The following is a 70,722-nucleotide window of genomic DNA, read 5'->3' as shown; positions in this document are numbered from 1 at the left end:
AATATTTATGTAACTTAATCTTTCTATTATTATTACTTTGCCTTTAGAATCGATTAAGGCCTGTTGCTTCTAATTGCTTGAGTAATATATTGTTTGAATGATTTAGGTCCGTAATTGCTTAGGTTGTTTAAACTCAAATATAATCAGTTACATAATCTAAACTTGACTACGCGGTTGGCAAGATTAGAATTAGGTTTCTCTAAGTCTTAAGGCAGTTAACAGTTGAAAAGTAAAAATCCCCAAGGACGTTCCTTGGCAACTTGTTAACTAGTGTTTGATTATCGAACGTTTCCTAATCATACTAAAACTAAGGAGAAATTTAAATTGTGAGAAACCTCTTCCACATCCTAAACTAATTTATTGAAGTAAATAGGGGTATCAAAAAGATCAATTATCAATTCACTGAAATAGATCCATGCTTCAACTAGAATCCTTCTCCCATTGGAATTCTCATCTTTTTAAATTATTGCTTTCTCTTGCTATTTAGTTTTAATTCATCAAATCAAAACCCCCCTCATTTTACTTTATTTGTTTACCTTAGTCATTATTAGGAAAATCCGTAGTGTCAATTCTTTGTGATTCGACCCTATTGCCACTATATACAAATTATTTTGTTGGTTGATAATATGTTTATTTTTTACGGTTTCGACAACCGCTATCAGTACGACACTATATTTTATTAACTCTTGTAGAATAGTTTAATTGAACGTATTGGATTGAGAGAGCCAAGATATGGGGGTCGGCTACCAATAGTTATTTATTTTGGATGAGTGCGTGAATAGCTCCAATTTATCCTCTTGTGTGAAGATTATGTGATTAATTGATTGATGCATTTTCATCAGTAAAATTGCATTAGTATTAGATAAATATAGGATTTATGATTATAACTAATGTCCATACTCATTAAGCAGAACGCTTACCCTTGTCCAAATATTTTTTTTTTCGGATGACAGGTGTATTTCTTTGAGAGTCCACCTGCAAATTCTTTTTCGCAGGATTATCTACATTTTTATTATATTTTAATATTTAAAATTTTAACTTTGTGACTATTGAGGGTACCCTCTAGGTTGTAGGAATCTTTATTTTAACTAATATATTCCTGTGATATTAGATTTCTTGTGATATTGGATTCATTTGGAGAGCTGAACTTTCTATAGTGTTACTTTCAATATTTTGATTATTTGAGAATGTTGTGGATTGTGAGGGTGAGCTGAGCTCCCTACAAGGGGTGGAGGCACAACACAGGGACTCAATAAGCCTACGGTGGCCAGTTGGACCCAGTCCTCACTGGTGGCCAACTAGTCACTCCTCCCTATCTGCAAGTGGTGTGATGATCGTTGTGTCGAATTGTGTAATGACTATTTTGCCCCTGGAATAAAATGAGTAGCCCTTTTATTAAAATCTCTATGTCTACTTGCAATATTTGGGTTGCTTGTGCCATTACGTTTGTTTGATATATATATATATATATATTGCTCGCATTAATAATATTGTAGCCACTTAGCTAACCGACATGCTTCGTTTGCAGATCAACGTGTAGATATATCGGTTGGCTTGTCTTGATAGTATTCAAGTCAAGTGTCATACAGTCCCGACTGAGTGCCAAAACCTAGACCCGTGACATATGTTGAATTTTATTTATATGTAGATCGGTCGAGTTTCTCTCTGTTGATATGTCCAGTTTATAGCGGAACTTTGTCTGTTTAATTTTTTAATTTTTATGTTTTTTTTCTTATCAAAATTTGAGTTTGATGTGATTTGAGAGTTACTACAGATTTTGAGAGTCGTATGGCTGCCCAAGTTTTAACGCCTGTTTGGCTTAGGAGATTGGATCATGACAATTGTAAAGTTCTATTACGGGAGTTTACAAATGTTTCTTGTATTTTTGCTAAGTGGTCAATGAACAAGGTAGCTCATATGATTATTGAGGCTTCTGTTTCTACATCTGGTCTTCAATGGAGGGATGCGATCTTCTGTTTTTTTTATGAGATTTTGACTTGTGATTTTAATAATATGACAATCAATTCTCATTATCTAAAAAATAAAAAAAATATATATTATTTAATTTTTATGATACTCCATAAAAAAATTTAATTATTTTTTTATTATTAAATAAATTTTTTTCATTAATTTTAATATTTTCTAAAAAATATTGTATTGAATTAATTTCTTTAAATTTAAAAATTAAATAATAATTTATTAATATGATTTTGAGCAAGACGAGATGGTGAAATAGGTAGACACACTGTTCTTGGAAGCAGTATTAGAGTTTAAAAATACATTAAATAATTCATGTAATTTCAAAAGTTAAATTAAAAGATAGGACCTATTAAAGTTTAGCACCATTCTCATAACCACACTAACGGACAATGCTAAATTTAATGAAATAGATTTTCTAGTTGAGTTTTCAAAACCATAAGGGTCATCTAATGAAAAATATTTTTCCTTTTGAAAAATATTTTACATATAAAATATTTTTAAAAAATAACTTATTTTTTATTATTTAATTTTAATTTTAAAAAATATATAGTAACAAATTTATATTTAGAGGTTTTTATAAAATTTTCAAAGTGTAATAAATAATTTTTTCTTTTAAAATGACTTAATTTTTTTATTTAATTAAAAAAATATTTTAGGTTAACTAATTTTTTTAAATTTTTAAATGTCAAAAAATTAAAAAATATTTTTACTTTTATAGACATTAAACGACTAAAACTGATTGCTTTTAAATTCAGATTCAACGATTGAACCTAAATTTTAATAAATATCAAAACATGATTATACCAAATCTTCATTTGTATATATAATATGATATAATAATTGCTCAAAGTGTATTATGTGTTACTATATGATGAGATCACCGTGACTCTTAATCACTCAAATCTCATCCATAAAGAAAAATTAAACCAACAGAATTATCAGTACTCAAAACAATAAAATATAGATTCTTATTATACATACAATTATAAAATCTCTTATTCATTTTACAGTATTAGTCGAATTTTTAATGAAATCACTAACTAATTTTATCTTATTACAACATAAAAGTAAAATATACTCAAAATTCAATAGACGTATTATTATATACTCTTCTCAAGTTCAAATTATTTATTTACACTCGTCCTTTTTGAAAAGATTTGAGTGTTGGAGTGTCTAACTCTATGTGTCTATCACCTCACATTTTCTTTTTGTATATTAAAATATTATATTCAACTCATTTTCGAACACATAATATGTATAGTATCTTAATTATTTATAAAATAGTGTTATTTTAAATTTATTTAAAAATATTAATAAATAAATTGGTGTAATTTGAAATATATAATTTATTAATAATCTATAGTAAAACTAAATTGAAATTCTAAAAATTTCAAATGTTAGTATCTAAACAAAATCAATTTTGTATATGAATAAACACCGAAGGACAATGGCAAAGCTAAAGACAATATACGATGGACAATTGAACACTTTAAATTTTAAAATTATTGTAGAGATTTACTTACAAGGTTATAATTTTATTCTTCTAAATAATTTTAAAATTTTAAAATTAAAGTTCCCATTGGTGTTGTTGCTATTTAGGGGTGAGCAGTATTCGGTTTAAACTGAAAAAATTTACCGAATCGAACCGAATTGAAAATTTGATTCGGTTTTTTATATATTTCGGTTTAATTCGGTTTTTAATTTTAAAAATTTCGGTTATTTCGATTCGGTTCGATTTTGATCAGAAAAAATTAAAAAAATCGAATCGAACCGATTAGTGATAATAATATGTTTTTTCAATAATATAGAGAAATTAAATTATATTAAGATTAAAATATTTTAATTAAATTTTAAAATACTAAAAATAAAGTGTAAAAAATAAAAAAATTATTAAAAATCGAAACCGATCAAACCGAATCGAATCGAACCGAATCAGACCGGTTCGGTTCGATTCGGTTTCTGATCAAAATCGATTTGATTCGGTTTTTATAAACATAAAATTTTGATTTTCAGTTTATTTAGTTCGATTTGATTTTAAATCGAACCGACCGAATGCTTACCCTGCTATTGTAAAAAAAATCTTAAATATATTAATTATAAAATATTAAAAATTAATTTAAAAGTATTTTTAATATAATTTTCTCATAAAAATACTAAAATAATAAAATAAATTTTTACATTTTTTTCATGAAAATTATTTTTCCAGCTCCTAAATTAACTCAATATCAAATGTACTTAGTCTCCAATCAGAATCCCATTAGCTCACCAGCAGACTAACATGCCTCCATTTAACTTGATTCAACCATCAATCTCAGTCTACTGCAAGCTTAATTTCTATTCAATTAAATTTTATATCTTAATATTTACAATTTATTTAGCATTAAATTTAGAGATCAGAAAAATAATTTTTAGAAAAAAAAAATCATTTTAGATGCAGTTAAAAAAAATGATTATTTTAATATTTTTATAATTAAATTATATCAAAAATTATTTTAAATTATTTTTTAATATTTTCAAAATAGTATCTTGAAGGAGATGCTTTTCTCAACTCTGACTTTATATTCATGTTCATTGTAATTAAACATTTAGAATTTGTACTTTGCTTTTTCACTACACACTGCTTTCTTTGTTAGATTTTAGCAACCTAGCTTTAATAAATGAAAAATATTTTGGAGAAAATATTTTTTTATATAATTTTTGATATTTAGAAATATTTAAAAAAATTAGTTAATAGAAAATAATTTTTTAATTAAAAAAATTAAATTATTTTTAAGAAAAATAACTTTTTTTTAGAAAAAAGACTGTCATTTTATGAATCTTAAAGTACTTTTTATTTTTAAAATTATAATTAAAGAATAAAAAATAAGCTATTTCTCAGAAAGATATTTTTTATTAATATTTCCATATACAAGACCAAGCTTAAGGTCCATTTTCCATTCAACAAGAAATTCTAGTGCCCATTAAATGGCATGTACTTTTCTGTTCAACAGTAGCTCATTTCAATTTAAGATTCAACTATGCAATTTCCTCTGGAAAAAAAAAAAAAAAAACTATACATTTTCCTTGTATCTAGATGAGATAATTTTGAAATATGAAATTTAAATTTAAGAAAATAAATGTTTTATTTTATTGATTATAGTTATAAATATATATTAAGCTTACAAATATTGAAAGTATAAAATGATTCATATTTGATGGAAATTATTAATTTTAAATTTTACGGTAAATTTAAATCGAATTTAATTTTTATAGTTGTTTAAAATTTAAAATAATTTTTTAAAAATAAAATTTCAAATGCACAATTTTTAAAAATATGATAGAATCACAAAGTTTAAAACCTAAATTTTATGGATTAGGAGTTGATTTTAAATTTTTTATATTAAAATTTTTACTATTATAAATAGATTTTTTTTAATTATTATTATACTTTTTAATTTTTAAAAATTTAATAAAAAAATTTAAATTTTAATATTTTATTTTTTAAATTTTATTTTAATTAAATATTATTAGTTAAAATTCTTAACCGAATCTAATAAGTACTATTTTAATATTTCAAAATTACTCTAAAAAACTATTAATAACTATTATAACTTAAAATCCATAATTTATTAATACTCTGTTCTAAAACTAAATGAAAATCCTCAATTTTAAATATATTTATCCAAAAATAGAATTTACTATTTTAATTGGTTCAAACCCATGCTTTAATTTCAATTTAATCCTTAATCTTAGCTTTAATTTCAATTTAATACATGTCTACCTTTTCTATTGCATCCAATCTACATTTCCACAATGCAAAGGTCAATACTATATATTATATATATAATTTATATAAAAATATCTTTATCAATAATTTTCATTTAAAAATTAATATTTTTCAAAGTATTTAAATTCTAATTTTAGATGAATACATTTAAAAATTTATAAATAATAATATTAAAAATATATAATTTCTATTTATTTATATAAATAAATTCAAGTAATTGATATTTTATATATAAAACCTGAATCCATTATAAATATTAAGTTTAAAATTTGAATCATTACAAACTCATTTACGAATAATTCAAATTTATTCTATTAGCGGGTTGAATTCTCAAAAAATGCATAATCCATGCCATTCTAGTCTTTACTAGTCACAAAATTGTTAGATCTTCGGATGTGGATTTTGCTGTGGTTTAAGAATTAAGAATAAAATTAGATTATTTTAATAAAAATATATTTGATTCTTCAAATAACCATTATTAAAATAATTATTTTTTGATATTATTTTTTTTTCTTTGATAACTAAAATAATATGATTTTTATTAATTAATTAATTTATTATAATTTTATTTATAATTACCCTTTTGTTAAATAAATCATATTTGTTGTAAGAAATATGATTTTTTTAATAGTTAATAATATAAAAATGTATTTTATTTTCCATTACTTCAATTAAAGTTAATAATCGATTAAATATTTTTAATTTTAATTAGGTTCAAATTTTTAACTTCAATTTTATTTGATTAATTTTCTTCAACATTAAATAATAATATTACTTAATTGAAATTTGATTTGACTCATTTCAATAAAGATACTAGTTTTTTGTTTGATGGAGTGTTAGACTTTTGTCTCCCAAAATTGTGGATGCAATGAAAGCATGACTTTTCTAGCCATAGCAATAGCTCCAATGACTTGAGAAATTGCTTTCAATATCGAGCTAGCAAAGATGGACTGTTGATACTCGAAATTACAAAGAAATATCTTCGAAGTGTCCTTTTTAGGGAAAAAAAATGTTTTCTAATTTGGAAAGTTCAAAGAAAAATTTTCATCTTTTTTTTCCCCAGCCTTTTCCCATTTAAACCAGTTATTAGCTTCCATGAACTCATAGGCATTCAAGAAAGAGAGATCAAACAGGAGAAAATGGGCGTGAAATTAGTGTCTCAAATCAGTTTCAGTTTAGAAATATTGCTAATAAGCATTCAGCTGGTAGTGGCAGCGCCGCGCATTTCAAAGCCCAACTGCGCAGACCATTGCGGAGATATTAGCATTCCGTATCCATTCGGAATGGGTGATGATTGTTATATGGAGGATTGGTTTGAGATTGAGTGCGACAACACAGTCAATCCTCCTAGACCATTATTATCTCGCGTCAATCTGGAAGTGTTCCTTATTGATCTTGATCTTAGCGCAATTGAAGTCGAAAGTCCAATAATATCTTCCAATTGTTCAGGCTTGGAAAATGGTTTGCTTGTGAATTTGACGGGAAGCCCTTTCTTTTTGTCCGACGAGAATGTGTTCACTGCAACAGGTTGCAACACCCGTGCTTTACTCACTCATAATTCCCCCCAATTGGTTGGCTGCGATTCAACATGCCTTGGCCAGAAGGATGACGTTGATTGGCGAGAAATGCTTCCTAAACTCAGAAAAAAGGCTTCCGATAGAGATTGGTTAACGGATTATTGTAATGGATACAATTGCTGCCAAACAGTGATCCCTTCATTGGTTATGGTTTTCAATCCAACTTTACAGGATAAAGATGCTAATCGAAACAAAAGTGGTTGCAAATTGGCATTCCTAGCAGGCGGATCAGGACTCAAATCATGGAGGAAAAAGGATCCAAATGTGCAGTTTCCAATGCTGATAGATTGGAAGATCAATTCCACCAGAAGGAAAATTGTTGACCCGGAAGCCGTGAATTGCTCCAACTACAATGATCACTCTTTCGATGAGCCAGCGTTCCGTTGTTCTTGTAACCCTGGGTTTGAGGGCAATCCTTACCTTGGATGCACAGGTAACTTTTTAACTTCAAGATATTATTAATGCTGTTATATATAAATTTATTAATATTTTTTATTTTTTAAATTACAATCAAACAATGAAAAATAATAAAAAAAATAAGTTTTTTTTTTAATATTTTCCATCTCATTTTAACTTTGTTGTATCAGATATTGATGAATGCAAAGATCCAAATTATGACCAGTGTCTACGAAAAATATTAAAATGTGTGAATACTCATGGATCTTATAGATGTGTACCGCAAACAAAATGGATTATAATTTTTGGTAAGTATACTTTTTAAGGTACCAGAGATATTTTAATGTATTTTTTAAAATTAAATTATCGATCAGTGAATTTTTATATACTATAGACCAATAAATTGCAAATAATTGTGACATAATTACTAAAATTAAGCTAATTAACTATCAAGTTTTCTAATTCCCTAATTAAATTGAGCTTTTCAGGTATTTGTGCTGTTGTTATAGTGTTGACTGTGCTTATTATCGGAGCAAGGAGGTTAAATAAAAATATACAGAAAAGGAAGAATATCAAGCGGAGGGAAAAGTTCTTCAAAAGAATGTTACAGCAACATGAGAGTTCAAGCCAAGACAATATTGAGAAAGCCAAAATATTCAGTTTAAAAGAATTAGAAAAGGCAACTGATCACTTCAATGTGAACAGAATTATAGGCCAAGGTGGCCAAGGTACTGTTTATAAAGGAATGTTGGTGGATGGAAGAATTGTTGCAGTTAAGAAATCCAATGTAGTAGATGAATCAAAATTTGAACATTTCATTAATGAAGTTGTGATTTTATCACAGATTAATCACAGGAATGTTGTCAAGCTACTTGGATGTTGCTTGGAGGCAGAATTTCCTCTGCTTATCTATGAGTTCATCTCCAATGGAACACTTTTTCAGTATCTACATGAACAAGTTGATGAGGAATTTCCATTATCATGGGCAACGCGTCTGCAAATTGCCACTGAAATTTCAGGAGCACTTTCCTATTTGCATTCTGCAGCAGCTATACCAATATTTCATCGAGACATCAAGTCAAAAAACATACTCCTGGATGAAAAGTATAAAGCAAAAGTATCAGATTTTGGAATTTCAAGATCGGTTGCAATAGGACAAACACACCTTACAACTAAAGTACAAGGAACTTTTGGGTACTTAGATCCGGAATATTTTCAGTCAAGTCAGTTTACAGAGAAAAGTGATGTATATAGTTTTGGGGTTGTGCTGGTTGAGCTCTTGACAGGACAAGAACCAATTTGTTCAACAAAGTCTGAAGATGTAGTGAGTTTAGCGACAAGTTTTATTCAAATGATGGAAAGTAACAGACTTTTTGAGATAATTGACCCTCGAATTGTGGAGCAGTATTCTATTAAGGAAGAAGTCATGGTTGTTGCTAACATTGCAAAGAGATGCTTGAACCTTAGTGGAAAGAAGCGACCTACAATGAAGCAAGTGACGATGGAATTGGAGGCGATAAGGTTCTCTCGTGAAAATGCATGTATTGAAGAAAATTGGGAAGAAAATGAGTTAGACCTTCAGGACTTTGCTGCTGCATCTACTTCAATACTGGTTTCTACCACTGCTTGGTAATTAAGATTGTATTCATTCTGTAGCTAGGATTTTGCTTTCACTGGCCTATTTTATAACTTAGATATGTACATTAATTTTTTTTTTTTTAAATTGTGATAAAAAGATGGTTTTTCTTTTTGCTATTTTAAATATTATACTTGTTATTGTTGAAAAAAAAATACAGATGTGTCAAATAAATCAACCAATAGAGACACAAACAATAATAGTTAATAAACACAACAACTAAACAAAACAACTTAACCAGAGTTTAAAATAGCATGTGGGTTTGTGGAATAAAACACGCTCAAAATACGATGACCTTGGAGAGAAAACGGTCTGTCTGCACCAAGTAAATTTACTATCACATCTCTCTCGCAAGATATTTCAATTCGTTAGAACTCTTTGTTTGCAGTTAAGAGTTCCCTGAACCAAAGATTTTCAATGCTCAATATTTATATATATAGAAATGTTTATACTTTAATAAAGTAACTATTCTCAAATACTATAAATACTTAGTTAGCTAATTTGATATAAAAGAAAAAAGGATTAGGAATGAATGCTTAATGAAAGAAGAAAAACTCTTTTGTTGTTTTTTCAAGGCTATAATGAGTGCTATGTATAGGAAAATTTAAGCACAAAAAAATATTAGTCTAGACTTAAAAATCAGCTCCACTAACAGCTAGTAAACCGAGTCTATAGAAATAATATTTTGTTCCTAAAGACCATGTAAGTTTTAACCATAAAAAAAAATTAATAAATATTATTATTATATTTTAATCATATTTTTTATCATTCCCCACATGATTAAAATAAAAATAAATTTATATAAATATAATTATTGAGCATTATCTAACTGTATATTTAGTGTAAGGTACCTTCAGGGTTTGAACGTACACTTAATGTTAGTAGATTTCAATTTGGAAAGAATATAGTAATATATAAAATGTTTTGAACTAGTTCATGTAACCCAAAAAGAAACTTACCACACATGCAGTGGATATGCAGTGGATGAATTTTTAAAGTTCTTTTCAATGCTGCACTTTTACGGTCATGCCCACGTATCTAAGTGAATGTCTTTAGAAAATTGCTCAAATTTTCACAATGACAACCCACCATCACATTCACTAAGTGAATCCTCCAAGAGTGTTTGTGATCAACACCCCACATAGAATTATGCTTCAGGATTCATTAAGAGTTAAACTCATCCAATTACATCACAGTAGAGAACATTACACCGTAGGAAAAGAGCTCGAAAAATTTTTCCCAATATAACAATTAATATGTTCTCCTTAGTTACCATACAATTTCATTTTTACGTGTTGAACTTTATCTATGGGATTTCCATATCTCTAAAGACGGGTGTCCATTGTGATAACTATTTTTATAGGCTTCAGTCCCATTCTTCGTGATGTTTGAATAACTTGTTGGCACGAAAAACCCTTTGTGAGTGGATCCGCAATATTATTTTCTGACTTAACAAAATCTAAAGAAATAACACCATGAGAAATTAAATGCCTAATGGATTTATGCCTGATAGTTAAATGCCTTCCCTTTTGATTAAAATTTCTACTGTTAGCCTTAGCTAGAGTAGCTTGACTATCACAATGAATGGAAATTGGCGGTGTGCATTTATTCATAAAAGTAAAATCACTAATAAAATTTTTGAGCCACTCGGCTTCAGTGCAAGCTATATCCAATGCTACTAATTCTGCTTCCATGGTGGAACGAGAAATTATTGTTTGCTTTGAAGACCTCCAAGCAACTGCACCACCACTGAAAATAAAAACATAACCACTAGTTAATTTAATTTCTTCAGAATCTGAAATTCAATTAGCATCACTGTAACTTTCCATAATAAAAGGAAAACCACAATAATGAAAAGCATAGTCAATAGTTCCTTTAAGATATTTAAACACTATTTTCAATGCATGCCAATGAGTGGAATCAGGATTATGAGTATACCTACCTAGTCTACCAACAACAACATATGAAATATCTGGTCTAATATAATTAACTAAATGCAATAAATCACCAATTATTTATGAATATTTATATTGTGAAACACTTTCACCTAGATTTTTTCTTAACTTAATTCTTCCCATAAGGTGTAGAAGCAGAAGAAACATCATTATACTTAAACCTTTTTAATTTTTTTTTTTCTAAACGATGAGGTTGAGTCAATGCAATGTTATCACTACTTTTAATTATTTTCATTCCCAAAATAACATCAACTTGACCTAAATCTTTCATGTCAAAGTTGTTAGAAAGAAATGACTTAGTTTTATCAATAACTTGCATGTTACTACAAAAAATTAAAATATCATCAACATACAAACATAAAATAACATAAGTATCATTAAATTGTTTGAAGTAAACACATTTATCAACAACATTAATTTGAAAACCATAAGACAATATGACTTTATCAAATTTTTCATGTCATTGTTTAGGAGCCTGCTTCAAACCATACAAAAACTTAACCAACTTACACACTTTTTTCTCTTGACCAGGTTTAATAAAACCTTCGCGTTGATCCATATAAATTTTTTCTTCTAATTTCACCATTCAAGAATGTTGTTTTAGTATCCATTTGGTGAATTATAAGATTATATATAGAAACTAAAGAAATTAACAACCTTATAGTAGTAATTTTAGAAACTGGTGCACAAGTATCAAAAAAATCTACTCCTTCTTGTTTAAAGCCCTTTGCAATAAATCTAGTCTTAAATTTTTCAATAATCCATCGGTTCTTAATTTTTTTCTTAAAAATCCAATTACATCCAATAATTTTGCAACCGGGTGAAAAATTAGATATAATCAAAGTTTTATTAGAAGTAAGTAAATCCATTTCATCTTTAATAGCATCTTTCCAAAAAGGAGAATCAACATACATCATTGCACCCCGTTATATATTAAAGGATTATTTTCAAGTAAAAATGTATAAAACTTAGGTCCAAAATCTTTTGATTTTTTACTTCTTTTAGTTCTTCTAGGTTCTAATAAATCATTATTATTAGATATAGGTGGAGTAAATTCACTTATAGGTTTAGGTAACACATTTTTTATAGAAAACACAGTTTCAAAAAAACTTGTATATTTAGATTCCATAATAGTATTATTAGCAATTTCAGGAATATCAGAATTCAAAACAAGAAATCGATAACGATTGTTATTTAAAGAATAACCAACAAAAGCACAATCAACAGTTTTAAAACCTATTTTTCTTTTCTTGGTAATAGGAATATTAACCTTAGTTAAACATCCATACACTTTTAAAATTTTAAAGATGGTTTTTTATTTTTTCATAATTCATAGGGAGTCTTACTAAAATTTTTATATGGAATTCTATTTAAAATAAAACAATCAGAATATAAAGTTTCTCCCAAAAAATGGTTAGGCAAACCAGAACTAAGTAACATAGAATTTACCATATCTACTAAAATTCTATTTTTTCTTTCTGCTATTCCGTTAGATTGAGGTGAATATGGTGCAGTAACTTGATGAATAATTCCATGCACTTTACAAAATTCATTCATATCCTTAGAAGTATACTCACCTCATCTATCAAAATGCAAAATTTTAATTTTCCTTTCTAATTGATTTTCAACTTTAACTTTATAAATTTGAATTTATCAAATAATTCACTTTTAGCATTAATCAAATAAACATAGCAAAACTTTGAAAAATCATCAATAAAAGTTATAAAGTATCTTTTTTTCACTACGAGTTAAAACTCCATTACTATCACATATATATCTATGAATCAATTCTAACAAACATGTTTCTCTTTCTACATATTTAAAAGGTTTTCTAGGTTGTTTAGCTTGTACACATATTTGACATTTATCATTTTTTTAATATGATACTTAGAAATTAGTTCTAAAATCATCATCATTTTTATACTATCAAAATTAATATGTCCTAATTTTCTATGTAAAAAATTATTACATTCAACATTAGTAACGGATAATAAAGAAGAGGAAATTGGATTTTTAAACATAGTTAAAACATTTAATTTATACAATCCATCAACTAAATATCATTTGCCAATAAAAGTGCCAAATTTATTTATCACAGCTTTACCGAAACCAAAAATAATAGTATAGCTATTAAGGTATGATAAAGATGCACTTATTAAATTTCTTCTTATAGAAAGAACATAAAATACATTATTCAAAACTAAAAAATTTCTAGAAGATAATTCAAGTTTTATTTGGCCTTCTCCTAAGATTTCAGCTTCACTCTCATTCCCCATACTCATAGATCCTACACTTGATGCCTGATACGAAAGAAAATATTTTTTATTAGCGCATACATGTGCATTACCCCCAGAGTCTATGCACCAATTATTAGAGTTAAAAATCATATTTATCTCTAGGCTAGAAACAAAATTCATGTGAGATGAGTAAAGAGTACTAGAATTCATAATCACCATATTGGCTTGAGGTTTTTGAACAACTTGAGATTTAAATTGTTGACCATGACGGTGAAAACAATTTTTAGCCAAATAGTTATCCTTCCCACAAACCCAATATTTTATTTTCTTTTTTTGGCTAAATTTATTTTTTTTATTATTGTTTAGAAAAACTATTATTTTTAAAATCAAAAGTTTTAGAATTTTTAAATTTAGATTTGTAGATTTTTTTTAACAATATGAGCTTTGGCTTGAAATTCATTTTTCTGATTTGGTTTTGAGAAAGACGATGCATTTCTTTAATTTGCAAAGAAATAAGCAACTCACCAAAGGAAAAATGTTCAGGTTTTTGTTTTAAAATTTTTGCAAAATCAGACTAAGGAGGTAACTTTTTAATAAGGGAAGTAACTAAAACTGAATCATCAAAAGTAATTCCCTTAATTTTCATGTCAAAAATAAAATTTTCAATATCATGAATTTGATCATAAACACTTTTTCCATCTACTATTTGGAAATCAAACCAATTTTCAATTGAGTATCTTTTTAAACCTTTTTTCTTCAGTATTATATTTATATTCCAAAACATTTCATAATTCAATGGCAGTTTTTGATGGCAAAAAATTTGATAAATATTAACACTTAAAATCCTGCCATGGCACAAGATATCTTTAATATTAGAATCATCTTTAGCACCATTAGGTGGAACAGAATCAGCAGTTTTGGAGAAAGAATTAATAGTTTTGTTTTGTTTGATTGCATTAAAAATCACATAAAAGAGTCCTAATTCAGTAAGCCAAAATTTCATTTGTTGTTGCCAACAAAGAAAATTTTTCTCAGAAGTTTTTCAAGTTTACTAGACAATGAATTCAACTCATCCATATTTACAAGCAAATAATGAAAGGTTTTCTGTCAAAGAATGTTAAAAAAAATACAGATGTGTCAAATAAATCAATCGATAGAGACACAAACAATAATTTCAGAATAACTTGTGGGCTTGTGGAATGAAACACGTTCAAAATGCGCGGTCCTTTGAGAGAAAACGGTCCGTCTACACCGAGTAAATTTACCAACACGTCTCTCTCGCAAGATGCTTCAATCCGTTGGAACTCTTATGTACAGCTAAGAGTTCCCCGAATAAAAGATTTCCAATACTCAATATTTATATATATATATAGAAGTGTTTATACTTTAATACAGTAAATATTCTTAAACACTCAATAGCTAATTTGATATAAAAGAAAAAAGGATTAGGAATGTTTAAAGTAAAAAAAAACGTTAGTCTAGATTTAAAAATCAGCTCCATTAATAGCTAGTAAATCAAATCTACAGGAATAACATTTTATTTCTAAAAACTAAGTTTTAACCATAAAAAAAATTTAATAAATATTATTATTATATTTTAATCATATTTTTCTATCAATTATCAAACCAAATGTTATAGTTTTTGTTTTTGAAATAAAAAAAATTACAATTATGAATTAGTCGACATATAATATAACAGAAAATTTTTAAATGAATCTGTTGTGAAGTCAAAACACATGAATATAGATTTTGTCCTATTTTTTCATGAAAAATCAACCTGCAAGAACAGAACCAGCAGTAGCCAAGGGGGCCACAGGCAATCCTGAAATTTTTGAAATTTTTAAGGCCATATAGGTAATTTTCTTTTAAAAAAATTATCATTAAATCTCTATATATTTAAAAAATTTACCAACTCATCCTTATTTTAAAATTATTTAATTAAATCATCATTATATTTTATAATATCAAACTTATTAATCTATTTATCAAAGAAATTTTTATTATTTAGTCTCTCATCTTTACTATTATTTTTCAATCCAAAAAATTTATTTCATTTTCAAGATTTCAAATCCAAGTCTCAATTAAATTTTTTTTTTAGGTTATTCACTCATTATTTAATTTAATTTTATATACTATTTTTATTATTAAGTGATAGCTTTTATTATTTATCTCACTTAGTTATTAATTTATTTATGTGATTGAAATTATACAAAAATAAATTTTAATAGGTTAGAATATTTATATTTTTTTAAAAAATTAAATTTCAATAATAAATTATATATTAAAATATTATATTATTTGAATAATAATGTTTTTTACATGTTATGACCATAGCGGAAAGAGATTTTTTTACTATAAATACCATTAAACGTCGATTCTATAATAATAAATCATATAAATAATTGATTTTGAATGATTATAAATCTTTGTGTGACGTGTTCAAGTGTATAAAAAAATCTCTGTAAATACCATTAAAGGTCGTAATACTATTCTAACTGATCATATTTTGGCTAGAGAATCTATTAGGTATAATCGTTTCACTATTTGGAATGATATCCTATTTGTTTGATGAAATTTTATTAATACAATCCGTAGTTTTACTTTTTAAAAAAAACTCATAAATTTTTCTTTTTATTAAATTCAAAATAATCAACATAAATTATTTATTAATTATATTTGGGCATTGTATATTTTTATTTTTTAATAATAAAATTTAATTTTTATAATTTTAAAAATTATTTATTATTTTTATGGTTTTTTTATTTTTATGCTAATTAAAATACTAAATTTTATATTTTAAAATTTTAAAAAAATATATTTTATTATTAAAATAAATTTTATATATGAAAATGATTAATTAATTTAATACTGTAATCCAATTACTTATGTTTACATTTTTGTTTTTATATGTGTTCAATGTGGAATTCTCAACTCGTACAATTTATTCATTTAATAGAAGATAATAAATTCTTTGATTCTCGCATTGTGGAGAAGTGCCCTGAAGAAAAAATTACTACATTTGCTAATCTCGCCAAAGATAATCACACACGATCCGATTTAAAATTAAACTCAATAAATTAAAAATTAAAATTTTAATATTTATAAAAATCAAATTGAATTAATTTTGATTAGAAATTGAATTGAATCGATTTGATTCGGTTTGATTTGATTTAATTTAAATTTTTAATAAATTTTTATTTTTTATATTTTATTAATTAATATTTTAAAATTTAATTAAAATATTCTAATTTTAATATAATCTAATCTCTCTATATTATTAAAAATAATATACTATTATCACTAATCGGTTCGATTTAATTTTTTCAATTTTTTTTAATTAAAATCAAATTAAATCGAAATAACTCAATATTAACAATTCTCTTGTTTTCAACTATTAAATAATATCTAAATACTTAAAAAGTCAATTATAAATTTGAATTTAAAACAATCTATCTCATTCAAAATTAGGTATTGAAGTTTTAATTCATTAGCGAAATATCTTTCTATGGGTAATTTAAAAAGATTTTTGTTTGACAAATAAAAGATTAATGGCTGATTTGATTTGACATGAGAAAATGTCTAATTTTGTTTATTATTTTGTATTTAAAATTTTTATTTTAAATAAAAAATTTATAAAAATAAAAAATATAAATTTTGAAGTTAAAAATAAAACCCAACTAAAAAAAATAAAAATTAAATTAAAATTTTAAATTAATTTAATTTAATTTATTTTTTCGATTTAAATCAAATACTGCTCGTTGTAAAAGAATCTGTCGTAAAATTAGAAAGTAACAATGACCAACAAAGCAAGCTAACACAGAATTTATATTTAGTGATAAATATTTATTAATGCGATATTTACATTTAAAAGAATTAATAAATTTAAATTTAATATAATTATAATACATTAATTCTAATTAATTTAGAATTAAATTTTAATAAAAATATAATTATAATTTTCTTTAAGAATTTGAGGAGCTAAGAGCAATTCAAAAAATTATACTTTTAAGGGTGGTGACCCTGCCAGCCCCTTTAGATACGTTATTTTGAAAAAACATTTCAGCATCACGAAATACGACGAATGTTCAACAAAAATACTGAAGAGATGGAAACTGAAATTACCCTAGCTGAGAATGGATGTAAGGTTTTGTCTAAATTATGGTTTAGTAGTTGCTAAAGCTGTTGTTTCTCATTTATTTTTTTATGATAATATTTATTTAATCGCGTATGAGAAATCTCTTAATTTAATATTTATTTAATCGGATCAGAGAAATATCTTAATTTATAATAGATCGAGTCTATTTATTTTATTTTTTTTAAAATTAGCATATATAATAAGTAAGAGGTGGTGGCAAGAGAAGTTAACTTGTAATTTTACTAGGAAATGGTTTTTTGATTTTTCTTTCCTTTCCCTAAAAAATCTGAAAAATATGGCAGTTGAAATTGACTGCAAAATAGGAGAATAGAAATATTTTATCTTGCCAATATGAAAAGTCCAATAAAGACACTGAATCAAGACATGAATTTTAAGATTTTATTTTCAACTTTAGACTTTATGAGCCAAGAAAAATCTGCTTCTCCTCTTGAGTTTGGAAAAATTACATATCGTATTAAAAAAAATTCGCCAAAACTTTACATTTTAAATAATAAAATTAAATCTATTTAATCTTTTACAATTATTATTAAAAAAAATTAAATTAAATATAGAAAAATTAATAGTATATTATAATGTAGTCTTTAAATTTTTTTAATTAATAAAATAAATAGTACTTTAATGTAAAATTTTTATTGAAAGTAAATATATTTTATATTTTTAGTTACCCTTAATTAATTAAGACTGATTAATTATGTGGTTATAGGTGATAGGTTTGTCATCTGACAGATTTTTCCAGGAGAATTGCATAATTACCGTGTTGATAACTACCCAGCTTCCTGCTTAAAGAAATTTTCCTGGTCTTTACCTGTTACAAACAACAAGGTGCAAAGAAAAATCTCCATTTATGACTTCAATTATCTTCCAGTTTAGCTCAAAAGCTCTCAAGAATGGCACTGTCTCAGATCATTTTCACTTTCGCACTATTGCTAACTATTCATCCGGCAATAGCATCACCAATGGCGAAGCCCAACTGCGCAGATCATTGCGGAAACATTACCATTCCATTCCCATTTGGAATAGGCATCGGTTGTTATATGGATGAATGGTTTGAGATTGAGTGTGTCACCACCAGCCATCCTCCTAAAGCATTTTTGCGCCGCATCAACATGGAGTTGCTGGGTATTGATCTCCAAGGCGGCACAGCTCAAATCACGAGTCCAATAATAACCTCCAACTGCTCCGGCAAGGATGAGGTCCTGCCCGTGAATTTGGGTGGAAGTTCTTTCTTCTTGTCTGATTCGAATATATTCATTGCAATCGGTTGCAACACCCGTGCTTTATTGACCGACAACACGCCCCAGCTCGTGGGGTGCGACTCAACATGCTTTGGCCATGACGATGTTGATTGGCAAGAATTGCTTCCTAAATTCACAACTACGAATTCAGATGTTCATTGGATACAGAAGTATTGCAATGGTTACAATTGCTGTCAGGCTGTGATACCTTCATTTCTTCAGGTTTTCAACGCAAGTTTCCAGGCTATAGATAGCAATCAACGCAAAGATGGCTGCAAATTGGCCTTTCTAGCAGACGGATCAGCATGGGTTTCTCAAGAAAAGGATGCCCCTGTTCAGTTTCGGATACAGCTAACTTGGAGGATCAATTCCAGTGTATGGAAATATGATGACTTTGAAACTGCAAATTGTTCTATGAGCTACATTTCTTTCTACAAGACAGGATTCCTATGTTCTTGCGAGGATGGCTACGAGGGCAATCCTTACCTTCAATGCAAAGGTGAAAATCAAAACAAACTTTCATTGTTTTATTTTCAGTTATCACATTCCACAAGTAAAAACTAGCTTGGACCTATCCATTGTATTATTCAAAACCAATGGTTTAATGACTAAAACTGATAAAATGATTGATTAGTAATTTTTTTTAAAATATTAAAAATAGTTTAATGTATTATTCAAAATTAATGGATCAACGTAATGAGTTTTTTCGAGTGACTAATTAGTAAATTTTTTCTTATTATATTAGACATTAATGAATGCAAGGACCCAAATTATAGATCGTGTCCGTGGATCACAAAATGTGTTAATACTCCAGGAGCATATAAATGTGTGATAGATACATTATGGATTATCATCTTTGGTAAGTCTCTTCTCTTCTTTCTCATATTAATCATATGCAATAGAAATACAAATTCTCTTCTTTCCCATTTTTGACAATCCAAAGTTTTGGGTTTTTTAAGGTATGTGTGCTTGCTTTCTAGTATTGTTTGTGGTTGTTCTTGGCTCACGGTGGTTGTGCAAATCAATAAAGAAACGAAACAACGTTAGGAGGAGGGAGAATTTCTTCAAAAGAATGTTACAGCAACAAAAGTTTTCAAGTCAAGGCAATGTTGAGAATGCAAAGATCTTCGGTTTAAAAGAGTTGGAGAAGGCTACTGATCACTTCAATGTGAATAGAATTATAGGCCAAGGTGGCCAAGGTACTGTTTATAAAGGAATGTTAGTTGATGGAAGAATTGTTGCTGTTAAGAAATCCAGGATAGAAAATGAAGAAGAATTTGAACATTTCATCAATGAAGTTGTCATTTTATCACAAATTAGTCACAGGAATGTGGTAAAGCTACTTGGGTGTTGCTTGGAGACTGAGGTTCCTCTGCTTGTCTACGAGTTCATCTCCAATGGAACACTTTCTCGGTTTCTTCATGACCCAGATGAAGAATTTCAATTATCTTGGGAAAAACGTCTGCAAATTGCCATAGAAATCTCAGAAGCTCTTGCTTATTTGCATTCTGCAGCAGCTGTGCCAATTTTTCATCGAGACATTAAGTCAAAAAACATACTCTTGGATGAAAAGTACAGAGCAAAAGTATCAGATTTTGGAATTTCAAGATCCATTGCCCTTGGCCAGACTCACCTAACCACTAACGTGCAAGGTACTTTTGGATACTTGGATCCACAATACTTTCACACAAGAAAATTTACAGAGAAAAGTGATGTGTATAGCTTTGGCGTAGTTCTTGTTGAGCTCTTGACTGGCCGAGAGCCGATTTGCTCTGCGATGTCCCAAGAATTCATTGGTTTAGCCACACATTTTATTCAAATGATGGAAAATGACAAAATGTTTGATATGCTTGACCCTCGAATTATGGAGCACTGCATCAAAGAAGAAGCCATGGCTGTTGCTAACCTTGCAAAAAGATGCTTGAACTTTCATGGAAAGAAACGACCTTCAATGAAACAAGTGACAATGGAGTTGGAGGCGATCTCCCAAAACAATTTGAATGCTGTTCAAATTCAATGGAATGAAATTAAATGCACGCTTGAAGATGCTGCTGCTGCTTCTTCTTCAGCAAGGTCAAGTTTTGCTACTAGTGATGCTTTATCAATTGACACTGACCCATTTATTTCTGTTAGTTGAAGAACCCAAGAAGAGTAAGATAGTTTTTCTTTATCATACATGAACTAAGGAGGAGAAGTGAAGAGAGAGGAAAGGGGAAAAATTGTATTTATCAGTTTATTACAAATATTTCAAAATATTTTTCTTTAAATCGGTGAGGAAGGGAGATAAATGAAAATTTAATTTCCTTTTTCTTTTCTTCTTTCCATTGCCACAATTCAAACAAAGGATTAGAGATTCAAACATAGAATTATTATTTTTCCTCTTTTTCCTTTATGGGGTTATCATATTCCATCTCCACCATATACTGTTGCCCAAATTCTAATGCACCTCTGCAGTATCACCACTTTGTGGCTGGGGCCTTGCGGGACTGGGCATGCAATGTTGGATTCTGGAAATCATCTCCCAAGTTCTGAAGCAAGAATCCATTTCCACACAAAGGTAGATTGATTGATTGATTGATTTCAACAGGCTGACTCATTACAAATTGCACTTTCGACAGGATTATTTTTATCCTAGAATATAGATGGGGTGAAAAGAAAAATAGATTTATTTTCCCCCATTTAGAAAAGCGAGATATTTTATTAAAAGCAAGAGAATGAAAGTGATCCCATGGTAACATCCCATGGTACCTAATAAAATTATTTTGAAAGTGCTGAGAGTAAATAGCAAAATCAAACTCACAAATAATAATTTGAAAACTATGATGTTTTGCTAATAGAATCACTTTCAACAAAGTCATTACCTCACCGGCAGCTGCGAATAAAATCAAAGTAAATTTACATATGATAATTTAAGATATTTTTATATAAAGGTGTGCAATATTTAGTTTAAATTAAAAAAATTAATCAAATTGAATTAATTTGAAAATTCAGTTCGGTTTTTAATTTTAAAAATTTCAGTTATTTCGGTTTGGTTCGATTTTAGTAAAAAAAAATTCAAAAAAATTAAATCAAATCGATTAGTGATAATAGTATATTATTTTCAATAATATTATATTATTTTTAATAATATAAAGTGATTAGATCATATCAAGATTAAAATATTCTAATTAAATTTTATAATATTAAAAATAAAGTGTAGAAAATAAAAAATTTATTAAAAATTTAAATCGATTAAATCGAATTGAATTAAACCGGATCGATTCGATTCAATTTCTAACCAAAATCAGGTCAGTTTGATTTTTATAAATACTAAAATTGTAATTTTTAATTTATTTAATTCGATTCGATTTTGAACCGAACTGAACCAATTATTTTTTAAATGCTATAACAATATACTCTTTTAATACCATATATTTTATATGCTATTAAATAGTTAAAATATGATAACATATAGTAATGCATATAAACTTCATAATTTATAATTTTTTTATAACACTTTCACATTAATTTAATTATAATATTATTATACATAGTATTATCTAAATTATTTATTATATCATATCTTATATTGATCTCATTTTAATGTTGTTAATTTATATTAGTATTATGTAAAAAATATTATTAAAACCTAATTTTTTTCATCGTTAAATGAATTGCTAAAAACTAATTTAATAGTAAAAAAATAGTGTATAAAATTGAGTAAGCTTAATATAAATATTAATTTAATAGTAAAAAAATAGTGTATATAATTTAAATGTTAATTTATATTAGTATTATGTAAAAAATATTATTAAAACCTAATTTTTTTCATCGTGAAATGAATTGCTAAAAACTAATTTAATAGTAAAAAAAAAATAGTGTATAAAATTGAGTAAGCTTAATATAAAATAGTTATAAAAATACCACAATAATATTCTTGTCAAATATCATATCTCTATGCTAAAAATAAGGTTGCACCAATTTATTTTTTTTCAGGTATGGATCTGCAAAATAATAAAAATATCGGATGGTTTAGTGGATAAAATTTTTGATACTTAAATCAGTTAAGAGATCAAAAGTGCATTTAATGAAAAATAAGATAATAAAATAGATTAGGTACTTTGATATTGTGTGTCGGTAGTTTTATCCTGGTAACATTCAAAATCTATTATTATTTAAGATTGTAGTTTAGAGCGGGTTATAAGATAGTTCATTTGAGCTCTTAAATCATGTGTCTTTTGCTATTGAGCTTTTGGGCTTTACTCTTCTAATGGTCCTTATATCAGTATCATTAGTTCTCCTATATTCCACAAATCTTTAGGTTTGTTAGTCTCCTTTCTTCTCTTCTTTTTCCTTTTTTTTTTGCCTTTATCATTGCGTTGGTATGTTGCTTTTAATGAATAATACATTTGAAAAATGAATAAGTGTTCCCTTATTCTCTTTGTCTATTTTCTATATAAAGTTGTGTGTGGGATTCATTTGCCCTACATCAATCTCTTTCAAGCTCTCTTCTTTCTCTCTAGTATTTCTTTCTAAGAAGTTGATTTCTCATGTTGCTAAAATTTTAGAGTTTTGGTGGTTTTTGCTCAAGGTATTTTACTTGACTTCCTTTATTGTGATTTTTTCTTCATTGTTTTCGAACTTGAGGTTGTGTTGCTCTTGAAGATTTCGGGTTCTCGGTCATCTGAGGAAGACTATGGAGCCTCGAGTTTTTGGCCATTTGAGAGAGACTATCGGGCTTTGGGTTTTCGGCTCCTCAGGTTGGTCAAGTTTTTGGTCATTTGAAGCAGATTATCGAGCTTCAGATTTTCAATCATTTAAAGGAGACTATCAGGCTTTGTGTTTTCAGTTCTGGTGGAAGACTAGTAAGGTTTTCGATCATTTGAAGGAGACTATCGGGCTTCAAATTTTCAGTCATTTGAGGGAAAATTATTGGGTTTGGCTTCGATAGAGGACTGGTTGGATTTTGGGTTTTCAGTTCCAGCAGAGGGCTGGTCAAGTTTCACGTTTTCGGTTATTTGAAAGAGACTATCGGGCTTTGGGTTTTCGGTAATTTAAGGGAGGCTTCTAGTGCTTGAGGTTTTTGGCTACTTGCTAGGTGGAGAGGATTTTTGGGTTTTTCTAAAATATAAATGTAATACCCGGCTAGATTCCAGCATCAGAATCCCTACCTTGCGGCGGAATCTTCGTTGGAATCTAAAATTTCTGAAGATGCCAGAGTCTTCTAGAGAGGTAAAATGTTTCTTCAAAATGATTTTCAGGTTTTTATGGTTTTAAATGGAAAAGAAATGGAGTTTTAAAAAGAATAGGCCAAGGAGGAAAGACCCAGGTTCGGCCGCCGAATATGGGTTAATTTAGGAGGCAAGTTAGGTTGCCGAAGGTGGTTGACTGGCCACCTATAAAAGGCCCTCAGACCGAAAATGGGCGAGTTTTCTCCCCATTCTCGAGCTAAGGTGAGTTCATGTCCTCCTTTGGTTGATTTCATATTCTTTCTTCAAATCCTTCAAATTTTTATGAGTTTCCTTTTGGATTTTGAAGTTTAAAAGCTTAAATCAAGTTTTGGGAGCTTGAAGACCCAAGGAGTTTGTTTTCTCCCATCTCCAAGTTGGGGATCGCACCAACCCTCGATCTTCAAGAGATAAATGTAGATCCTTGCTTTCATTTATGTTTAATAAAGTTTTAAGTAAGTTTTAAGGAAGTTTTAATGTAGATATGCATGTTAGGGTTTATGTGGGTTTTATGCCCAATGTATGTATATGTGATGTTTGTATTGGAGTTTAAGTTAGTTTATGCCCCTTTTTGCATGTGGGAGTATACATGCATGTTTGGGGGAGAGCATGTGAGGTTTTGGGTTGCTTGGAGGTTGGTTTTGCTTGTGACGGATTCGGACCTGCTGTTCGGAGGGAACCAGGTTCGGCCGCCGAAGGTGGGTTCGGCTGCCGAACCTGCAAGGAAGGCAGCTTTGGCCGCCTAACGTGCCCCCGAAGCCCAGGACTTTCGGATCTGTGAGAGGCTTCGGCCGCCGAACCTGCCGCCGAAGGTGCCAGACTTTCGGCTCTGGAAGGACTTTCGGCCGCCGAACCTGCATGGCTTTCGGCTCTAGAAGGGACATTCGGCAGCCGAAGGTGCCGCCGAAAGTGCCCTGTCCAGCCCTTTCATGGTTGTTTTCTATGGATGTTTTGAGGGTGTTTTTGGGGGGTTTTTGGGGGGTTGTTTATGAGTTGTTTAGAGTGTGTTTGGCACCTCATTCGAGTCCACCTGTGTAGGATCGGACCCGAGGGACCGAGGAGGCCAGCAGTGTTAGCTGTTGCAGAGTTAGTCCAGCGTCTGCCAGAGGTGAGTAGAACTAACTCAAATATTTTTAGCATGTTTCACGCATCATGAATACCATGTATATGTATTAGGCTGTTGCATTAGATTTCACGAAGATGTTGCATTGTATAATTTATTGTTGATGTGGATGGACCAAGGCGACCCCAATAGCCCTAGCTATGATATATTAATGAAGTCCTAAGGAGCCCCACCGAGGGCCGAGCATAATGAAGTCCTGAGGAGCCCGAAGGGCTGGGCAATAATGAAGTCCTGAGGAGCCCGAAGGGCCGGGCACTATGATATGTTACAGAAGTCCTGAGGAGCTCCTTTGAGGGCCGGACACCATGATATGTTACAGACAGAGGGAGTTTTGGTGGTCATGTCTATCTGTGATGTGAAATGTTTGTGCTGTGACGCATTCCATGAAAGCATGATTTATTATTATTTTTCTGTTCTGCTCACTGGGCTTTTTAGCTCACCCCTTTCCCCTAACCCCCAGGTTTGCAGGTCAGAGGTAGTCCAGGAAGATGTCAAGGGTAAATGTTATGCTTATGTAATAGATTAGTGTTTTAGTGTGGACATGTATTGTAAAATTGATGTAATGTATTGCAAGATAATGTAATGAAATGTAACGTAAAGTTGAGTTATGTTTATGGATTAGTATTGTGCTTGGCCCTAAGGTCTGGTTAATCCCTTTTTGTACATGATGTATGTTATGTTTTTATTGTTGAGATGTGAACCAGGCTTGATATATGTAATGTTGACCCAGCGAGAGCATTTGATGAGGGCTCTAGCATGGGGGTTTATATGTTTACAGTTATGTAGCATACGAATCAAGCTTGGTATATGGAAGGTTTTAAAGTTTTTATGTTTATGTTTTGATCATGTATGAGATTTGACCAGGTAATAGGAGGTATGTTAGGCTTGCTACGGGTCCCGGCGGCCTTAAGCCGATCTGGATCCTAGCGCCGGTAGCGGTCCGGTTTTCGGGTCGTTACAGAGTGGTATCAGAGCCCTAGGTTCATATGGTCGGACCTAGAGTGTGTTGGGCTCATAGATGTCATAGAAGGGCAAGCACAATAGGCAAAATCATGTCCACTAGGATAGGATGTAGAGTCCTGTCTTGAATAATGATGTGAAATGCTATGATTTTATGCATGTGCATTAATGTTATGCTATGTATGTGATGCAGGTTCATGTGTTTCCACATGAACCGTATGATGCTAATGCTTGTTTGTATGCTTGTGTGTTGTTCTTCAGAGGAGCTAGGATGCGTGGCACTCGTCGATCTGTGGAATCGACTGGAGTTCCGTCTGAGAGGGAAGGTATGGACACCTTTTCCCCTGCTCTGCCAAGAGCGCAGTCGTGTAGAGTCGGCAGATGGGGAGCATCAAGGGACCCTGGAAGGTCTTTTGATGTAAGCAGAGAAGGAATGGATCTAAGAAGAATGTTATCTGATGCGAGAGAAGTAGAGATGGATGTTCAGAGGAGAGATGTAGGTCTAGATGTAAGCATGATTGAAGAAGGCATGGGAGAGTGATCAAGCATAATTTAGTCACATTTTTATCATAATTATTATTGCTTATTTACACATTTTTTAGATTAATTTATGATTTTTATCTTGTTTTTACAGAAAAGGAAGAAATTGGAAAATGGGAGAAAAAGTGCAGAAAAATTACAAAAGGATGATTTGCCCAGTGATTTGCCCAAAAATCTGCTCCAATCACTGCCCAGATCAAGTCAAAGCAGAAACCCGGAGGCAACAGATAGCAGTGATATGGGCAGTGATTTGCCCAAGAAACTCGAAGATCACTGGTCAAATCACTCGCAAAGACACAGAAGACTGACTCACAGAGAAGCGATATGGGCAGTGATTTGCCCAATCACTTGAAGAAACTGGTCAAAGCACCGGGCAAATCACTTTGACAGCAGAAAATTACAGCAGAGCGGGAAAATTGGCAGCAAACAGAAATTCGAATTTTCAGAAGTCCAAATCCAATCCAATCACTTCCAACACAAATCCAAGAGCCACGAAAGAGCTTCTCATCCAAGGAAATCCAATTGCAATTAAATTCAACATCAAAAGAGGAGTCCAACACCAAATCAAAGAGGGATTTCAAAACCCTAGATGAGAGAATTCTTCAGCTATAAAAGGAGGACTTCCAAACCAGCAAATCATCTTCTGATCAGCATTGGAGCTTCCTCTTCCCCTCGCCAGAAATTCTGCAGCTCTTCCCTTTTCTTTTCTTTTTCATCTTTTGTGTATTTAGTCCACCATGAGTGGCTAATTTCCTTATTTTCTAGTTGAAGTTGGTGAATTTTAGATTTTGTGATGAATTGAGAGATTTAATACTCCATTGTTGAACTCTTGTTTATTTCAATATTTATGCAATCTGATCTTTTCCATAATTATTACTTTGCTTTTAGAATCAATAAGGGCCCATTGCTTTTAAATTGCTTAAGTGATAAATTGTTTGAATGATTTAGGTCCGTAATTGCTTAAATTGTTTAAACTCACATTTAATCAAGTTGCATGATCTAAACTTGACCACGCGGTTGGCAAGGTTAGAATTATGTTTCTCTAAGTCTTAATGCAGTTAACAGTTGTTCGATGCTATAATGCCCCAAGGACGTTCCTTGGCAACTTGTTAACTAGTGTTTGATTAGCGAACGTTTCCTAATCAAACTAGAACTAAGGAGGAATTTGGATTGTGAGAAGCGTCTTCCACATCCAAAACTAATTTATTGGAATAAATAGGAGTGTTAAAAAATCAATGATCAATTCTAAACAATCTGAAATAAGATCCATACTTCAACTAGAAGCTTTTCTCTTATTGATTTACTCATCTTTAAACTATTGCTTTCTTTTGCTATTTAGTTTTAATTCATCAACTCAAACCCCCCTCTTTTAATTATTCGTTATTTACTCATCTTGGTTATTATTAGGAAGATCTTTAGTGTCAATTCCCTGTAGTTCGACCCTATTGCCACTATCTACAAGTTTATTGTTGATTGTTTAATAGGTTTATTTTTGACGGCTTCGACAACCGCCTATCAAAAATTAGCGCCGTTGCCGGGGAATTGATAAAAACTAACGTATTTTCTCTTTATGACCAGGTCTGGCCGTAAAGACACTCTTCTTTACGACCCTGAGATTGAAAAAACTGCCAAGCACTTAAGAAAGCAAGCAAATTTGAGGAACCAAGCCTCAAAAGCGTCTTCATCAGCAACACCATCTCACAGAGCTGTTGCTACACCTGCTGATTTTTCTGCACCAGCTGAAGCACTTGCTGTCACATCTGCCCCTGCTGCAGAAATTTTTGCACCAGCAGACTCGCCTACAGCCACTACTGCATTTGAACCTGATACCCGATTCCAGGTTATGGCAGAAAATCCAGCTATGGCAGCACCACCTGCTGCACCTGTAGAAGCTGAAAATCAAGCTAGAAACTTGCTTGTCCAAGTACCTCAGCCACGGGAAAGAACTCTCGGAGAGCTAGATGAACCAGAAGGAGACCAAGCACCCTTATGCATTGAGTATCCCCCATTGACAGCACCTTTTGAGCTTAAGACAGGTCTGATCCATCTCCTTCCCAAATTCAGAGGCTTAGAAAATGAAGATCCTCACAAGCATTTGAAGGCATTCCATGTGGTGTGCTCCACCTTGAGACCCCAAGGTATTCCAGAAGAGGATATCAAACTTAGAGCCTTCCCTTTTTCCCTTGACGACTATGCCAAGGAATGGCTATTTTACTTACCACCCGGATCCATCACATCATGGACTGATATGGTGAGAGCATTCTTGAGAAAATTCTTCCCAACCTCAAAAGCCATAGGCATCCGTCGAGAAATAAGTGGCATAAGGCAAAAGCACTCTGAAGACTTGTATGAATACTGGGAAAGGTTCAAAAGGTTGTGCACAAGCTGCCCTCAACATGATATTTCTGACAAATCTCTCATTCACTACTTCTATGGAGGTTTGCTACCCTCAGAAAGAAAATTTATTGACGCAGCCTGTGGAGGATCAATTGAGAAAAAATCAGCTCGAGAGATGAGAGACTTAATTTCCACCATGGCTGCAGCTTCTCAGCAATTTGGAGATCAAGAGCAGCCATCAAGAAGAGTGAATGAGGTGAGTACATCTGATTTGGCATCCCAAATTTCTGATCTCACCAATGCTGTCCGTAGCCTTGTTGTGGGTCAAACCCAACAAGTTCAGCAAATTCAGCAACCCAAGCCATGTGGAATATGTGCCAACAACCACCCAACTGATCTATGTCCTTCCCTTCAAGAGGAGGACCAGCAAGTCAATGCTATTGGAGGCTTTAATGGGCAAAGAAGGTATGATCCCTATGCAAATACTTATAATCCAGGTTGGAGGGACCATCCAAATTTCAGTTATGCAAGGGGACAGCAATATCCAAGCCACCAGCAAAGAAACCAAGCTCAAGCTGCACCTCAGAATTCTAATGCATCTCTTGAAGAGATTGTGAAAAATTTGGCAAATTCTGTGCAGAATCTTGAGAAACAAATGGGGCAAATGGCTTCATCCTTGAACAAAATTGAATCACAAGGAAAGCTACCTTCCCAAACTGAGATAAATCCAAGACAAAATGCTAGTGCCATCACATTGAGGAGTGGAAAGGAGTTGCAAGACAATAGGGCTGAAAAATTGCAAAAACAGACCATGGAAGAAATTCTGCCAGAAAGTGATCAGGGCAGTGATTTGCCCAGTTCCCTGATAGGAACTGACCCGATCGCTGGGCAAACTGAGCTGCCCAGCAGTGATTTGCCCAATTCTCCAGGGAAGGCAGAAAGTGATCTGCCCAAATCAACAGACCAAGCAGAATCAAGTCAAAGGCAGAAACAGCAACCTATGGAGAAATTCAAGGTACCACCTCCCTTCCCAAAGAGGTTTGCAAGGTCCCAAAAGGAGAAAGAGGAAAAAGAGATATTGGAGACACTTCGCAAAGTGGAAATTAACATTCCCCTACTTGATGCTGTGAAGCAAATTCCAAGGTATGCCAAATTCCTCAAAGAGCTATGCACCAACCGAAGGAAACTTGCTGAACGTGAAAAGGTAAGTGTGGGGGAGTGTGTTTCAGCTGTCATCCAAAGAAAACTACCAGTCAAATGCAAGGATAGAGGAATGTTTGCAGTCTCATGCAAAATAGGCAATGTGGGAATAAAGAAGGCCATGTGTGACCTTGGAGCTTCAATCAATGTCATGCCTTTGTCTATTTTTAACTTGTTGAATGCAGGTACACTCAAGGGCACCAGCATTGTGATCCAATTAGCTGACCGATCCATTGTCTATCCCAAAGGAGTGCTAGAAGATGTGTTGGTGCAAGTGGACCAATTAGTCTTTCCAGCAGATTTTTATGTTATTGACATGGAGGAAGACAAGAGCAATACCACCTCTGATATCTTACTTGGAAGACCATTCTTGAGCACAGCAAGAACAAAAATTGATGTGCATGATGGCACATTGACTATGGAGTTTGAAGGGGAAGTTATCAAATTTAATGTTTATGATGCTATGAAATTCCCCAATGATGTTTCTCCTGTTTATGGCCTTGATATTATTGATAATTTCAGTCAAGAAGTTTTTGATTTTGATCAGGAAAACTTACTTTATGAAGGTCTTTGCAGGAGAGAAGAAGTGGACAGCAACATCTTTGAAGCAGACAAAACAGTAGACTGCTGTAACTTGCTGGGTATGGGTGATTTGCCCAGTGATTTGCCCAGTACATCAGAAAATCTGCTCAAATCACAGCTCAAATCAGACAGTATGCAGACAGTAAACCAGCAGACAGAAAATGCACCAGATCTGAAACCCTTGCCTAGCCACCTCAAATATGCCTACTTGGGAGCTGGAAATACACTTCCAGTAATTATTTCCAACCAGCTCAGCCAAGAAGAAGAGGAAAAGCTCCTGGATGTCTTGAGGAAACACAAAAAAGCAATTGGGTGGACATTGGAAGACATAAAGGGTATCTCACCCTCAATGTGCATGCATCGGATACTTATGGAGGATGAGTGCAAACCTGTTCGTGAGGCACAAAGAAGGCTGAATCCACCTATGATGGAGGTTGTAAAGAAGGAGATTGTGAAGCTCCTAGACATTGGGGTAATCTACCCCATTTCTGACAGTAAATGGGTGAGTCCCATCCATGTGGTACCAAAGAAGACCGGGATTACCATTGTCCCTAATTCTGAAGGAGAGCTAGTACCCACTTGTGTACAAAATGGGTGGAGAGTTTGCATGGACTACAGGAAGCTCAACACAGCCACAAGGAAGGACCACTTTCCCTTGCCATTTATGGATCAAATGCTTGAAAGACTTGCTGGAAAAAGTCATTACTGCCTCCTAGATGGATATTCGGGGTTTTATCAAATCCCCGTTGCACCTGAAGACCAAGAGAAGACCACTTTCACATGCCCATTTGGCACATTCGCATTTAGGAGGATGCCCTTCGGTCTTTGCAATGCACCAGCCACCTTCCAAAGGTGCATGATGAGCATTTTTTCTAACTATGTGGAGAAGATCATTGAAGTCTTCATGGATGACTTTACGGTATATGGCAACTCATTCCATGAATGCCTAACCAACTTGGAGAAGATACTTCAAAGGTGTTTGGAGACAAACTTGGTTCTCAACTATGAGAAGTGCCACTTCATGGTCAGCCATGGCTTAATCTTAGGCCATATTGTTTCAGCAAAAGGGATTGAGGTAGACAAAGCCAAAGTTGACACCATCAAAAATCTACCCTACCCAACCAGCATTAGGGAGATTCGATCATTCCTTGGACATGCTGGTTTTTACAGGAGGTTTATCAAGGATTTTTCTAAAATAACTCAGCCTCTTTGCAGATTGTTACAGCAGGATGTACCCTTCAACTTTGATGACAGCTGCAAATCAGCCTTTGATTTGATCAAATCACTTCTAATTTCTGCCCCAGTCATCCAGCCACCTGATTGGACCCTTCCATTTGAGATCATGTGTGATGCCAGCAACTTTGCTGTAGGTGCGGTATTGGGACAGCGTGTAGGTAACTCTCCTCATGTCATTCACTATGCCTCACGCACCCTAGATGCTGCACAATGCAATTATTCCACCACAGAGAAAGAGTTGTTGGCTGTTGTGTTTGCATTGGAGAAGTTTAGACCCTATCTACTTGGTACAAAGGTGATTATATACTCAGATCATGCTGCACTAAGGTATTTAATCAAGAAAAAGGAATCCAAACCTAGGCTGGTGAGATGGATATTGCTGTTACAAGAGTTTGACTTGGAGATCCGTGACAAGAAAGGCAAGGAGAACCTTGTGGCGGATCACCTCAGTAGAATTCTGACCGAGATGGAGACATGCCCCATCAATGAGACCTTCCCTGATGAGCACCTCTTTGCTGTCCAAGAAGAGGAACCATGGTATGCTGATATTGTTAATTTCCTTGCCATAGGTGATTTGCCTACTGATTTGCCCAAACACATAAGAGACAAGATCAAGAAAGAGGCAAAGTATTATGTGTGGGATGAGCCTTACCTATGGAAGCATTGTGCAGACCAAGTCATAAGGAGATGCATCCCAAATCATGAAATCACTTCTGTTCTAACTTTCTGCCACTCTTACAGCTGTGGAGGTCACTTTGGGCCACGCAAGACAGCCTTGAAAGTCCTTGAAAGTGGGTTATTTTGGCCTAACTTATTTAGAGATGCTTATTTATTTTGTAGGTCATGTGCAAGGTGCCAACAAACAGGAAACCTTGGCAAAAGAAGTGAAATGCCACAAGCACCCATTATGGTGTGTGAAATCTTTGACATATGGGGCATTGACTTCATGGGACCATTCCCACCTTCCTTTGGCAACACCTACATACTACTTGCTGTGGATTATGTGTCCAAGTGGATTGAGGCAAAAGCAACAAGAGCTGATGATGCAAAAACAGTGGGTGATTTTGTAAAATCCCACATTTTCTCAAGATTTGGACTGCCCAAAGCCATAATCAGTGACCGAGGCACCCATTTTTGCAACAAGGTAGTAGAAACTCTCCTCAAGAAGCACCATGTCATCCATAGAACATCTACTGCCTATCATCCTCAAACAAATGGGCTGACTGAAGTATCAAATAGGGAGATCAAGTCCATCTTGGAGAAAACGGTCTGCCCAAATCGCAAGGACTGGAGTACACGCCTCAATGATGCCTTATGGGCATATAGGACAGCATATAAAACCCCAATTGGGATGTCTCCATATAGGCTGATTTATGGGAAAGCCTACCATCTACCGGTGGAACTTGAACATAAAGCCTATTGGGCTGTGAAGAGCTGTAATCTTGATGAAAAAGAGGCTGGAGTTCACAGAAAATTACAGATTCAAGAGCTTGAGGAGATTAGGCGTGATGCATATGAAGCTTCATGGGATTATAAAGCAAGGACCAAAGCCTTCCATGACAAGAACATCTCCAGAAAACACTTCCAGGTTGGTGATAAGGTTTTGCTCTTTGATTCCAGGTTCAAATTATTCCCTGGAAAGCTTCGGTCTAGGTGGATTGGGCCATTTTTGGTTGAGCATGTTTATCCACACGGAGCTGTCGACATTAGGAGCCCACAAACAAGCAAAGTTTTCAAAGTTAATGGGCATCGTTTGAAGAGATTCTATGAAGGTTTTACTGTCCATGTTGTGGAGGAGGTTCCCTTGGATCCCCCTTCCCAAGACTGCTGAGCAAGACACTGAAGTCCAGCCCAAGACAGAAAACAGGGCGCTACTGGGAGGCAGCCCAGAGGCAGTGATTTGCCCAGTGATTTGCCCACTGCTTGCCCAAATCGCCGGGCAAATCGACTGAATGTACCATAGTCACAAGCGATCGGGGCAGTGATTTGCCCAATTGCCCAGATAATTTGACCAAGATCACCGGTCCAATCGCAAAATCAAGCATCAGCAGAAAAGGGCGTCAACAGTACCAGCCCAGCAACTACAAAGGAGAAGCGATTTGGCCAAGTGATTTGCCCACTGCTTACCCAAATCACTGGTCAAATCACACTGTCAAGAATCCAGAGGGCCAGCAATAAATGATTAGGGCAGATCACATACCCTAATTACTTTAAGTAGTCTTTTCTTTTATTTTTAATTCTTACGCTAAACTACTGTTTTTATCTCTTCTACTCCTTCAAGCTTTCTCTTCTCCGACCACCGCCCACCCACCGGCGAACCCAAGACCACCATGGTTCGGATCAAGATGATGGCCAAAGGCGGACCATTCATGTGGAAGAAACTAGGGTTACCGAAACCCATCCCCTCCGACAGTGATGACGATGCAGAGGAAAACCCTCCACCAGCCACCACCAGCACCGAGACACCACCGGCCACAAGCACAGCAACAGGACGTACCCACTCACCGGTCGCCCAGACATATCGCCGGCAAAAGAAACGGCAAAGAACTCCGCCACCACCATCCGCAATAGCCCCGACGGCAAACCCTGCGGGCGAAATACTACCTGAGGCCACCCCTCCCTCCGGCTACAGCCACAAACGGCTAAGAACACAGTCGCCACCAAGATCAGAGCTAGAACCCACCATTGCCATACATCCCGCAGGACTCAAAGAAAGTGGTATGCCCACTGATTCCACCAGCGCTGTGCCCAGTGATGCGCCCACAGACTTGCCAAGTGCTATGGCCAGCGATGTGCCAAGCGATTTGCCCACTGCTCCCACCACTGATGAGCCCACGGATGTGCCCACTGATGCGCCTACTGATTTCACCAGCGCTATGCCCAGCGATGTGCCCACCGATGCGCCCATGGACTTACCAAGTGATGTGCCTAGCGATGTGCCCACAGACACACTCAGTGATATGCCCAGCAATTTGCCCAGCGATTTGCCCAGGCCAACACACCCAGATCACATCGTCAAAGCACTGACGTTCAACAAAATTTCTGAACGCACCAGGCTGCTTAAAATCTCATCCTTACCATATCACCCAGGTAAGTATATCCACCATGCCACCCTCAGAGCACTGAGACTCCATTCCCAGGTACGTTCTCTAATTTCTGCTATTGGCTGGGACACTTTCTTCATCCTGCGCATGCCCTCTTTCCTTGAACTCACACAGGAGTTCTTCACCACATTCTATTTTGATAAACCTGCCATGCACAACATACACACACCTGGCACTATTGGATTTAGGTTATTGGGGAAGCGATTTCGCTTATCCCTGCAGGAATTCGGCATAGCCATGGGCTGTGAATGCCCTCAGTCCACCTGGGACTTCCCTGCTGAGTTTGATCCAAGCTCTGTGTACTTGGAATTAAGTGACAATCCACCAGACTCCTACTCACCAACAAGGTCCAAGGACCTTTACCTCAAGAACCCCAGCCTGAAATACCTCCACAGATTCCTGGCTTACACATTTTCTGGGAGGAAGGATGCCTCCAACATCCTGACCAGAACTGAGTTATATATTCTTTGGTGTATGCACACACATAGGAAAATACATCTGGGATACTGGGTTGCCACCCAACTATCTAGCATCATTCAGTATAACAGGCCACTGATTTTTTGCCCCTTGATCACTGCCATTGCAGTGAATCTCAAATTATTGCACCCAGCATATACTGACCTTTCCCCCACCCCCAAAACAACCCCCTTGGACCTACGCACATTGGATGATATGGGGTTGCTTTGTAAGGTGGGGGATGTTTTTTCCATTGCACCTGCAGGTCCAGTAACGCCACGCCATGAGCGTGTTTTCAGAAGGAAGAGAGCCACCATAAGCATCACCACACAGCAGCCAACCACTACAGCAGCCCCTGCAGATGAGACAACACAAGCAATAGGGCAGGAACCAGAAAATGAGACACCTCCAGCAGCCCCCCAGCAGGATGCTCCTCAGCCACTTGAAGACGAAGCCCCCAACCAGACAGTAGAGGCTCGTCTCAGAAGGATTGAAGATCGAATGCAAAGGATGGAGCACTTGTTGGACCTGCTGGTGGACCATTTTCTGCCCCAACACCGTGATAGATAGCAATTTGCCCAGTGATTTGCCCAGTACTTGCTCAAGTCACTGGTCAAATCACTCACTGGCCAGGGAGTACCTTTCCCTTTTCTCCTTCATTTTTCTATATGTTTATTCACACATTGAGGACAATATGTGGGATAGGTGTGGGGGTACTGGAGAGTATTTATTCACTGATCACACCATCTTTTTGATTTCTTTTGTTTCTTTTTGTTTCTTTTTGCATTATTTTTTTTACCCCTTTTTGCACACACCAGAATATTTTCACACTCCTAGCACACACACACAGAATTTTGTAGCTAATTGCTTTACTCAACATAGATAACAAGGTTGAAAGAGTACCCTTATCTCATGATCCCATTAATTTGCCACCCCTTTAAGCCTAAATTGAATCATTCACAGTATGTTACCTTCACTTAGAGAGTTTTTCTCTTGAATTGAATCCTTAAATGTGCTAAGGTCAAGGGAAATAAAAATACAAATACATGCAAATACAAAGCTAGTGTAACTCTCTATGAGTTGGTTTGCCCAAACTATCATGAAAAACCAGCACAAAGCACAAATCACAAACTTGTTCCAATGGTCTAAGACTATGAACTGAGCCTAATAGCCACTTGGAGAAGTAACTGACTGAGTAACCGGGGGTGTATCACCCATGTACACAATCGCGTAAAAAGGTTAGTGACTTTTCCAAGCAAATAAGTTTCGATGGTCTAGACTATGAGCAGAGCTAGTAGCCACTTGAACAAGTGACTAACTGAGTAACCGGGGGTGTATCACCCATGTACACAATCGCGTAAAAAGGTTAGTGACTTTTTCAGGCAAGGATAAGAATAAGTGCTGCTGAAAATAAAAAAGAAAATTAACAGGAGAAAAAGAAAAGGGGCAAGTCACTCCTAGGGGTTGCATTAAAACTAACATAAAGTAATAAGCATGATTGTTTCAAAAACCTTTCTCTTGACCATGGTAGGTGAAAGGAAACAAGGAAAGGAGAGGATGACCTTAGTGCATGTACTCTATACTGTGATAATTCAGATTAGGAGTCTAGGGGGGGCTGATTAAGTGGTACTTAGGCTCTAAGGAAAAAGGGGGCTTGATTGGCTAAGTTATTTGTTCCTTGAGGACAAGCAAAAAGCTAGGTGTGGGGGTATTTGATCAAGCATAATTTAGCCACATTTTTATCATAATTATTATTGCTTATTTACACATTTTTTAGATTAATTTATGATTTTTATCTTGTTTTTACAGAAAAGGAAGAAATTGGAAAATGGGAGAAAAAGTGCATAAAAATTACAAAAGGATGATTTGCCCAAAAATCTGCTCCAATCACTGCCCAGATCAAGCCAAAGCAGAAACCCGGAGGCAACAGATAGCAGTGATATGGGCAGTGATTTGCCCAAGAAACTCGAAGATCACTGGTCAAATCACTCGCAAAGACACAGAAGACTGACTCACAGAGAAGCGATATGGGCAGTGATTTGCCCAATCACTTGAAGAAACTGGTCAAAGCACCGGGCAAATCACTTTGACAGCAGAAAATTACAGCAGAGCGGGAAAATTGGCAGCAAACAGAAATTCGAATTTTCAGAAGTCCAAATCCAATCCAATCACTTCCAACACAAATCCAAGAGCCACGAAAGAGCTTCTCATCCAAGGAAATCCAATTGCAATTAAATTCAACATCAAAAGAGGAGTCCAACACCAAATCAAAGAGGGATTTCAAAACCCTAGATGAGAGAATTCTTCAGCTATAAAAGGAGGACTTCCAAACCAGCAAATCATCTTCTGATCAGCATTGGAGCTTCCTCTTCCCCTCGCCAGAAATTCTGCAGCTCTTCCCTTTTCTTTTCTTTTTCATCTTTTGTGTATTTAGTCCACCATGAGTGGCTAATTTCCTTATTTTCTAGTTGAAGTTGGTGAATTTCAGATTTTGTGATGAATTGGGAGATTTAATACTCCATTGTTGAACTCTTGTTTATTTCAATATTTATGCAATCTGATCTTTTCCATAATTATTACTTTGCTTTTAGAATCAATAAGGGCCCATTGCTTTTAAATTGCTTAAGTGATAAATTGTTTGAATGATTTAGGTCCGTAATTGCTTAAATTGTTTAAACTCACATTTAATCAAGTTGCATGATCTAAACTTGACCACGCGGTTGGCAAGGTTAGAATTAGGTTTCTCTAAGTCTTAATGCAGTTAACAGTTGTTCGATGCTATAATGCCCCAAGGACGTTCCTTGACAACTTGTTAACTAGTGTTTGATTAGCGAACGTTTCCTAATCAAACTAGAACTAAGGAGGAATTTGGATTGTGAGAAGCGTCTTCCACATCCAAAACTAATTTATTGGAATAAATAGGAGTGTTAAAAAATCAATGATCAATTCTAAACAATCTGAAATAAGATCCATACTTCAACTAGAAGCTTTTCTCTTATTGATTTACTCATCTTTAAACTATTGCTTTCTTTTGCTATTTAGTTTTAATTCATCAACTCAAACCCCCCTCTTTTAATTATTCGTTATTTACTCATCTTGGTTATTATTAGGAAGATCTTTAGTGTCAATTCCCTGTGGTTCGACCCTATTGCCACTATCTACAAGTTTATTGTTGATTGTTTAATAGGTTTATTTTTGACGGCTTCGACAACCGCCTATCAGAGAGTCTCAAGAAGACTCTCAGACTCAGGATTCCAGAATATCGGGTTCAGGAGGGATTGAACCCTCCACTCTGAGTACAGCTGCCACGAGAAGTAAGAAGTGGGGTAGAACCCTGAGGGGGAAGAAGAGCAAGTTTTGGAAGAGGTTGAAGTCTAGTCTGGGATTAGGTGGTGGCTCAAGCTCTGGCTCAGGCAGTTCTAGGTGCTTGAGGTGTGGAAGGCCGCACAAGGGAGTCTGTCTGATTGGGACTAATCTATGTTTTAGATGCGGTCAGGAAGGGCACATGGTACGTGAGTGTCCCATAGCGCCCTGGTTGGCACAGTCTCAGCGGGCAACTTCAGGTAGAGCAGCTCAGCCAGCAGCTCCAGCCATGTTGCAGGTTAGTGGTCGAGGCAGAGGAAGAGGGTCAGCCTTTTCTTCTGAAGGTTCCCGTGGAGAAGGTCCGTCAGCTCCAACTCGGATCTTCACCCAGGCTCAGCAGGAGGCAAACACATCGAACACAGTGGTGTCAGGTACGCTCACTTTTGAATGTTCTGATGTGTATGTTTTTGTGAACCCTAGTGTTTCTCTTTCTTTAGTTGCTCTAGGAGCCGTCGAGAGGTTGAGTTGATAACTTCTGAGCTAGAGTGTCCTCTTTGGGTCAGTGGACCCAAGTGTGATCCATCAGTGGCAGAGTCAGTCTGCCGGTTCAGTTTAGTGTCAGTTGAGGGTAGATGCCTTCCACCCGACCTTGAGGTCCTAGACTTGACTGTCTGGACGTCATTCTAGGGATGGATTGGGTTTTTCTACTCGTGGTGCTATCTTGGTCTGCAGGGACAAGGTAGTCAGGTTCAGAGGATAGGATGGGTCAGAGGTATTCTGTTGAGTGGACATAGTAGGGATGCCTAGAGGTTTGATGTCAGCCTGTCAGGCTCGTAGGGTGCGTAGGAGGGGTTGTCAGAGGGTTCTAGCTCTTGTTAAGAGTTTAGCAGTCAGGTCAGGGAACCAGCCTCAGTGTCTGTTGTTGAGAGAGAGTCTGTTGTTGAGAGAGAGTCCTTAGATGTTTTCCCAGACAAGCTGTCAGGTTCACCACCTGTTAGGGAGATAGAGTTTGGACATAGAAGTGATGTCAGGAATCAGGTTCATCTCTACTCTTCTTTACAGGATGGCACCTGCAGAGTTGTAGGAGTTGAAGGAGTAGTTGTAAGAACTTGGTAGACAAGGGTTTTATCCGACCTAGTACCTCACCCCGGATTGCTCCAGTGTTGTTGTGGGAAAAGCAGGATGGATCCTTAAGACCCTGTGTCGACTTCAGGCAGTTGAATAAGGTCACTACCAAGAACAGGTATCCCCTACCTCGAATTTGTGATCTATTGGACCAGTTCGTAGGAGCCGATTGTTTTCCAAGATAGATCTGGAATCCGGGTACTACCTGTTGAGGGTTTGAGAAGAAGTCAGTTTAGTAGAGAAGAAGGGAGAAGAGAAAGGATCAGAGTGCGTAGCGGAAGCTTGTGGAGTTCAGGAGAAGGCTAGGGTATTGCTTATAGTGTCTCCAATAAAGAGGTGATTCGTTATGGGAAGAAGGGTGAACTAGCTCCAAGATATATCAGACCCTTCGGAGTCCTGCAAAGGATTGGGAATGTATCCTATAAGTTAGATTTACCTACTTCCATGGAGAAAATCCATTCGAATTGCCATGTTCCTATGTTATGGAAGTTCGTGTCAGATCCAAGTAAGGTTCTTAAAGGACCAAAGGTGGAGATCTTGGAGGGTCTCACCTATGTTGAGCAGCCAGTGCGGATCATTGACACACAAGTCAGGAAGCTGAGGAACAAGGAATCCTGATGGTGATAGCCCTTGGAATCACCACATAATAGAAAGGTGTGCCTAAGAGACCCGGGAGTTCATACTCCAGCAGTACCGTATCCCTTTGAAGAGGGAGGTTTTTAGGTTTTGCTTGCTTATTTATGTATGCTTGATGCTATGTTTTGAGAATGCCTGTTTGTTTGAACATTCGGGGACGAATGTTCTTAAAGGGGGGAAGAATGTAATACCCGGCTAGATTCCGGCATCGGAATCCCTACCTTCCGGCGGAATCTCCATTGAAATCTAAAATTTTTGAAGATGCCAGAGTCTTCTAGAGGGGTAAAATGTTTCTTCAAAATTATTTTCAGGTTTTTATGGTTTTAAATGGAAAAGAAATGGAGTTTTGAAAAGAATAGGCCAAGGAGGAAGGACCCAGGTTCGGCCACCGAACATGGGGCTGTTTCGGGAGTGCTTTAGGCCTCCGAAGGCTTTGAGGGTAGAAACCAGGTTCGGCCGCCGAACTTCAAGTTTGGCCGCCGAACATGGGTTAGTTTAGGAGGCAAGTTAGGCTGCCGAAGGTGGTTGACTGGCCACCTATAAAAGACCCTCAGACTGAAAATTCTCGAGCTAAGGTGAGTTCATGTCCTCCTTTAGTTGATTTCATGTTCTTTCCTCAAATCCTTCAAGTTTTTATGAGTTTCCTTTTGGGTTTTGAAGTTTTAAAGCTTAAATCAAGTTTTGGGAGCTTGGAGACCCAAGGAGTTTGTTTCCTCCCATCTCCAAGTTAGGGATCGCACCAACCCTCGATCTTCAAGAGGTAAGTGTAGATTTTTGCTTTCATTTATGTTTAATAAAGTTTTAAGTAAGTTATAAGGAAGTTTTAATGCTTGAGTATGGGTAGATATGCATGTTAGGGCTTATGTGGGTTTTATATCCAATGTATGTATATGTGATGTTTGTGTTGGGGTTTAAGTTAGTTTATGCCCCTTTTTGCATGTGGGACTGTGTATGCATGTTTGGGGGAGAGCATGTGAGGTTTTGGGTTGCTTGGAGGTTGGTTTTGCTTGTGACGGATTCGAACCTGCTGTTCGGAGGGAACCAGGTTCGGCCGCCGAAGGTGGGTTCGGCTGCCGAACCTGCATGGAAGGCAGCTTTGGCCGCCTAACGTGCCCCCGAAGCCCAGGACTTTCGGATCTGTGAGAGGCTTCGGCCGCCGAACCTGCCGCCGAAGGTGCCAGACTTTCGGCTCTGGAAGGACTTTCGGCCGCCGAAAGTGCCGCCGAACCTGCATGGCTTTCGGCTCTGGAAGGGACATTCAGCTGCCGAAGGTGCCGCCGAAAGTTTTGAGGGTGTTTTTGGGGGTTTTTGGGGGGTTGTTTATGAGTTGTTTAGAGTGTGTTTGGCACCTCATTCGAGTCCACCTGTGTAGGATCGGACTCGAGGGACCGAGGAGGCCAGCAGTGTTAGCTGTTGCAGAGTTAGTCCAGCGCCTGCCAGAGGTGAGTAGAACTAACTCAAATATTTTTAGCATGTTTCACGCATCATGAATACCATGTATATGTATTAGGCTGTTGCATTAGATTTCACGAAGATGTTGCATTGCATAATTTATTGTTGATGTGGATGGACCAAGGCGACCCCAATAGCCCTAGCTATGATATGTTAATGAAGTCCTGAGGAGCCCCATCGAGGGCCGGGCATAATGAAGTCCTGAGGAGCCCGAAGGGCCGGGCAATAATGAAGTCCTGAGGAGCCCGAAGGGCCGGACACTATGATATGTTACAGAAGTCCTGAGGAGCTCCTTTGAGGGCCGGGCACCATGATATGTTACAGACAGAGGGAGTTTTGGTGGTCATGTCCATCCATGATGTGAAATGTTTGTGCTGTGACGCATTCCATGAAAGCATGATTTATTATTGTTTTTCTGTTCTACTCACTGGGCTTTTTAGCTCACCCATTTCCCCTAACCCCCAGGTTTGCAGGTCAGAGGTAGTCCAGGAAGATGTCAAGGGTAAATGTTATGCTTATGTAATAGATTAGTGTTTTAGTGTGGACATATATTGTAAAATTGATGTAATGTATTGCAAGATAATGTAATGAAATGTAACGTAAAGTTGAGTTATGTTTATGGATTAGTATTGTGCTTGGCCCTAAGGTCTGGTTAATCCCTTTTTGTACATGATGTATGTTATGTTTTTATTGTTGAGATGTGAACCAGACTTGATGTATGTAATGTTGACCCAGCGAGAGCATTTGATGAGGGCTCTAACATGGGGATTTATATGTTTACAGTTATGTAGCATACGAATCAAGCTTGGTATATGGAAGGTTTTAAAGTTTTTATGTTTATGTTTTGATCATGTATGGGATTTGACCAGGTAATAGGAGGTATGTTAGGCTTGCTACGGGTCCCGGCGGCCTTAAGCCGATTTGGATCCTAGCGCCGGTAGTGGTCCGATTTCCGGGTCGTTACAGAGTGGTATCAGAGCCCTAGGTTCATATGGTCGGACCTAGAGTGCGTTGGGCTCATAGATGTCATAGAAGGGCAAGCACAATAGGCAAAATCATGTCCACTAGGATAGGATGTAGAGTCCTGTCTTGAATAATGATGTGAAATGCCATGATTTTATACATGTGCATTAATGTTATGCTATGTATGTGATGCAGGTTCATGTGTTTCCACATGAACCGTATGATGCTAATGCTTGTTTATATGCTTATGATTCAAATTGTCTATCTGAATTGCCTCCACATTTAATCTGTCTACATAGCTTCTGAGGGACTCATAGACCTTTTGGATGGAATACATGTGATGAATCACTGCTTAAAGGCATAAGCTAATTCATTAAAGTCATGAATGGAGTTAGCTGAAAGATTTTTATACCACTTTTGAGCCAATTCAGTGAGAGTGAAAGTCAACACCTTGCACATGACCACTTTTTAAAGTCATCGTCCCACTGCTTCTTTTGAATTATCCTTACAGCATCCATCAATCTTGCCTCTAGATGCCCCCCTTTATGGTTTTTGGTTTTCGTCCCATCGATTTCACGATTTTCTATCATCCTCTCTCATGTATTATCCTTATTCTCCCTAACCTGGATACCCTGGGTCTCTAACAGAATGCTATCTTATTCTCATTTTTTTTAAGAGTTCCGTCAGCGTTCTCAATTTTTTCAAAAGTTGTTCCCGCATCAAAGATTCATCTCCAAGACGCTCTTCCATACTTGTGAGGTTTCTATTGTTACCTACTTTGATAGTACCGTTATTATCCATTATCGCGAAATAAAGGTGAGAAGGTCAGGTATCACCTAAGGAATAAAACTGAGGTAAATAATCACGAAATTTATATTCCTATGAGAAAACTTTCATTCCCACAGACGACAGCAATGATGTTGCATTAACTCTTTCTTCAAGTATATATCTACAAATCGATAAGAATACTAGATGATTTTGTGAGTAAAACTTCTAATGCTTAAATTAGACAAGAGATCCAAAATATATTATGTGAAAGATAAGATAATAAAATAAATTATTTATCTAGAGGATACTCATATATATAGCTTATTGTTAGTCTTATTCTGATAAAATTTAAAAATTGTTATTAAATTTTGGTAAGATAAGAATTTTTTTCTTTATATTTTATTTAGAGTTAATAGTCTGAAATGAATTACATAATAACCCGTTTGAACTCGTAAGTCTTTAATTATTTGATTTTTAAGCTTATTTCTTTCAATGATCTCTATATTAGTATGGCTAACTACTTTTCTTTCTTTAACTTTAATTTTATTAATTTTTAATATTGATCTCGATAAAAATTTAATTGAAAATTTTTCATAATTTTAAATATATTAAGTTTCTAATATTACTGAATTAACATTCCTTTATATCACACTGCAAGAGTTGTATCATAGAATAAGTGTCCCAATGATTTGTCAGCCCCACAACATGTTTTAATTTCCATCATTTAAAAGAAAAAATAATAATAATTAGTCCCTAATTAAAGTTACACATCATAATATTATATTTTTTTTTCTGGATTATTCTTGATAAAAAAAGTTTTTAAAAAATTATTTTTTATTATTTTAATATTTTTATAACTAAATTATATAATATTTTTTAAAAATTATTTTTTCAACGGCAGCCTCACAACCATACCAAACAAACTTATTTTTGAGAGATCGAATATTTTAAATGAAAAATAATTTAGGTATAGAATGCAAAAAGCAATTTGTTGTAAATATTTCAAAATAATTTTAAAAAATTAATTGATATAAAAAATTTAAATATTTACATATTTTAATAATTTTATTTAATTCTTTAAATGTAGACTCAATAACCTAATTTTTAAAAATTGATTTAAAATTTTATTCAAATTTAAAATTTAATTAAAGTACAGATAAATCCACATTTCAATTCAATTGACATCTTATTATTCTTTATTATTTTTCCAAAGAAGCAGATTTTTTATCCTGTTTTTTTAAAAAAGTCTGTGTGATGTGTAATTCGGAAAAAGTCAATTATAATTATATGTACGATTATGAAAAAGTCAATTAAAATTTTTTTTGTCATCTCGTATTTTAAAATAAATAATTTAAATGAATTTTTAAAAATAATCTGTAATTATTTTTAAGTTAAATGAAATTCTCACTTTAAATAAAAATAATAAAAAAATTAATTGAATTAAATGTTTTTAAAATTATTAATTCTAAATAAAAAAATTAGAGATTTTGATCTCTATTATAACAATTTTTTACATTTTTATTAATTTATTTTAATATTTCATGACAATAATTAAAGATAGAGAAAATTCTTCTCTCCATAAATTATAGAAGACGACGTTCAAGTGTATGGTTTTTTTGAGGAAAAGGACATCTCCATAGTTATTATCATGATTTTTATTAATTTTTAATGGGATAAGAAATGTCAATCGTTTTATTTGAAATTCTATTTATTTAGAAAATATTTTATAAATTTTAATTCATTAATTATATTAAAAATTAATTATTTACGGATAAAATTATTTCTTGTTAAAATTGAAAAAAAAAAAAAAGAATATGCTTTAAAATAAATAAATAAATAAAGCAAAATCTTTTGCGGTGCCTACTTCTTCTACTTTGGTATTGGGCATGGTCAACAAAAGACGGCAAATCCAAGTTGGAAACGTTATCCAAAACAGCATCCAATTTTAGCATTCCTTTTTATTTAATTAATTGAATAAAATTACATACGTGTCCACTCCTACCACCAGATTCTGCCACGTCTCATTCCACTTGCCAAAACTCTAATACCGACAAAGACATCTCATGCGAACTTTCACGAACCTGGGTCCCACACTTTATCCAATACCACGCTTCCTCACGTGACTCCTCCACGTAACACATACTTCCACTTTAGCTGACGTCATCGCCTCCTCATTGAAACGCATCTCAGCACAAACTTACAACCCACCTATAAATCTACAAGGGTGTTTCCGTAATTCCGTAGTTCAGCACCAGTCCTCGCTGGCTGATGCGATGAACACGTGGCGATTCGTTCCATTCACGTGACAGCCGCCTTTGCTTTGCATAAAAAAATATATAATCAAAATGAAAAGGATGAAATAGCGTCGATGCCATTGAAGAGTGGAAGGGAAAAAGAAAGGTACAGAGTAGTGCGATATTTGTTAGAGATTCTCAAATCGGGTATTTTGACTGAGTGAACTCACCGAGTTCTAGTCTAGAAAAGGCCGGTACTTAGACAATGGTTCAGCTAATGAGTTCCAAGAAATCTTCAGTGAAGCTTGAAGTTGAGGAGTCGTTGGAGGATCAACTCGGTCCTCTTCACAAACGCTCCAAACTCGATTCGTCTTTGCAGGTTTTACTTCACTTTCCCTTCAATTTTCTCAGCAACCAAGCAGAAGTTTTCTTTTTCGTTTTTCTTTTGTATAACTCCTATGATGGGATTCGATTACGTGGTTTAGTACTTCAATTATAGTGGATGTTGATTTCGGTGGCAGATGATACCGGCTGCTGCTCTTTGCAATCCACTTGACGAGCCAAGCCCGCTTGGATTGCGTCTCAAAAAGAGTCCTTCACTTTTGGATTTAATACAAATGAAGCTTTCTCAACAGAACACTATCAAGAAAGATCACAAGGCTACTAGTAGTACGGCTACTGATAAGCTTAAAGCCTCCAATTTTCCCGCTTCGCTTTTGAAAATTGGCAGCTGGGAGGTACTTACATAATTGCTTTGTAACTTTTTTTTAATGTTGATTGGAATTTTTTTTTTAAATTCATTTTTTATTTGGGGTTGTACAGTATAAGTCGAGGTATGAAGGGGACTTGGTGGCGAAATGTTATTTTGCAAAGCACAAGCTAGTTTGGGAAGTGCTCGATGGTGGTCTGAAGAATAAGATCGAAATTCAATGGTCGGATATTGTGGCTATCAAGGCGAATTTCCCTGATGATGGTCCTGAAACCTTGGACGTTGTGGTACTTTTTTTCTTCTCTTTTCACAATCTAATCTCACAAACACACCCATCTTAATTATTATAATGATAGTGGGATGTTTCTGTTTGTTGCAGTTGGCTAGACAGCCCCTGTTCTTTAGGGAGACCAATCCACAACCTAGGAAGCATACTTTGTGGCAAACAACATCAGATTTTACTGGTGGACAAGCCAGCATGCACAGGTAGTGTTTATTTGGATGAGCTTCTTTGAAGTTATTTGGTTAAGTTTGTTTGTGTTGTGTATCATGGCTTGCATTATCAGTCTGTGTTGCCGGATTGGTTCCTTCTATTTGCATCATTTTTCTAGAGATGGGGTTGAGGAGTGAAGTGATTTCCCTCTTTTTTTCTCTTCCATTGTGAGTTTGTGATTGGGGAAATGGGTGTCTCTTGATCCGGTCGACGCTTCTGTTATTGTTTTGATCCAGCATTTGCATGTTCATAAGTTACCATTTCCCGCTGCTTATTCGGTTAAAAGTAAATTTGTAACAAGTGTTGGAAGATTATCAAGCTTTATGATGTTCAAGAGACAATTTGAACAATTGCGCTGATGATGTATCTTTTGTCATAGGCGGCATTTTCTGCAGTGCCAACAAGGGTTCTTAGGCAAGCATTTTGAAAAACTTGTTCAGTGTGATCCTCGTCTGAACTTTCTAAGTCAGCAGCCAGAAATTTTGCTGGAAACTCCTTATTTCGAGCTGAGAGGTCCTCCATTTGGCGACTTGAATGAATCCGCTGAGGTGCTTGATTCGAAGGCTGAGGACAGACCTTCTGTCTTTGCTTTAGGGGATGCGGCATCACCATCAGGAGGCCTTTCTTCTTCCTTGAATGATGAGCACCAAGTTTTCATTGGCAGGACTCCTGAAAGTTGTTCCCAGGAAACTCCTTCGCCTAGCACAGGTAAAACCCATCTCTCTGTGGTGAAAGCTATCTACCTTGTTTGACTAAAGAAATATGATCTCTTTTTTTTTCCCCTCTTGAGAAGAAAGAAATATGATCTTAAAAATGGAAAACATGGATGAAAATAGTTATTAGTACAAGTAATAAGGCTAATCTTATAGGATCAGTTCTGCATCCCAATCATTAACCTGCATGCCCTAGAGAAATGATCTTTCTGTAGTGACATGGTTGAATTAGAGAACATTTGGCATTTGATCTACTAGACGTCAGTTGTTTGCGCATTGTTTCTACTACTGGCAGCCGGATGTGTCCCCTAGTAATTTTGAATGAACAGTCGACTATTAGGTCTAAGCTGATTCTTTGCAACATCTATGATCGTGAGGATCATGAATGACAACCTTACTCAGAAACAGAATTTGATCCTGAATAGAGTTAGGGGCATTGGTAGTGGCCAAGTTCATGGAAAATCTTCTGAATGCATGACATTAGTACTACAAATCTGAAAGTATCTTGGTTAGTCTTGCAGTTAAGACTCGCATACTATCTGAGGAAGGTTCTGGATGGCAGTGAACTTTCCCTAAATATTTTATGATCTTGTATTTATTTTTCGTAGATAACTGAGATCCCTTCTCTTTAGTAGTTTTGTAGTATTGTTGAGCAAGTAGACTTTTAAGATTAATGGTATTTGCATCTGAATAGCAGAAGATTGATTAAACATTTTCGTGTATCATCAAGATGGAATTGATGTTTACTTCCTGCTCTTGTTTTCCTCCTTTTGTAAATTTAAAAATTTATGTAGATGGAAAAATGAGAAGGTTGTTGATCAACTTATCAAACATACAACTCTGCTGATTCTGTGTTTGATCATCATCCCCTAATGCCTTTTCTTTTGGATCTTGGACTTCAATCCCATCATTAGTGTGCATATTAGGGGATTTTCCTCCACCTGATTGTTGCAAGGGTTTAGTGGTATTTAATGCTGGATTAGTAGGAACTTCATATGACATCATTATGAACAACTCATATCTTCGAAGTTCTTCATGAGGTCGAGTAATTCCATGCATTAAATTATTGAACTGACCTTTGCACACACGGTTTTCGCAAGAATCATTTGGTTGTCGATGCAAGTAGGAACATTTGACAAGTCTAGCTTCTTTTAGGCATGCATCTGTTGACAACTTTTGCTCTGATTTTCAGTTGATTCTTTAGAAGTAAAATATTTCATGGTTACAATTATCAAAAGGGCTGTGAGGAAGCTCAATTTTTGTTGCCTATCCTGCAATACAATATTGTTCTTTCCAAGTCTACACGTTTAATTTTGGGAAAACATTGACTTCTTCTTCTTCTAGGGAATCCTTGCTGGTCCAACTAATCTTTTTTTTTTTTTAATTATAGTGATGGACAATGATGCAGTTGAAGAAATCAGGAGTTTGAAAACCAGCAGGCAGAAGATACCAAGCCATTGGGATCAAATAAAGGTGCCTGGGATTCAGCCATCCATGTCAATGAGCGACCTAGTGAACCACCTTGGACAATGCATTTCAGAACAGATATCTGGAAATCCTTATATTTCAAATGGCGACCCGATGAACAGAGAGATTCTGGGGGAAATTACCCAATACTTGCTTAGTGACACGCAACTTACATCTGCATCAGACGAGCAGTGCCTCATGTCAAGGGTCAATTCTCTTTGTTGTTTACTGCAGAGAGATCCTGGATCAGCACTGAATTTGCAGGCTAAGGGTTGCATTGATCTTGAAGCAGACGTTAATGAGAGAATTGATGGAACTGAATCCCTCAGCGCAGCGACCTGCCAGAATAAATTTGTGGAGGGTTTTCCAGTGTCCGAGGATCAGTCTAATAGCGTTTCCAGCTGCAAACAGCCACCGTCCATGTCAAGGAAGGATTCAGTTGGGGAGCTACTGCTTAATCTCCCAAGGATTGCCTCCCTCCCCCAATTTTTGCATAATATGTAGGGGAAGGTCCAGTGTGTTGCATCATTTTCAAGTGATCGTGGACAGGACTTCTGTGGATATTATGTTTTGCAGTGACTTTAAATCGTAGAAGCTTGGGGATTTTGAAATTTTGTATTGATGAAGGATCCTCGCATGTTTATTCCTGGAGTTTGGTGGTGCTTTCTTTATACAGCTTTCTGTAGTCCCAACTCATCGTAATTAGACTCGAGCGTATTGGGTTTTCAATGTAGCATCCGCCCTTTTGCCCCTCTATTCTGATATTTTAATAATTCAGTTTGGCCACAATATTGCAAATTTGCAGTATTTATTAATTTATTATTGTCTTGTCTGATCTTACGAGAATGACATTGAACTTTTTTGTTCTTTTTATTCTTTCTCTATTATTGCGAACAAAGCTCGATATGCATTTTTAACTACTTAATTTCCAATGTCATGAGCAAAACATGAACAATATAAACACAGAATAATTGATAAAAAAAAATGTTGTTGGGCAAGCAGGCGATTTACAAATGGACAAATTATTTTGATGTATATGCCTACAAATGCGATACTCAAAACTATAAACATCATCCATCATGCACAAGGTAATACGACTTCCAACAAACTATCAGGACATCCATGCATTCAAACCAACCTATAAAAGAATAAAATATAAAGAAAAAAGAGAAGCAAAGCTATCTTTTAAGGCTCATCAGGGCCCTCATCTGTGGCACCTTGATCGCCCATTTGTTCATTTTCCTCTATCATGTTCATCAGCATGGATATTTGGTCGTGCAACATAGCATTCTCTCTCTCTACCTCAGCACGTTTACTTCGTTCTTGGAGAAGCTGGAGTTGCAGGTGTTCTAAACACCTCGCATCCTCTTCCAACTGCTCATTTAGGCCATTAATCTCTCGGTCCTACAAAAATATCCAATGATTGTGTATGTATTATGCATGTGAAACCTACAATCCATGTTTGAGAATCAATACCTTTCTGTTCATTTCCTGAACAGCAATCCTTCTCATGCTCTCAACAACATCTACATTAACAAGCTTCCGCTTCTTTCCAATTAGCCAACCCTTGGGATAGCTTGCTGAGTCAAAATCAGGTGGAGGTAGAAGGGATTCAGCTGAAGGTCGTTTTCCATTGATATTTGTCACAGGTTCCAATGGTTCAAAGAGAGCTTTTCGCCGTTCTGAGAGTTCTGGAAGTTCTTTGGGCTCCTGCATGTCTTCATCATTGGAAATTTCTTCCTGTTTGCTAGGAGTTTCTTTAGCTGTATCGTCTGTTACCTTGTCTAAATTCCTCCCGCTAGCTGTTGGAAATGAGTTACCATTCTACTTCCAACAATTTTAGATAGGGCAAGTTTACAAAACAACAGCATAAGAAATGTAATGGGTGGCCTTTATATGATGCTGCTTTGAGCAGTACCACTGGAGGAGAAATGCAAATACAAAATACATGGGATGAAAATGCATCCGTTGAATAAGGTGAAGAAGCTATCAAGTGAAATGATAGGAAAACTGTAATTTAAACAAAAATACATTATTGATCCGTTGATGATAAAATGATTCCACCACAACCTCATCTGCATTTTCTCCCGTTAATCCTTCCAAACAAACAGACGGTTTCATTGATTCAGTACTCTTCTTTCCTTCACATATTATTGATTCTTCTACTTTTCCTGCCTTATATGATCACAGACATGTTTCTTCCTGCATGACAAGTTACCGCTAAAACAAGCCACCAAGCTCAACTGCTAAGTTGGAAGGGGTAAGAGCTATTAGAATTTGTCAACTAAAATTGCTGCAGGATGGACATTGTTGAATTGGCAAACAATTTTCTTTTTTTTTTTTCTCAAAAAAAAAAAAGCATTTGGACCAATGGCTTATAATGATCGGCTAGTCCGAATTTGAAGGGTAACTATTTGACTCAGAGTTCTTGAGGACAAGAAGGAACATGCCCACTAAACTAAGTCGTATCCACACCGGGTTGGATCCGCTTATTAAAGAGTAGGGTACTCTCAGTGATATTTGTTTCATCTAGGAGAATTGAAACCTTAACCTCACATAACTGCCGAAAATTATCCCAAACTCATTTTTATTCTAATTATAATTAGTTATTTAAGTTTCTAACTTTAAGTGTCCATCTAATATTCTCCATCTTCTCATTGAAATGTATTTTTTTATATTAATTATTATTTTCTCTCTTTAATTAATTATTAATTATTATAATTATCAAGTAATTATTAATTATTATAATCATCAACCAATAAAATGGAGAGAGAGTCTTGGATAATCAGTTAAAATTTTCATTTGATGGTGGAAAGAGGGTGCACCATGTCCATCTTATTTCAAATAATTACAATTATCCAAAAAAATCTATAGATAAATGCAGGAAAAAAATTGAAGCAGGGGCAGAGATTTTAGCATAACACTACGAGACCTTCCATGGTCAATATGACAGAGACAGCTTACCACTGAATTTCACTGTGCATTGAAATGCTCAATTTGTCTATTTTTAATTTTTAATTTAAACGTAAATGAAAAATCAAGAAAATTAAAAAATGGGTTTTCTTAATCTTTGGATAAAATTAAAAAAAAATAAAATTATTTTTTTTCCAAATTAAAATTAAACTTATAATGGTGAGCTAACCTAACATTAAAATTGATATAACAGCAAAGAAAATACTCTAGCAGACAGTCATAGAATTACTGTTCTCTCTCTAACCAACAAAAATGTCAAAGCTATTGCTGCCTCTTTCCCTCGATTTGTTGAAGCACAATTAACAACTTATGAAATTATGAAATTATTCCAAGAAATTAAGCAAATCAAATGATAATCTTGCTTTTGATACTACTAACTAAAGTTTCAAAAATTGTAGAATTGACCAATTTGAAGAGAAATCTCACAAACCCAATCCAAAAAGAAAAAATGAAAATATTCTTCACTCATATCAGATCCCTAGACATGGGTTTATTGGATTAAACCATGCTGAATTCAACATTCTCTTTTCTCTAGTATTCCTTTGTTATTGTTTTTTCTCGGAAAACAAACAGAAAGAGAAGAGAAACAGCAAGTTGAATCAAAACAAACAAAATATTACCTGATCTCCTTCGAGATTTCCAAAAGATTCTAGGCGTAGAGACTGGAGAGAAGCCATCTAAAAGCCCATCCAACACCTTCTTCCCATCCTTATTACTGTAATCTTTCTTCTTTTCCATAGCAGAGGAGCTTGAATAATCAAGAATCCAACATAAAAATCGATATTTTCTGAGAGAGAAGATAGTTTTGGGAGACTTCAGCTACAAGGAAATGAGAACGGTGACCGGGACCATCAAAGCTTCTCAACGCTTGGGATTTGGATTTTCTGTCGAAGATTTTAAGCCAGCAGTTGGGTGTATGGGTCCCATTTAGCTTGCCTTTTCTATGTAAAACTCCATCCTTGTTTTTGTTATTTTTTTTTTTTTTTAAATGTCTTTCTGTTTTTTTGCTGATTTTAAAAAATACAAAATATAAAATGTAATATTTTATAGAAAAAAAAATAAAAAATAAAAAGAAATTGTTGGGAGCATATCCCCTAGAGCATAAACGGATTTTTCTCGAAGTGAGGAAGTTTCTTGGAGTTTGGAATCTCTTTATAAAAAGTTAGCTGCAATTTCCATGCTTCCACTGTCCTGCCTGCACTACTTCAGCCTACTTAGATTCATCCGCCATATAAATTATTTAATATTTATAAATATTTAAAATTTAAAATAATTATATATTTAATTAAATATTTATAAATAGTTGAGAAATTATTTAGTAGTAAATTAATTTATAAATATATATTATGATCGATATATTTTATAATTTTATTTATTAAAAAATATATATTTTAATATTCTTAGTTAAAATTAAATTTTAAAACCATCACCACCATCCTTAATTCTTTTATGAACAATTTTTTTTAACAGACACCTTTGGTGATTCTGGCACGACTTCTGCTCCGTTACACCCTTTATTTCCGACCTAAGGATTTAAAGTTGAGCAGACAGTTGACAGTTTTCCAATAACGATACTCCTCCTTAACTTTTGATTTTAATTTTTTAAGAAAATATGCAATACAAACAAGTCAAAGCCATCAAATTTTCTATTTTTTTATAAATTAAATATAAAATAAAATAAAATACTACTAAATTCCTATTTCAAAATTATTAAATTAAAATACCACTATATTTTATACAATCAAATTATTTTATCATTATAATTAAAATTGAAGTAAGTTATTGTTTAATATTTTATTTAGTGAAATGACTAAATAATATAAATATTAAAAATAATATATAATTAAAATTATAAATATTTCATAAATAAATACGTTAACATTTTTCTTTGATAAAAAATTAAAAAAGTGATTTTACTATATATATATAATAAGAATACTTGATATGCAGCAAATTTAGGTCAGGTAGGTTTCCATTGAATTGATCGCCGCATCCAGTTGGCATGCAAAAAACATTTGATTATTCGAATCTATTCATTTTAAAAACAGAAAAAAATAAATAAATCCTGAATTAATAGGAAAATAAGATTAGAATTTATAATATTTTTTTAATTTGAAAATAAAAAATTTACGACTTAATAAATATTACCACCTTTGATTTTTCATATTTTTACATTAAATCTGGACTTAATTTTTAACATGATATTAATCCCATTATATGTATTTATATTATCTATTATTATCAAATTTAAATTTCATCACATGAGCTTATTTGCTAGTTATTTAAGTGAATTTCAAATATCGAATTTTATTAAAAAGTGATGTTTATATAATTTTTTTAATTATTAATTATATATGAGAGGAATAAATTTAAAATAAAAAAAAATATTCACTCATTTATATATAATCGGTACTAAACAGTTAGAATTCAGACATCTCACTTTGTAAGGTGAACTCACCGTACATACACTTTTGGGGAGTGGTGCTCTGCTCACTGTACGGCATTGACGGTGTCCACTTTCCAGACCCACTTCATCCTCAAGCCTCATAAGTTCTATTCCCTGCATTTAAATCAGCCCATTCAAGATGGGCCCATTTATCAAGCTCTCAATTAGGTGTCAGTATTTTACTATTTCATCCGATCGACTTTTAATAAAAGGATTTTAAAATGTTATATCAGAAATAAATATATTTTTCACATATAGATTATTCATTATCTGAATTTATTTATAAAATTTTTATACCTTTTCATTTTAATTAATTGAAATTTAAATTTTTTTACAAATGTCGTTTTTAAATAAAAATTACTAATAAAAATATATTTTTATATAAATTATTAATTTAAAAATATAAAACAAGTTCAGCTATTATTTAAATAATAATAATAATAATAATAATTAAATTTGAGATAAATTTAAATAATTTAAGATAAATTTTAATCGAATTAATTAAATTAATATAGAGAATTTCCATGGGTACCTACCGTTTAGGTCCTACTCTTAATCCTCAAACTCATAACTGGCCCATCTCATCATTCTCATTATTACCTTTGAGTTTTGCGTATGATAATTCGTAGGTCCTCACAGTACTCCAAAGCTCCAACAAGCAATGTATGCAGGAGTTGCTCCAGAATCATGTGCTGCTGTCCCCTTCCCAATCCCTTTTATCTTTCTGCAGATTTTTCAGAGCCATCAAAGATAAGACAGTAAAAGAATTCAATACTTGAATAGATAAGCAAACCTCTGATGCACCAAACTCTTGGTGGTTGAAGGGTCAATATTTTACTTGGAAATATATATTAAATGAAATTGCGTCAACCACTATATACAACTTAAAGTGGCATAGCAATTAAGTAAACTAAAGATCATATTAATCACTTTCACTTGCTATGTACAGTTAATTTTAGCTATTTAACTTAACCATTCACTCTTCTATAGAACTTTCATTTTCCTATAAATCCTGAATAATGATGTCAAAGTAAAAATTAATAAATAAAAAGTTGAGGGCATGAATAAGCATGATGAAAAAGAGCTAGTTGTTGTCGGCCATGGCGCATGGAATACAAGGAGGATCTTGAGCTTGGTTTTGAGGAGTGATGCGCTGCAAGCAAGAATCATGGAAGTGGTGGCCGCATGGCAAGACAGCAGCAGTTATTGGTTTCTCTGGCTGGTATATGGGACCTTCCGGATTGAATGAGAGGTCCCTCTTACATATATGACATTGATTTCCACTTGGCCGAGGGGTTGTATATTCTCCTGCAAGGAAGAGTCTTTCATCAATACTACCATTTCAGAAATTATCCATCCACAGAATTCTAGATATTGTCAACATCTAACCACATTATCAGCAAGTATAAACTGATCTAATACCCAAAAAGAAAAAAGAAGAAGAGCCTCATCAATCATATTCCTGTGGTCCTAGGATTGATGAAATGCATAACGTGTCATAAGCTGGACCAGCCAAATGACAAATCTTTTGGTTTCCAATATACCAGGTAAGGGTAAACAAGGCACAACAACATTCCACTGGCCAAGAAGACCCTTGAGAATGTGCCACTAAACTTGTCACTTGAAAAGCGGATTGTAATTTTATATTTTTATTTGGGGGGTGGGGGTTGGGTGGGAGAAGTCAAACACAACTTGATCAAAGAAGCTTTGAGAAATACCTTTCCCTCCCTGCCACTTTATATAGTGAGGTGAAGAAGCTCCGGGAAAGGATGGAAGACGTGAAGAAGTGCAAGCTAGCGGAGGGCGACTGGGAACGCTCTGGGCTATGGGTGGGCTTAAGGAACCAACTGAAGCTACAGGTGCATGTGGTGGACCAGTTCGGACCAGTGTTGGAGCTGACAGATGACTGGCAGGTTTAATTGATCTGGCCTTTTTGCACCGAGGTTTGGGAGCTTCAGAAGGGCACATGGGCGCATCTCTATCAAGAGATGGTCCAGAAGGAACACTGGAAGATTGAGTAGGCCTATTTACTGCTGGAATTTCTTCACCTGTAAGTTGAAAGATCAGTGCTAGTAATTGCACTAAAAACTTAAATTTGAAAAGCAATAGTGATGTTCAATATTAGGTACCATTAGAGTGAGCAAGTGCTGCCAAACTTCCAAAAAGCTTGATGGGCACAGAGGCTTGAGATTGACCGAGATTACCTGCAAGAAATTTAAACAACAAATATTCATTTTCCTTTTCTGAATCTAAAGGATGCAACCAACACCGGAAAACATCTGAAATATCCTGTTGAGAGGAAAACTAAAGGGAGAAGCACCAAAAATTTCAATGCTCTTCAAGAAATAACAAGCAAGAAGCATGATATATTTATTAGATCAACATTTTCATCTTGTTATGTATTTTCTAGAAAAAAGAAATAAGAAATAAGAATCATCTAGTTATAGTGATGTTTATCATTCACAATGTGTACTGAGATTTACAGACTTAATACAGTCTTCTCATCACAGCCTAGTGACAGACACAGAAATCTATCTTAGGGGAGCCCAATTACAATATGTGATTTATTAATTATTTGCTTAGTAACTAACTAAAAACTGATAATGATAATTTTATAATAGTTGACTGATTAAATTATTTCATAACTAAAAAAACATTTAATAATTACAGTAATAAAAATAGATACTTTACACCATGAATAGAATTATAAACTTGTGCCTCCCAGGTCCATTAAACTCACATTCAAATGGTGTTTTCTATGGGACGGGGGAGAAATGGCCCCCGGGCTCTGACACAGTTCACAGGTAATTAGGTTCCTGATAGCTTAACAAGTGCATAAACTTTCACATTCAATTGAATCACCATATCTTAATTATAAGCTGTTTGCACTTCATAGCTAGCATTGTATAGACAACTTCTTTAGAATATTCATTTCCCATTAAGGCTCCAAATAAATTGGGCAAATTACCTGCTAAAATGCAGTCCATCGCATTTTATGAGATAATAATGCGAGAATAAATAAATAAGTGGTCCAACCAAAAGAAAGTTAAATCACATTTTATATTTTGATCCTGGTAAGTGGGTAAACACAGATAATGAAGTCTAAACAAGCATGTGTTTAAAATTGCACTTTTGTTTCTTGAGGAATATAAGATTCGGAAAAAGAAAAGAAAGAAAAAAGAATTTGACTCGCATTATTGACTTTCAGAAGTCCTCAGTGATTATAAGCAAGGAAGAAAGCGCATTTAGAAGCTGCAATATAATACCTACTTAGTATCTAAGCATGGAATGCAGAGGATTCATAACTCACCTGACTGATCCTGCCAGCCAATGCTTCTTGTGACTCCAGTAAAGGGCAAAACCATAGAAGGCTCTGGTGACAAATTCCTCACAGCTCCTACACGAGAACTCTGTAGTGTATCAGAAGAAGGTTGAATAGCACTCCTACGCAAAGACAATGGTGGTGATAACTCATTCACGCCAAACCATGCAGCATCAGGTAAGGAAACTTGATTGCTATAATTTGGTATTGATAACTCAGTTGGAAGACCTTCAAAGCTTGTGTGAGGACTTATATTTGCAAATCTCTCTTTCCTTTTTCCAAGTCCTACGTTCCAGCTGCTTGGAATGTGATTATAAAGTTGCCTATCCACTAGTGGCAACAGGTTTCCAACACTCCCATCCCTAGATGGTTTAGAAAGGCGACCTACATTCTGAATTAGACCATAAGATCTATCTATATACTGAGCTTGATGAGAAAATCCAGGCACATTCTGCACCAGACTAGAAAATTCATCAACATGCCATACTTGATGAGAAAGCCCATCAGCATCCTGCCCGGAGCCAGAAACTAAATGGGCATGCTGTGCGTGACCTATACTTTTAGAGTAACTCTCATTCAGCGCTAGCATGGTACATCCACTATTGTACTTCTGGAAACTAGAAAAACCAGCCACATCAGCACTAGAATTCAAATAACTTCTAGCAACATTTTGACCAGAATAAGTGTTTAACATAGGCAAAGCAATCCCTTTAGTGCTCTGATTGTTGTCTTTGCTAGAGACTTTATATTTTGCTTTGGTCCCCAGATTAGACCCATATCCAAGATTAAGGAAATTCCCATCAAACATTTCAGGATGACTTGATCGAGCTACACCTGCCATAAGACTGTTATTCATTCTCAATTCTCCATTAATTCGTGGGTTGTAGCCTAATACAGGTGTACTACCTGCATGGATTAATTGTTTTCCAAATACCCTAGGAATGTGAATATTATTACCATTTGCTTCTCCACCAGATCTGCACATCTGTGAGATGTTCATTCCGAATTCTCCACTGGATGGGTTATGGCCTGATACAGGCGTAGTATCTGCATGGGTGATTTTACTTTCAGTTTGCCAAGGCCGGTAAGTACCACTATCATTTGCTTCTCTACTAGCTATTGACATTTGTAAGCCACCACCCACATCAATCCCAGGGGTTAATTTATTTCTCTCAACTTGAAAAATATCAAGATCAGAGGCATGGATATTAGAGGCATCTATAGGATCCCCAAGAGCATGGTATTCACAAAATTTATTCACATTCCCTACCAAATCTGGAAAACCTGAAACAGGCTCATATAAGTAACCAAGGCCAGTCTCAGGATTGTGAGAGACATTACATTGAGAGATATCACCCTTGATGACAGGAAATGCCATTTCCTGTGCATAAGATTGAGGCATTCCGTGCACATTCCTAGTTGGAAAAGAAGTTGTTTGTCGTGCCATATTATCAAAAATATCAGCAAGATCATCAACTTCATCCTGTAATTCAAAGGGTCCAATTTGTTTCTTGCTTTGGGGAAAGGAAGCAGACATTGGCGATTTATCTCCTTGTTTTTGCCTTTCACTTCTCATTACATAACCGGTTCCTGGAAGAAAAGGATCAGATAAAAGTGCATTTAGAAATATCCAATCCAGAAGGATATGCACAACTGAAATCTAGGCAACTATGTGAACACATAAAAACCAAAGATAGAAAGAAAGTTATGACAAATTTTGACCTTGAACACTGGGTGCTAAAAACATAACATGTATGAAGCAGCAAAACAAAATAGCCATTCAGGCCAGCTTTTTCAACTCAATGATAAAATTTAAGGCAAATACCCATTATAAAAGAGCCATTTCTACTAGAAGAAGAGTACCATGATTCAAAAGAAGCTTTAAGAAAATGAGAAGCATAAAAAAAAGTAACAAAAGGCTGACAACTAATGACTTCTCAAATTTCTAAATTTCTAAGTCTAGCTAAAACCACATAAAGAAAATACCATAAATCTACCAATGACTAAAGATAAAGGAAAAATGATGAAAGACAGACTCTTTTTTCAAGATAACCAAGAACACCCCAAAAAGGTCTCAATAATCAAAGCTGCACTTGCTTAGATGTATTCCAATAAAACACAGTTGAAACAAACATATAGAAATGCCAGGAAAATCTTCTCTTTTTTTTCATAAATTGACCACAGTACTATCATTCACTAAACAGAACATGTTGATCAAACAAGTAACTATAAGTAAAACAAAGGAATGGAGATTAAGACTCCCAAAATCCCAGGAAAATCCAACACAAGGACTGCATACTAAAAGCCATAAACGTTATAAAACCCACAAAGAAATATCAATCCTCGAAGCAAAAAGGATATCATCAAAAGAAACACCCCCAGTTAAGCAGAAAAGACTAAAAGAGAAAATCACCATTACAACAAAATAAAATAAAATAAAACCCAAATTGATAATCGCATGACAAAGCTATATAACAGATCCACAGCAATCCAAACATCTAACCTTATAACCTACTTTATTTAATTTTCAAATCGTTTGAGATTAATCACAAATTCAAGATTTTCTAAAAATTAAAAATAAAAAAATAAAAAAATAAAAAAAATAAAAATAAATAAAAAAAACTAAAAAGGACTATTACCTTACCGGTGACTAAGTGATCAAGCGCAGAGAGAGAGAGAGAGAGAGAGAGAGGTGTTTTGGCGCTTAGGGATCTAAAGAAGTTTTTAAAGGGTTCGGTATGGGCCCCACTTGGCATTTATGAAAGTGCCACGTAATAATGTGGGACCCAGTTTTATGCACTCAAGCCGTTGGCGCTTGCTTACCTGGCTGTACGCTGTAGAGGTCAAAGCCATCTTCGCGATCTCGCATGTAATTACATTTCCCCCCTCATGAGAAATTTACGGCTAGGCTCGGCTGGAACCGGCTAGGTTTCCGCTTGAGCTTGAAACTGTGATGGTGGATTCCGACGAGGCTCCACGATCGTAGGTTTCATAAAAACCAACAAGTATAAAAAGGCAGTGATAAAGCAAAATACAACAGAAGTTCAAAACGGAAGGCCCTTCCTTATCAAAATGGTAAAATGTAAGTACTATGAATTTTTGAGCAAATTTATTAATTACTTTTTTAATTTTTAAAAAATATATCAAATTTTTTTTAAATTTTAAAAGATTTTATTAATTATTTCATTAATTAATTTTAAATTTTAAGTGTTTATAAATTAGCCATTGCTGTATTAAAAAACTTCTTAGTAATGAAATTTTTAATTTTGAAAGTTATGTTAAAATATTTTTAAAATTTGAATGTATTTTTTTAAAATTAAAAAATTAATTAATAAATTTTTTCATATTATAAAAATTAAATAATAATTTTTTATGAATCTCTCAATATTTATTACTATACTTTAATATTTAAAAAAATATATTTAAATAAAAAAATTAAAAATTTATTTAATTATATATATATATATTATTTTATCATTGCAAAGAAATTATATTTATCATAGCTTAACCGGCTATGAAAATAAATCCAACCATTTACAATTCGACCCATTAACATCCAAAACCACAAGTTCAATCCAAAATCCATACTAGCTTAAGTCAAACCTAGAAACACAACCACCAAGCCTAGCCCTACGTTGCATGACCCACCATTTCCGCTCCCCAAGTTCCATATAGGATATAAATAGTTAGAATAACAGTAATTAAAAATATATAAAAAATTTTATAAATATTATTATAAAATATATTTTTTATATTAAATTAATTATTTAAATAGTGAATATCCTATATATAAAATTTAAATTCAAAATGAATATTATTTTTTAAATTCGAATACGTCTCAAATTTAATTATAACTATTCAAATTTATCTTATTAGAGTTTGATCAGATTGAATACTCAAAAATAACCGATCCATTACCATCCTTAGTCCTATGCTATTACAACCGAAAAACAGTAAGAAACCCATCTAAGCAAACATGCAACGGCAAAAGGCAAAATTAAGAAAGTCATGGATGGAGAGCAATGACTCCAAAAAAAAACGAGATGCACTGAGTATAATCTATGGGATGTAGTGGTGTAGTTTCGAAACGTTAATACCACATAGCCAAATATTATTTAAAAGAAGAATCATCAAACCTCCAACACAAATTCAGATTAAAAAAAAAAAAAAAACCCTCACCATCAATTACTGTGGATGTATAGAAGAAACACTAATAAAATAAACTAAAATAAGCCACTGACCATCTATTCCTGATGAGGGTTCAACCAAGAGGACAGCAGGCCCCTTGCCATATTGTTAACTTTATATTACTTTTTTATTTTGAAATTTTTTTACAAGTGATAAAATTATTAAGATTTAACACTACATTGTATTGTTCTCATCTTTTCATTTATTTTCTTTTTTGATGATTCTTATCAAAATCTAGTTCATATAGAATTATCAAAATCAAGTTCATATAACCTATGTTTGACATGATCTTGAGAAAGGAATTTAAATAAATTATTATAAATTTAAATTTAAAATCTTTTAATTTAAAAATATTTGAATTTTTTTATTTCAAATAAAAAATTATTATAAAAAAAATCAATTGAATTAAATTATTATAAAATTCTTAATTTAAAAAAAAATAAAAAAAATATATAAAATTTCATGCAGACTCCATTATCATTTTACACTATATATTCATATAAACTCAATCTAAATAAATTTTTTCACTTTCTCCTTCCCTTATTGTCTTAATGGTGATCAATATAGACTCATCGCTGGACCCTCTTTTTTTGCCTCCTTTTTCCAAATTATTTTCAAATCCATTCCCCTTTAGATCAAATTCTAGGTTTAGTTGAAAATTTTCCCATTGTATTATTTTATTTGTTGGATAAAATTACAGTAGGAGATGCAAATATTTTGTCCATTAAGAGATTTATATTTGAAGCTCTTTCTATCAAAAGTGTCTCGGAGCGACCAGCCGTTGGATGGAGCTAGTTTTCCACTATTTGTCCAAGTAAAAATTGTAGATGTCATACTAGGTTCTATAAATTCGATTGCAACCATCAAATCATCTTCTACATAATTTTTTGCATAAATAATTAATAATTATTGGTGCAAAAATCATACAAAATTTTAATTTTTTGAATTAAAAAAAAAAATCTTTCCTTTCAAACTAAAAAATTATTAGAAAAGAATTCAATTGAATTGAATTTTTATAAAATTCTTGACACCAAAGTAATAAACTGAAGTCTATGAACCATTTCTCGTTCGTGCAAAAAATAAATCAACATTCCAATTTATCCCTACAATGCATGAGGATAGTTGCTCCACCTAAAATGCAAAAGAAATCTGGAAATCTTTTAAATAATTTATCCAAATTAGAGGAAGCTAATGTATTCAGCAAAGTCCCCAAGAAATACTATACATACTAGTGTAGCTATTAATAAGTTATGTGTTAGCTTGTCAATCCCGTTTGAGATTCTGCCGTCTACCATGCACAACTACAAAGCCAAGGGATACTACCATTGCAACAAGGTACCCAGTCATTGCTCCATAAGTGACACATACGGGCCATTCCTACAATGGGAAATAATAAACTTCAGGTCTCAAAATAAGTAATAGGCAAGGTTGATTGAGGGATTAAGAAAAAGGAGGAAAGAACCAAAAGAGTGAAGAAATACAAGTATATGGGATGATTATTTTCTCAAATATTGGGTTCATTTGATTTGCAGAATGAAATAGAGTAGAAAGGTAAAAGATATTCCATACTTATCCTTCACTTGTAAGTGGAACTTTGGTTTTAAAATTATCTTCTGTATATAATAATTATTATACATCTTAAATTTTAATGAAAAGTTTATTCCACATTTAAAAGTTTGATATAAAGTTAGAAATAGCTATTCTATTCTCATCCATTCCATGCAGAACTATAAATGAACGTCCAGTTTTCCATGAGCGTTATGCCAGTATATATTGAGAACAGTATCACTCTTCTTCAATATCAACAGGGTAGCAATTCAGGTCCAGGGTGGTGTTTGTATAGATAATTGTGTCACCTTCAGGTTTATGTCTAAACATCTATAGTTTTATCTTTTAACTCAAAATATTCAACAGTAATCTCTAGAACAGGCCATAATGTGTAATTTTAAGGCCAAATTGTATTGGATTCAGGTTTAAACATCAAACAATAACTATGTCATGTTTGTAGTCCTGTTGTGTACAAAATTGCCATCTTTTCTGCACAAGCAAACATCCTAGTGACTAGAAACATACGTAATACACACACAAACATCCGCTCCCTTGATGAAGTGTCTACAGGAACACTAAAATCTCCTCAGCAGTATGAGACAACATCAGTTTGTCGACATCAAAATCATTTAACATCTAAATCATGTTATTATGGTTCGAAGTTTTAGTGTTTCCTGGGAATATAGTAAAATAATTTATATGGTCTTTCATCCATTGGACAAATGAAGTCAAGGCTTACAATGTCAAATGCAATACACTAACTTAACTAGAAGGAAAAAAAAATGGGATAGAGTCGGGAAATGAGAAACATATTCCAGATAAAACAACTTAAAAATAAAGTATTATGACATGCACAAGGAGATATGAAATCAAAGAATGACAGAAGGCATAATATAGCACGAAATTAGGAACTACAGGGAGAAATGTACCTGCCATGGCCTTTCCCAGTCAAGTGGCATAGGCCAAGCCCCAAGCCATGCTCCAATTACAGCCCCATGTGCTGGTATACAAATCATATACTCTAAAGGTTCGTTTGGCCTAAAGAAGAAAATTTTAAGTTCTACATGAGGACCACAAAAATCAGGTGGAGAAATTTCAAATAGCAGCTTTATTGATTCAATTTTAACAATACTAAGTACTAACTTAAGTTCTTAAGATATTCAACTGGTTGCTTTGCTGCTCAACTTCAATTACCACGTTATGATTTATTTTAATGTGGCTTGCACATCCATTAAGTTCTCATCAAACCCAAAATTGTGATCGTTTCATTGCACTGAATTGTGAAAACAAAGAGGCAGGGATCGGGAAAAAAGATGCATTTACCGAATTCTTTCTAAAGATAAAAGGAGACACATAAGGAAGCATATGCTGCATAGCTAAATGCCTAAACATGGAGGTAAATCATCAATTGATGTTGGACAATGTTGCTTTGACTAGAGGATTAGTATTAAAAAAGGATATGAGTTTGGAAGTAAAACAGACATTCCTCAAATTTTCACAGATTCTTCCACTGATTTGAGGTATCATAGTGTTATATCCAAGTTCATGTATCCTGCATGCATTTAATTGTCAAGTGAAAGCCTTAAGAACTACAATGTTGGAAACATACTTTGTATGTGCAAACATACGCTGCCAATGTGACCATGATGAACCAAAAACAGAAGCTGCAGGCACAAACTGCCACAAGAAACATTGTTTAATAATATTGTAAAGACACAGCACTACTAACAAGGGAAAACAACACAATCAAATCACAATAACTTGGCTAGCAAGGTAATCATACTCTTTCTTTTGAAGGAAAAAACAGCTCGTTGGAATAAAATAACAAAATACGAATATCAGTTCACTTATATGAACCTTAGCATGTAATAACTACTTGGAGAGTCATTCTGTAAATAAGTAAAGTTTGGAATGATAAATAAAGGAGTACATTACTTGTTAAAATAGAATAAATAGATGGTTTTTATTACTTTCAAACTAAATCCTTCAAATAGTTTTAATTAATAAATTAGCATAACACAACAATGGTATATACTTACCGTGCATAGTGACATAAGAACAGACCAATTAATGGTCTTTGGCAAGTACCTGTCTCCAATAACAAAAGAGCAAAGTCAAAACACTCTTGTACTTGAAAAGAAATGATAACAAGAGATTATGTTCATGTCCTATTAGAATTATGTAAAACAGTAATACATCAAACATATACATATGTTTCAATCTTCATATTTCTGAAACCATTAATCATAGTTGAGGTTGGACAGCGACCACCACCATCGAAGTTAAATACTCCAGCTGAATTTTTCAACCACAAACAATTTACTTTCACAATCAAAAATCAGAGAAAAAAAGGCAAATAAATGAAAATTTTAATTGTTCAGGGGGACTTAAGTACCTGATAGTGATAAAAATTATCTAGGGGACTGTAGAAATGGAACATAACCCTTCCCCTCCAACCTCAACTCTGATTTCTGTTTTCAGAAGTATTTTAAAAGATAGAAATCAATTGACCGCTACACCACATACTCAATGCCAACAGGTGCACCTAAGACAATAGCTCCAAGAGCATTCACAAGAGCCCCTACAGAATTCAAAGTACAAAGAATATGGTAAGCTGACAGTAAGAAGATAAAACAGCAAGCACTTGAAACACATAAAAAAGAGATGGAGGGAAGAGAAGAATGGGCTAACAATAAAGACAGTAGAAATCCCACTCAGCATTGAATAGCAGATATTAATATGCTAGTGAATCTTAAAGAGAGTTAACAGATGAATGGTTCCCCCAACCAAAAAGGTGAACACAGTCCACTAGCACCATTAGCAATTGCAGCAGCAGCAATAAATATGGTATGGCCTGAAATCTAAGGGATGAGTTATATAAGCCATACTCAATTTACCTCTATCATTAATTCATCTTTGACAATTATAAAACTGCTAGATCTATAAGAATGGTTTCACTTTCATGCATGCACCCAATTTCATGTACATTTATAAGATTTTGAATAATCCAAAATTCTAATTTGTTCTGTTGTAAAGGGGAAAAAAACACTAGTTGGTATTATGTGCATAAACTAATGCAAAACTAGAAAAATTAAAAATAATTAATTGATTTAGATAACAGTTAACCAACCTGGAAAATGCACTTGACGAATAGTCCCCAACAATAATTCATCAAAATCTCAGTTGTAAAAATATATACAGTTTCTTTTACAGGCCTCGTTCAGATTGATACCTTTCTTCAGACTGGAGATTAATAAAACACACCAGATACATATATTTCCACCCTAAATATTGTTAATCCAATATTATTCTGATTCACTTTACTCTTTCAAACCTCGACATAGGTTTTAATAGCAACTGTACTTCTAATTATAGAGGCTAGCAATATTCTACATCACCAAAACACACATTGCAACTTTGTACTATTTTCTCCAACGTAAAGCATACATTTAATATTAGGATCTCATAAACAACATAAAATTATTGAATGTATGCTTCCAATCAGAAATGACATATACAGAAATTGCCTGATCATGTAATTCAATATGTATAATGAATGCATATAAACAAAGAACATAACAAGAAAAGGCAAGTTCGATACTAACCAGCAGGAAGAGCCAACATGCCTCGTCCTACAGCTTTCAAGTACTGTAACATCACATTCGCAGAAAAGTAAATATATAAACTATGGCGAAACCGGAAAACAATTTAAGCAAGCTTTGTTTGGTTGCCAGGAAAATGATCTTTTAAAAAAAATCGGAATTGCGGATTAGAAAACAAATTACAAATTTAATTAGTGGATACTTAAAAGAAAAGCAAAAAAAAAAAGAGTTGCAAGGTTATTGGATACTTTGAACAGTTAAGTGAAACATTTCTTCTCCCGCCCCCATTTTCCTCTTCTTCTTCTTCTTCCTCTTAATTTTTTTTTCTTTCACACATTTTCCCAACAACCAAACAAGGAAGGTAGAAAAATAAACAAGTAGGCCGGTGAACTAATAGTACCGAGCATCGTTCAGGATCGAGTCGAAACCAACTATAAAGAAGTGTCACGATTGGACTCTGGACGATCTGAATAAGGAGAAGAAACAAATTCATACACAACAAAATCCAACTGAAGTTGAACAATGAAGTGAAAGCGAGAAAAACAGATACCCATATCAGACGTAGAGTGCGTGAAGGGTCAGATACAAGATTGATGGCGTAGAAATTATGGGCCACCCATAAAGCTATAGCTAAACCAAGTCCACAGATCAGGTGGACGAAAAATGCTTGTAGAGCTGATACTGATCGGGAGGAATTCTCCGCCGTGGAAGCTTTTGCAATATAGCTCTTCTTCTTGTTCTTCTTCTTCTCCTCCTGCATCTTCCGATTGGTCTCTCGCCTCTTAGCGCCGCGATTTTGATTCTTTGAAACGCAGGTTCACTTCTCGACGGCGACAGCATAAATAAACGGACACTTGCCGAACTAGGCCTTGTGCGTCGCGAATAAATCATACAAGAAATAGCCGGTCTGGGCCTCGACTATTAAGAATCTGGTCAACGCCCGTTTAGCACTGCAAAACTGCAGTCGAGAAAAAAATTTTCTTAAAAATATAATTTTAAAAAATATATTAAAAATAATTTAAAATTATTTTTAATATAATAATTTAAGAATATACTAATAAAAAATAATATAAGCATTATTATATTAAATATTTATTAGTATGTAAATGTAATCAATTAAAATAAATAAATATGAGTTTTAACAAATATTAAAAAGTAAGAATATAGTTATGAAATGCATTAATTTGCTGATAAAACAAAGATTTTCTATAGTATAATTATTCTAATACTAGATTAATTATACTTTATTGACAGATGATATATAAAATATCGTGAATCAATTACGTAATATAATTATTGCTCAAAATAAGTTATGAGCTGTTATTTTAAAATAGGATCATGTGATAAATTTTTTATTAGATAATACATGATTTTATCTGTAAAAATAAAATCCGGACACCATGGTTCTCGGATCTTCGCTTAGACTCACTCTCTCAATAACAAGACAAGATTTCATAAAATGTTACTACTAGATAGCGCAACCTAACAGATCCTCATCTCCCCCTATAATCGTGAGATTTCATATCCACTAGTTAGATTTTCAGAAGATTTAATAACCACCTTCATCTTTTTACAATATAAAAGTTGATGAACACTGTAACGATTCGAAAACTGGACCGCTACTGACGCTAGGATTCAGGTTGATTTGAGGTCGCCAGAACCCATAATAAGCCTACTATACATCCTATTACACTTGATATAATCCCAAATATGATCATAAAAACATAAAAGAATATTTTTATCTCATGAGTCAAAACTCGACATGTGCATGCAACATAACTAAAAACATAAAATTCATACTAAAGTTCTCATCAAATGCTCTAGTATGGTCATTATTACATGTCTCGGTTTAGTCTAAACATAACTTAAACTTTAAAACTTTGACGTAATAAAACCATCAATAAGAGATTATAAAAGAAAATTCGGACAAAATACAATTCTAATCCACAATATGAATTACATGTCCACAACTATACTATTACATCAAAACTATAACAAACAACTTTGCTGACCTTCCGAGCTAACACTAATTTTAAAAACATGGGGTTAGGGTAAAAGGATAAGCTACAAGAGTCTAATGAGTAGAAACATAATCACAAAACAGTTTAATAAAATATATGATCGTATGAATGTATCACAATATAAATAATTCACATTAAGATAGAGTTGTCACCAGTAACCCTCCATAATTTCAATAATCTCTAGTTCACAATGAGTGCTCCTCAAGACTTCCTCTTAAACATAACTATCCACAGTGCTAAGGGCGTAGAATAGGCAACCCTGGTCTTTCTCTTACATAATGCCAAGGGCGTAGAATAGGTAACCTTGGTCTTTCCATAATATAGTGCCAGAGGCGTAGAATAGGCAACCCTGGTCTTTTCATATCTATCATAGCATATTATAGTTGTTAGGAAATCTAGAGATTACTGCAACCCAAACACACAGCGGAAAAATTAAAAGAAATCTCTGGTTTCTTGCACGGGATTCGTGTGCTTCATTTATTTCGAAAGGAAGGATAAGAGACTGACCTATTAGACTTGACGAGAAGATACTATTGCGAACTGATGGTGCTGCTTTTTCAACAAACACCATATGTGGTATCCACACGAATGTCTTTTATCCTTCTAGAGTGCTAGCTCTCTCAAGATGGATAAGCTATGTACTTTTCCAATCTGCGGCTCAAAACGATTTTTCCAGAAACGTTACCCCCACAATTCGCAGTAGGAGTTTTATACGTTTTAAGTCTTTTTTAGTTTTTCCATATTTCTTTTCGCAAAAGAATTATGTTTATCATCCACTATCACAATCTCGCAGATACTAAAATATCTTACGTGACAGTTTGTCTTGATAAGGAAAACTGAAAATCTTTTATCTCTAACAGTTATAGATAGACTGCAAATCTTTTAAATATTATTATCTTATAATAATAATTAATATTAATAATAATAACATCTTTATTATTATTAATTATACTAATGAGTTTTTAGCTCATTAATATAACACATCAAAAACGTTATTTTGTGTATGACCCAATAGGCTCACATTAATTGGTAATAGATCCAGTCCTACAAGGCCTATAAATCATAAACGGCCTCTA

At 34.0% G+C, this 70,722-nt stretch overlaps 7 protein-coding genes across 11 annotated transcripts; 4 read left to right on the top strand and 3 right to left on the bottom strand.

Moving 5' to 3' along the window:
- The first annotated feature begins 6,701 nt into the window (after positions 1-6,701).
- LOC110625795 (wall-associated receptor kinase-like 8) lies at positions 6,702-9,479 on the top strand. Of its 2 annotated transcripts, XM_021771446.2 has the most exons (3): positions 6,702-7,756; positions 7,911-8,027; positions 8,208-9,479. In XM_021771446.2, exons 1-3 carry the CDS (start codon positions 6,886-6,888, stop codon positions 9,350-9,352), a joined length of 2,133 nt encoding a protein of 710 aa, XP_021627138.1. In that variant the 5' UTR covers positions 6,702-6,885; the 3' UTR covers positions 9,353-9,479. The 2 variants fall into 2 exon arrangements, with proteins under 2 accessions (XP_021627138.1, XP_021627139.1); XM_021771447.2 differs by lacking the exon at positions 7,911-8,027.
- An 8,991-nt stretch (positions 9,480-18,470) lies between these two features.
- LOC110625794 (wall-associated receptor kinase-like 8) lies at positions 18,471-21,546 on the top strand. Its single transcript, XM_021771445.2, has 3 exons — positions 18,471-19,437; positions 19,684-19,797; positions 19,898-21,546. Exons 1-3 carry the CDS (start codon positions 18,591-18,593, stop codon positions 21,073-21,075), a joined length of 2,139 nt encoding a protein of 712 aa, XP_021627137.1. The 5' UTR covers positions 18,471-18,590; the 3' UTR covers positions 21,076-21,546.
- A 12,925-nt stretch (positions 21,547-34,471) lies between these two features.
- On the top strand, positions 34,472-35,783 carry LOC122725012 (cell surface glycoprotein 1-like). The gene is made up of 2 exons (XM_043961419.1): positions 34,472-35,213; positions 35,716-35,783. The coding sequence occupies exons 1-2, from the start codon at positions 34,472-34,474 to the stop codon at positions 35,781-35,783; spliced, it is 810 nt and encodes a 269-aa protein (XP_043817354.1).
- Positions 35,784-46,285: 10,502 nt separating this feature from the next.
- On the top strand, positions 46,286-50,365 carry LOC110626720. Of its 2 annotated transcripts, none has more exons than XM_021772771.2 (6): positions 46,286-46,543; positions 46,686-46,901; positions 46,987-47,160; positions 47,253-47,359; positions 47,746-48,074; positions 49,470-50,365. In XM_021772771.2, the coding sequence occupies exons 1-6, from the start codon at positions 46,430-46,432 to the stop codon at positions 50,048-50,050; spliced, it is 1,521 nt and encodes a 506-aa protein (XP_021628463.1). In that variant the 5' UTR covers positions 46,286-46,429; the 3' UTR covers positions 50,051-50,365. The 2 variants fall into 2 exon arrangements, with proteins under 2 accessions (XP_021628463.1, XP_043817581.1); XM_043961646.1 differs by having other exon boundaries at positions 46,313-46,543; positions 46,650-46,901.
- A 152-nt stretch (positions 50,366-50,517) lies between these two features.
- Positions 50,518-53,450, bottom strand: LOC110626721 (protein HEADING DATE REPRESSOR 1). 2 transcript variants are annotated; one of them, XM_021772773.2, is made up of 3 exons: positions 53,140-53,450; positions 51,023-51,370; positions 50,518-50,950 (listed from the first exon to the last, which is right to left on the bottom strand). In XM_021772773.2, the coding sequence occupies exons 1-3, from the start codon at positions 53,194-53,196 to the stop codon at positions 50,732-50,734; spliced, it is 624 nt and encodes a 207-aa protein (XP_021628465.2). In that variant the 5' UTR covers positions 53,197-53,450; the 3' UTR covers positions 50,518-50,731. The 2 variants fall into 2 exon arrangements, with proteins under 2 accessions (XP_021628465.2, XP_043817582.1); XM_043961647.1 differs by having other exon boundaries at positions 51,023-51,348; positions 53,140-53,438.
- Positions 53,451-54,887: 1,437 nt separating this feature from the next.
- Positions 54,888-61,058, bottom strand: LOC110626719. Of its 2 annotated transcripts, none has more exons than XM_021772770.2 (6): positions 60,932-61,058; positions 58,276-59,877; positions 57,095-57,169; positions 56,684-57,013; positions 55,566-56,273; positions 54,888-55,079 (listed from the first exon to the last, which is right to left on the bottom strand). In XM_021772770.2, exons 1-5 carry the CDS (start codon positions 61,041-61,043, stop codon positions 56,050-56,052), a joined length of 2,343 nt encoding a protein of 780 aa, XP_021628462.2. In that variant the 5' UTR covers positions 61,044-61,058; the 3' UTR covers positions 54,888-55,079; positions 55,566-56,049. The 2 variants fall into 2 exon arrangements, with proteins under 2 accessions (XP_021628462.2, XP_043817310.1); XM_043961375.1 differs by having other exon boundaries at positions 60,927-60,983.
- Positions 61,059-63,511: 2,453 nt separating this feature from the next.
- LOC110625541 (uncharacterized protein C1450.15) lies at positions 63,512-68,504 on the bottom strand. The gene is made up of 8 exons (XM_021771168.1): positions 68,176-68,504; positions 68,026-68,091; positions 67,629-67,671; positions 66,550-66,604; positions 66,063-66,111; positions 65,633-65,700; positions 64,953-65,061; positions 63,512-63,852 (listed from the first exon to the last, which is right to left on the bottom strand). Exons 1-8 carry the CDS (start codon positions 68,383-68,385, stop codon positions 63,739-63,741), a joined length of 714 nt encoding a protein of 237 aa, XP_021626860.1. The 5' UTR covers positions 68,386-68,504; the 3' UTR covers positions 63,512-63,738.
- Positions 68,505-70,722: the final 2,218 nt, after the last annotated feature.

Source organism: Manihot esculenta, chromosome 11, assembly GCF_001659605.2.
Source record: "Manihot esculenta cultivar AM560-2 chromosome 11, M.esculenta_v8, whole genome shotgun sequence".
Classification (NCBI taxonomy): domain Eukaryota; kingdom Viridiplantae; phylum Streptophyta; class Magnoliopsida; order Malpighiales; family Euphorbiaceae; genus Manihot; species Manihot esculenta.
Note: the sequence above shows the minus strand (reverse complement) of the source record. Positions and strands in the feature narration are given on the sequence as shown.

Excerpts from the sequence above, each read along its gene's own strand:
- LOC110626721 (XM_043961647.1), bottom strand. The coding sequence starts at position 53,257 with ATGGAAAAGAAGAAAGATTACAGTAATAAGGATGGGAAGAAGGTGTTG. Across the intron at positions 51,349-53,139 it reads GAAATCTCGAAGGAGATCAG|CTAGCGGGAGGAATTTAGAC; the intron begins GTAATATTTTGT and ends CATTTCCAACAG. Across the intron at positions 50,951-51,022 it reads TTCAGGAAATGAACAGAAAG|GACCGAGAGATTAATGGCCT; the intron begins GTATTGATTCTC and ends ATATTTTTGTAG.
- LOC110626719 (XM_021772770.2), bottom strand. The coding sequence starts at position 61,043 with ATGCCAAGTGGGGCCCATACCGAACCCTTTAAAAACTTCTTTAGATCC. Across the intron at positions 57,170-58,275 it reads TGGCTGGCAGGATCAGTCAG|GTAATCTCGGTCAATCTCAA; the intron begins GTGAGTTATGAA and ends AATTTCTTGCAG. Across the intron at positions 57,014-57,094 it reads AGCACTTGCTCACTCTAATG|GTGAAGAAATTCCAGCAGTA; the intron begins GTACCTAATATT and ends TTCAACTTACAG.
- LOC110625794 (XM_021771445.2), top strand. The coding sequence starts at position 18,591 with ATGGCACTGTCTCAGATCATTTTCACTTTCGCACTATTGCTAACTATT. Across the intron at positions 19,438-19,683 it reads TCCTTACCTTCAATGCAAAG|ACATTAATGAATGCAAGGAC; the intron begins GTGAAAATCAAA and ends TTATTATATTAG. Across the intron at positions 19,798-19,897 it reads ATTATGGATTATCATCTTTG|GTATGTGTGCTTGCTTTCTA; the intron begins GTAAGTCTCTTC and ends GGGTTTTTTAAG.
- LOC110625541 (XM_021771168.1), bottom strand. The coding sequence starts at position 68,385 with ATGCAGGAGGAGAAGAAGAAGAACAAGAAGAAGAGCTATATTGCAAAA. Across the intron at positions 67,672-68,025 it reads TCGATCCTGAACGATGCTCG|TACTTGAAAGCTGTAGGACG; the intron begins GTACTATTAGTT and ends GTGATGTTACAG. Across the intron at positions 63,853-64,952 it reads ACTGGGAAAGGCCATGGCAG|GAATGGCCCGTATGTGTCAC; the intron begins GTACATTTCTCC and ends TTCCCATTGTAG.
- LOC110625795 (XM_021771446.2), top strand. The coding sequence starts at position 6,886 with ATGGGCGTGAAATTAGTGTCTCAAATCAGTTTCAGTTTAGAAATATTG. Across the intron at positions 7,757-7,910 it reads TCCTTACCTTGGATGCACAG|ATATTGATGAATGCAAAGAT; the intron begins GTAACTTTTTAA and ends TTGTTGTATCAG. Across the intron at positions 8,028-8,207 it reads AAAATGGATTATAATTTTTG|GTATTTGTGCTGTTGTTATA; the intron begins GTAAGTATACTT and ends TGAGCTTTTCAG.
- LOC122725012 (XM_043961419.1), top strand. The coding sequence starts at position 34,472 with ATGGCCAAAGGCGGACCATTCATGTGGAAGAAACTAGGGTTACCGAAA. Across the intron at positions 35,214-35,715 it reads ATCCTTACCATATCACCCAG|GAAAATACATCTGGGATACT; the intron begins GTAAGTATATCC and ends GCACACACATAG.
- LOC110626720 (XM_021772771.2), top strand. The coding sequence starts at position 46,430 with ATGGTTCAGCTAATGAGTTCCAAGAAATCTTCAGTGAAGCTTGAAGTT. Across the intron at positions 47,161-47,252 it reads CTGAAACCTTGGACGTTGTG|TTGGCTAGACAGCCCCTGTT; the intron begins GTACTTTTTTTC and ends TGTTTGTTGCAG. Across the intron at positions 48,075-49,469 it reads AACTCCTTCGCCTAGCACAG|TGATGGACAATGATGCAGTT; the intron begins GTAAAACCCATC and ends TTTTAATTATAG.